This window comes from Lissotriton vulgaris, chromosome 6 (assembly GCF_964263255.1).
Source record: "Lissotriton vulgaris chromosome 6, aLisVul1.2, whole genome shotgun sequence".
In the NCBI taxonomy this organism is placed as follows: Eukaryota; Metazoa; Chordata; class Amphibia; order Caudata; family Salamandridae; genus Lissotriton; species Lissotriton vulgaris.
The window spans coordinates 98,327,241-98,399,329 of record NC_141694.1 but is presented as its reverse complement, the minus strand read 5'-3'; the positions used below and the strand labels follow the sequence as shown (position 1 = coordinate 98,399,329).

Genomic DNA, 72,089 nt, shown 5'->3' with positions numbered 1-72,089 from the left:
GTTCTGACACAGAAAACCTCATTGTTACCCCCAAATTCAAGAGAGCCCGATCTGGAGGAAGGCGTTTCTCAGTCCATACCGCACGACTTTGGAACGCACTCCCCCTAGTCCTGCGCCTCGAACCTCAATATCTCCGCTTTAGGAAACAGCTCAAAACCCACCTCTTTCCACAGTGAATCACTCTTGGCCCTTACCTTGCTCTTCCGTTCCGCTCTCCCCGTCCTTTTCCTTTCCCTCCTCTCCCTCCCTTGTCCCACTGAACTTAGGAGATAGGATCTTTTAGCGCTGGGATACCTCCGGGCTCTACAAAAAATAAATAAATAATAATGCCTATGGTTCCACTGTGACTGCATGCCCCATGCCCCTCACAGCTGGCAGACATGTGGCGGGTGTGGTGTGGGCTCTGTGGCAGTTTAGGGGCCTGAACACAGCAGGGTTTGTGAGAGTTCGGTTTAAATTAGGCACTGAGGTGGGTTCTGAATGCAGTGGAATCAAAATCCGAGCCCCTGATCTCGGATTCCTTGCTAAACTAAATATGTGATCCTGGGCAAGACACTGTATCTCAATGGGAAAAGGTTCTACTGTCAGACACAGGTACACTGTCTTACACTTACAAATACTTGTTTCTGCTTTAGGCGCTAAGAGTAGAGCTAGTCTTTGGCCATTTTGAATATAGAAGTATTAGAGTGACTTGGCAAAGTACAAAGAACGTGAAAGCACCCAGGTGGCCTGCATCAGAAGGGGCTGTGGGTCAAGAGGCCCTCTCTGCGTCTTTGGGTTCGGGAGGTCCACGTTTGACGAGCCTCGAAGCACTCACTGCAGCCCTTAGCAGGAAACGCTGCAGACAACGTCCGTCCAACATGGTTCGATGAAGAACTCTCCACTGGCGAGCACAGGCCAGGGAAAAGTGCAGGCAGGTGCTCCCACGCTTCTGACTGGTTTATCTACAAATCGTGAAGCACCCAAACCAAAGGCTGCGTATGTGGTGGTTTCTGTCACAGTGATGCGTGTTTCTACATATTTACTGAGAAGAAATTTGTTCTGAGGTAAACGTGGAGAACCCATCACTACTGTGTATTATTTCAGTGCCAGTTTACACTTGTGTTGGTAAAATCCACTACATCAATGGCAGGGACATTATGCCTCCATTTTGAGGTCGTGTTTGCAGGCCAAACATGCCAAGCGCATAAGTGCAGAACTGATATTTCCTTTGTAGAAACAGGGATAGCCTCCTCTCATCCCCCCCCACCCACCTGCATGCCTGATTAATGGGCACTGCATCCCCCTCTCCTTGATGTCTCCTTTGCGATTGTTGATCGCATTGCTCCATCCCTGAGAAGGTGGCATCTCTGCCAGGTGATTTGATGACAATTACAGAGCCCGATTGCCTCATGAACTATCAATTGCAGCAGTGATAGCCAAGCAAGAAGCGTTTGATGGCTTGGTGCGCTTTCCTTTGCCTTCTTTCAGTCTGCCCCGGCTGCTTGCTGACCGAATAAATAATGTAATGAAATGAAAAATTACACTTGTATAGCACATAACTACCCGGAGGCCTCACAGTGCTTGTGACTGATTGCTTAAGGCGAGCTCAGGGTAGTTCAGCAGGTTTTGGCAAACAAGTGAGTTTTCAAAGCCTTTCTAAAGGACATACGGTTGTTGTTCTCTCAAAGAGGGAGAGGGAGAGAATTCAAAGCTTGGCCGCAGTATGGGAAAAGGAGCGGCCACCCCAGCGGGCTCTGTTGACTTTGATGGTAGTTGCCAGCTGAAGGGAGCAAGAGCGAAGGGATCGGGACAGGACATATGGCGTAACTATAGGGTGTAGAATTGCGGGGCCTTTTCGGTGGAAAGATTTGTGTAAAATACACATGGCCTTAAACTGCACTCTGGCCACCACTGGGAGCCAGTGAAGTTCCTTTAGGACTTTCTTCGCTGACTGCCAGCGGGGTATGTTGTAGAGTAAATGGGCGGCGCAGTTTTGCATAACTTGGAGCCTATAGATTACGGATGCCGGGGCTCCCATGTAGAGGGCATTACCGTAATCCAGGCGGGAGAGTATCAGGGCCTGGACCATGACCCTCCTCGCCTGGAATGGGAGCAAAGGGAGCACTTTGCGCAACATTCTCATCAGCCCGAAACATGTGGCAGCAGTCTTGGTGGCTTGGACCGAGAAATCAAGTGATTTGTCGAGCCAAATCCTGAGGCTCTTTATATGGGGCTTGGGAACGGGGGGCGAGCCAAGACATGGTGGCCAGATGGATGCAAGGGCAGAGGGGGGGGTTGCCCAGTAAGATAATGTCTGTCTTCTCCCCGTTGAGTTTCAAACAGGAAGATTGCATCCACCTGGCAACAGCCTCTAGACAGGGGCCTAAGGTGGTAGACGATCCCTCAGAGTGGTCCAAAGAGACCACCAATTGGGTATCGTCAGCGTAGGTGACAATACGCACACCAAAGGGATGGACTATCCTGTCTAGAGGTTCCATGTAGGCCTTAAAAAGGGTGGGGCTCAGGGAGGAGCCCTTGGGGACCCCACACCTGAGTGGGTGTTTGGGGGAAACCACCTCACCCTCAAAAACCTGGAAGAATTGTTCGTCCAGGAAGGAGGTCAACCATTCCAGGGTCACGCCCGACACGCCCAAGCCAACCAGTCATTGTAATAGCATGGCATGGTTAACCGTGTCGAACGCGGCGCTGAGGTCTAGTAGAATAATGGCGACTTTTCCTCCCCGGTCCAACACAGCTCTAGCTTCCTCCGTTACTGCTAAGAGGGCGGTTTCAGTTCCGTGCTGAGGACGGAACCCTGTCTGAGAGGCACGTAGCAGACTGTTGGACTCCAAATAGTCCACTAAGGTGTTCTTAACGTGCCTCTCGAGCAGTTTACTCATCCACGGTAAGTAAGGAAATGGGGCGATAGTTAGCCAAGTTGTTCTGGTCCAGGGTGGGCTTTTTCAACAGGGCTTTCATCATCGCACACTTCCACGGTGGTGGAACGGATTTGGAAGTGATGGATGCATTAAGGACATCCAAGATGACCGGTCGAATGACGTCCATGACCTTAATGAGGGTCTGAGTGGGTGCTTGATCGTTGGGAGATCCAGAGGTGATCTTAAGGATTAGTCTGTCTAGTCCAGAGGCGAAGTGGAAATTTGTCAAGCATACATGCTAAATGAGGAATAAATGGCCTGGATTTTTTGGGAGAAAAAAAGAAGCCAGATCGTTACAGCGGGTTTGTGCGCCTTCAGCAGAAGGACGCTCTTGGGGGGGGGACGGAGGGTTTGGGAGAGATTAGGGATTTAACTATTTTAAAATTTTCCTTAGGGGCATTTGCAGCAGAGTTAATTTTCGAGTCATAGAAAAGAACTTGTGCCGCTTTTATCTCACTTTTGTAGAGCTTTATAGCAGCCTTATACTCAGCCTTTCTAAGTTGGGAGTAGTCCTGCCTCCAAGCTCTCTCGAGTTTACGACAGGCTTGTTTCATGGTTCTGAGGGCAGATGTGTACCATGGAGCAACTTTGGGTCTTTTTATGGATTTCCGAGGGTGCCTTGGGAGAACCTGATCAAGGGTACTGGAGATCCAGTTATCAAAGTTGTTTGTGGCCATATTAGGATTAGTTGCCCTCCTAGGTGGGTCTCTGGCAAGGGCCACTTCCCAATCGGGGAGGGAAAGCGAGGGCCATTTCCTTCCCAGATGCTTAACAAGATTTTGAGAGGCGAAAGGGGGATTTGTAGACCATATAAAAGGTATTAAAAAATGATCGGTCCAGGGTAGTGGGATAGGGGTCTCAGCTGTAAGATTGCCTAAATTACTGTAAATATGGTCAAGGAGATGTCCCCTGTTATGTGTTGCATGAAAGCCCTTTAGGCATAGCTCACTGGCTAGAAGGTTGGAACTGAGGTTATTGGCTGAAGTGTCGTGGGGGTCGTCTAGGTGTAAGTTAAAGTCCCCGAGCAAAGTAAGATTAAACGAGGTGAGCACAGCATTGGCAGCGATGTCTGTTATCTTAGCGATGAAGTTGTTAAGAGCGCCGGGTGGACGATAGGCTAAGACTGTGGTTCCCAAACTGTGCGCCGCGGCGCCCTGGTGCCCCGTTATCAGTAGCCAGGGGCGCCGCGCACGATGTGAGAAAGATAGCTCTGGCCGCGATGTCAGAAGTGCAGAACGCCCGCCAGAACACCAGAGTAATAGTGTGTTGAAGCCTTGGAGCTTTCGGCCTCAAATCTGTGCAGTTTTTTTTTTAAATATTTGTATTTCTGCAGCTTCGGTAGCTTGAAAGAGAAACTGTGGACAAAAGCCACGCAAAACTCTGACTACGAGTTACTGAGTGTGTGTGAATCAAGTATTGAATCACACAGTGAAAGCAATTATGCATGAGCCAGCGACGAGTGAACGCCCTGGAGAAAAAGTTAAAGTTACTGAGCTGAATAAGAGACTGATGTTTAAGCATTCCTTTGCGACCATTTCCATTTGCCTCCTCCATTTCCCGAGCATCATTTCTCGTGGAGCATGCAGATGGGGGGCTTGTATGTCCAGCTGCACTCAAAATAAAATATTATGCCACTTGTCTACACTCTTTGGGGCTTTTTACAAGCCCCTTGCGCCGCAAGTGCATCACTTTTAACATGTGTAAAGTGACATATGGGCGGCGGAAGGGGCTTGTAAATAAACCCCTTTATTTATAGTATTTGTTATTTTAAGAAATTACTTTTACAAGGATACGGTATTATGGTGGGCTTTCAAACTTCAGTCACGGGTTTGAATCCCCTGCCTTAGCCATCTCAGTTCCAAAACTGACAGCTATTGAATGGGAGGCAGTTAAACTTGTTACTGCAGTGCTTACATTGTATATATTCATTTAGGATTTTTTCTAGAATGGTGATTATCATCTTGTGATAATTAATCAAACAGGGAGAAGAAAGAGCAAAACAAACAATGAGAAAAGTAACCAGTGCGTGGTCGCATGGGTTTACGCAATCTGCCATTCTTCTTTGCGAGTGATCCTGGACGAAAAACTTCAAACAAATGATCCTTTGAAAAGTTCAGGTTTAAGCAGTTGTCAGAATAGGAGGTAGCATGGTTCACCTCAAAGTTTGGAATCCAAGTCAAATTTCATCACTCTCAGAAAATGACTGCCATAATCTGCTGGCTGAAGGGTCTTTGGGACATATGTACGAAGACTGACAATAACTATCGATAACATTAATTAGCAGCAATATTTTATCGCTGTGTACCCCACGTACAGGAGAGTGAAAGGGGGAGATTGACATGAGGGTAAAAAACAGAGGAAAGACACATAAGGAGTATGAAGGGGGAGCTTGACATGAGGGGGAAACGACCGAAAAAGCGCATGAAAGAGTGGAGGAAAGACACCGAGGACACAGGAGAGTGAAAGGGGGAGATTGAGAGGAGGGTAAAAAAAACAGAGGAAAGAGTCAACACAGGAGAGTGAAAGGGGGAGCTTGTAATGAGGGGGAAATGACCGAAGGTGGAGGAAAGACCCAGAAGGAGAGTGAAGGCAGAGATAGAAGTGAGGGTAAAAACGAGTGAAACAGGAGAGAAAAAGCAGAGCAAGAGAATGGAGACAGAGGTCCAGTGGACCACCAGGAATGAGGCGCAGGTGAAACCTGCAGGTGCAGGGAGCCACCAACACTTAAGAGTGCAGGGGCTTGGGTGGGGAAAGTCTTCACTTAATGGGGGATCTGGGAGGGACAGCAATTTCACTGACAATGAGTCAGTAGTCATATCCCCACATCTGTAGATCCACCGATGCCCCTCGTCTATTGCATTTATTTGTTACAACTAGCAGCCAGACTCACCTTTCATGTGTGAAAGTTTGAAAATGATTAGACCAGTGGGCTCTGCCAATATTTATCAGTCTTTGGCATGGTCCAGCAGGTAAAATTAAAATCCTGAATAAAACATAAACACAGAAACTTGCTGCATTGAGGATAGACAAAACAAAAAGTATTGCTTTGACCACAAAATGCATGTATGAAGTACAGATTATTAATGTGTGCTGTGGAGAATTAAAATGATCCCTCCTGCATTCCAGTGCACAAACTCCATAATAAAAGGTGAAATGCCAATGGCATGAGGTGGGAGAGTGGGCTCTGGGTGGGACACCATGTCAAGTCAACCCAACAAATATGTGAACCGCAACAATATTTGAGTACATCCTGTATTTCGCCCTCCCTAATGTGCATCTATAAAAAATATTTGTGTTAACTTTCAAAATGAATAAAGTGCTATTGATGTGCACCCCAGGTCTTGCCAATATGCTACTCATCACCATTAATTTAAAGAAAAGGTGATAAATCATCTGTCCAGTGTTCCAAAATGTGCACTCTGATGCTCTTCGGGTACTACTTGATGTGCTTACAACACCTCTGAGAATGACTAATGGTCTGCTGGTAGTTTGTGAACAGCTAGCTAGCAGCTGCTAACCTGGTTATCCCGAATACCTTCATTGCATCCCAATTAATTTAAGGAAGCCAACAGGAAGCATTCCAGAGGTCTTGCTTACATCACCCCCACCCGCCCACCGGTAAAAAAAAATGGCGAGGAGCCACGGCCAACTGCCAGTTAGGTCAAAGGAGCCACGGGTTAAAAAAGTTTGGGAACCTCTGGGCTAAGATGCCGGAAAAGGTGGTAGTGGGAGAAAATTCTAAAGAAAAGTGTAGGCTCTCACAAGCTGGCGTGGGGGATGGAGTAACATGACATTTATAGCGGTCTCTATAAATGATGGCCAATCCACCGCCTCTCCAAGTCTGGCAATCCAGCCGTTTAAGAGTATATCCTTGAGGGGTAGCCCATACTGTAGTCGGGTCGTTGTCTATCTGGAGCCATGTTTCTGTCAAAAAAAGAGCCTCAGGATTGAGCTCTTCTATCAACATGGACACCTCAGTATGATGTTTCGGTAAGGACCGACAGTTAATGTGGGTTAACAGCATTAACATATGGACAAAAATATTACCGTAACTGCAGACAGTGCCCTTCCCTGATCCATAATGTGGTACTGCAAACTGGGTTTGTGCTGCAGGAGGATGGGTCTACTTGTCCCATGGACAAAATAGACATGAAAACTTGTTGCCCTTGACCCCAAACAATATGTCCGGGGTGTCGGGATATAGGAATTACACATCTCTGGATCTGAACCACCACTTCTGGTAATCACCCCCACAGAAAATACAGACCAACCATGCTTTTTCTTGATGAAAGACATGAAAGTAAGCTTTCTGGAAATCCCCAGATGCCATCAGGATCTCTAGCCACATAGCCTTCAGAATGTTAGCTGGCCATACTATATGCAAGAAAATCCCCTACAAGTTTAGGATCTGATCATAAAAATTCAGTACGATTCAGATGCTCTTGATCTGCCTGGGGATTAAGAATCTTTCTAGGAACAAATTCTATGGCACCTAGGCGAAGTGCTTAGAGCTCTTGTGATACAGTTTTATATTTTAATAGTTGGGATATGCAGGAAAGTAGGTTCCGCCCATTTATTCTCCTGGATTTTTAGCTTTCCAATTCCATCTATCCGATTGCATATAGTTGCAATAAACGTCTAAAATTTAATGGTGTGTGGATAATTAAGTATTTTTGCTTTTTATAATAAAATGCCCCGACTAAACAATAATTTCAGTGTTGTTCAGTAATAGCAAGAGTCAGTTACTAGCCTACACCTCCCCCCCTGAGCAGGCTTTGGTAACCCCCCCATAGAGTGTCAAGGGCTATGATTTTGTTCACCGTAAAGAGAAAGTTGTAGATTCATCACTTGTAAAGGATTTTTCACCTTCCCAACTAATATTCCAATTTCTTACATGACCTAAGCAAGTTTGAGCAGTCTTTTTATTAATCAAGACTGACTGATCTCGTCTACGTAGGCATTTTTGCAGTACCATTTTCAATAGGCTCTCAATTATAGCATCAACGCCTCCCAACCAGGAAGTACCTACTCCTTAACTATTACAACGCAGCTACACTGACACAACTATCAGAAAGAAAAAAAGAAAAATAGTTCAAATCCTATTTAAAACCAGGAAGCGTATTGTCTATATAAAAAAAAAAAAGTGTTTTGGCAAACATCTTAAACACAAGGTTAAGTACAAACTTAACTTTTAAAAACACTAAATCCACTTTTCTTAAAGGCCTATAAGCAGCTGAGCCTCACAGCAATAAACCCTTAACCTTGTTAAAGCTCAAACTACAGGTACTTCTAAATCTAGCTGTATCAGACATGCAGTGTACGAACTGGCGAATATCTTTGCGAGTTTTTTTACAAAACAATCTAAGGGAGGTGGCCCCCTCCCCCCAAAAACATTACAGTTCAGTAAGAAAATGACTTTGGATAACTGGGCATCATAACCTCATCAAATTATACTCTGAAAAGAAAAAAAATCACATTCCTTAGAAGCAGATGCTGGATATTACACCACCGAACGTTGAGAAATCGGTTAGCACCTCCTTACCCACCCTTTGAGAATGCATCACTGACAATCAGGACTTAGTTTACACCCCTCTGAAACAGACAAAGCCAATAGATCTGGCTTGCAATTCAAGTACCAACAAAAGCCCTGCTCCAGTGAAAAACAAGCATTTGCAAAGCAAGAGGTGTCACATTTACGAGAGTTTGAGCTATTGACATTGTAAATGACAATGCCTTCTGTTTATGTGTTTCTTTTAAAACCGATAAATAAAAGACATTGATGTATACAATGCAAATAGCTTAAACTCTCTCAAATGCGAGACCTATTGCAAATGCGTTTGGGTCCTGTGCTATAATTTTTTTTAAAAAGCGTTAGGAGAGAGCATGTCCTGCCTGCAATAGCAGGCAGGACAAAGCAATTGGAGAAAATAGTGCTTGGAGGCTGAAAGCCTACCGAGTAACATGTACCAGGGGGTGTTGGCATGGGAGGTTACAAAATTAGACAAGGCGGTACTACGAAAGGACTACTAAGCTTATTGACCAATGAACAGCCATAGTTTACAGTGGACAATGACAAGCCAATTAAAACAAGCATTGGAAATGCAATAGGGCTCGCATTAGGAAAGTTTGAGCTATTGGTTTTATAAATGATTTTTTAGGGCTCGCCTTTCCTATTCCGTAGGAATAGGAAAAGAGCCCTAATGCAGCCAACCCATACTTCAGGCCAAGCAAGGGCTCTCCAGAGGATTTTGGGAAGTGCACGCCTCGTGCACGAGCTTGCCTGAGCCTTCTGCCTATCAGCCTGCCAGTTCTCCTCCGCTAATTATTCACTTCACTGACTGGCTCTTCAAAGGCTCTGCTACCACCCCCCCCCCCCTCCCTACCTGCACTTCCCGGCCGCTTGCCTTCTGTCCCTTAATCTCCCCTCACCTCTCCCACCCCATGACTCCCCCCTCACATCTCTCACACCACTACTTCAGGCCCCACCATTTGCTCAGGACATTGCTTGTTTGTCTTGGCTCGAACAAGTGAGGCAGAGTAAGAAGTACTCTTCCATACATTGCAAGCGATATCAGCCCAGATTACAGTAAGGTGGGGATCTGACAACACATCAAGGAAAGACACCCCCCCCTAACTAAGTTATCCCCTAATTTTTACACATGTACATCTGGGAATGTTTTTCCGAGTCATTGTCATTCATCTCTGACTTTCGGTTAGGATTGTATAATTTCATTCATTAAAATTATTTTCATTCCAATTTCTTCAGTATTTTACAACAGTGTGTAGGATAAAAGGCATCTTAATTTACTTTTGTTTTGGGTTACCTTTGTTATTCCTTAATTATTGATATGTACTATCAGTTTGATTTTAATCTTTTATCCAGGGGTTATTTTTATCAAGTATTACACATAGATCGAGATTTTTTTCTTCTTTTTGTCTTCTATGCTGATTTTTTTTAATCGGAATGTCTCGTCTATGTAGACTGTGCAACTACTTGCAAGAGTGAATCTGAGAATGACCGTGTGTAACTGGAGTATGGCTGTGGAGGATATGAGAACACCGGCTCTGCAACTGCGCATGCGTTAATCTGCACTATTTGATTGCACAAAGCAATTAGTCCGAATTTGTCCTGAGAGGTGCGTGCCCGCGCGGCTCATGTTAGTTTCGCCAGCTCTGTTCTTATTCGAAGCGTCCTTGACAATTCCCTCGTTCTTTTTAAAAAAGGGCAGAACCCGTGCCAATGCGCCAGCTTTGCACATTTATACTTAGAATCAACATCTGACACGAACTGGATTTTATTTTTTTTAATTTATGCGTTATATTTTAAACTAGCTAAATAAATAGCTTTGTCATTTACAATGCCAATAGTTATAACTTTTGCAAATGTGACACCTATAGCATTTGTAATGCAACATGTTTTGTATTTACATGACTTAGATGTATTGATATTACAAATAACAATGGCTTTTAATTTTTTTTAAATACTTTATTTAATTTGTAATGGCAATAGCTTAAACTTTTGTAAATAACTTGTGAATATTATGTTCAGTGTTTTTTATTGTGACGAAAATCCAAGAACAGAAGTGAAATATTAACATCTTTTTGTGATTTATAAAAAAGCGTGAAAGCTTGAAAACAGCTTGAAACATTGAAAGAACATATTTGAACCAGTGATGCTGTGGGGGCATCAGTGCAGCTGGGGGCATCAGTGCAGCTGGGTGGTGGGGGCATCAGTGCAGCTGGGTGGTGGGGGCATCAGTGCAGCTGGGTGGTGGGGGCATCAGTGCAGCTGGGTGGTGGGGGCATCAGTGCAGCTGGGTGGTGGGGGCATCAGTGGCGCTGGGTGGTGGGGGCATCAGTGGCGCTGGGTGGTGGGGGCATCAGTGGCGCTGGGTGGTGGGGGCATCAGTGGCGCTGGGTGGTGGGGGCATCAGTGGCGCTGGGTGGTGGGGGCATCAGTGGCGCTGGGTGGTGGGGGCATCAGTGGCGCTGGGTGGTGGGGGCATCAGTGGCGCTGGGTGGTGGGGGCATCAGTGGCGCTGGGTGGTGGGGGCATCAGTGGCGCTGGGTGGTGGGGGCATCAGTGGCGCTGGGTGGTGGGGGCATCAGTGGAGCTGGGTGGTGGGGGCATCAGTGGAGCTGGGTGGTGGGGGCATCAGTGGAGCTGGGTGGTGGGGGCATCAGTGGAGCTGGGTGGTGGGGGCATCAGTGGAGCTGGGTGGTGGGGGCATCAGTGGAGCTGGGTGGTGGGGGCATCAGTGGAGCTGGGTGGTGGGGGCATCAGTGGAGCAGGGAGCTGTAAGAGTTGCCTACAGGCAGTAAGCGCAGGCCGTTGGACAAAGTGGCATGTGCGGGAATCAAGTAATCTAAGTATTCGACGGCGCCAGCAGTGGCCTTCCTAGAAAAACTTTCGTCTGTTACAATTATTAATAGTTTCTTATTTACAAATTGATCCCTGTGAGTTACATTATTGTCAAGTCTATGTACTAAAAAAAGAGCTCACGCTGACAGTTACAAGAAACAAAAACACTAATCTTATTGGTGCAATGAAACACAAATGTGACTACAGGTCTGGGAACGGCAGGTGACATGATAGACAAGGAAGGGTTAATCTGTAGGGATTTAACAGCAGACCAAGCATTAGGCGCATTTCAAGATGTCATTTAAAAAACTCAGTGGGTCATTTCGTTCCAGGAAGAAATGCTGCAGTGTAAAGCTGCACGTTTTGTTCAAGACAGGAGTTCACATGTTAATGGAGCTAGTCGGGGCAGCGCTTCCTGGATTAGCAGCTACGTGTGAATTTGAAGGCTTGGTCTGCCAAATGCTGGAAGGCCAATTAACGCGCTATACACACACACACAACACAAAAGGTGGCAGACTGTGGGTCAGTAAAATACAAACTATAAGCAGACAATTGTGATAATACAATGAGCTGAGTAGTCTATGGCCAGTGAAGAAGCAGCTTCTGATGAGAGCCAAAATGAAGCACGTGGAATGTCAGGCAACAGTAAATATACGGTGAATCAAAATAACACGAGAAAGAGACATGACAAAGTGCTATGGATGTGGCAGTATTACCCCATAACGAAAAATAAAATATGTTCAGCAACTGTAAAGCTCGACAAAGGGTTTGAAAGAAACGAGTCCTAAGTATACCTATACAAAATAAACAATCAGAGAGCATGAAAGGAGACCTGAAAGTACGGCCGGCCGGACGTGAATAATTAGGGGATGAGCGAACGCTGAGAAGCTTGTGGGAGGGGAGGCTGGGCTGCCTTTGATGTGGTAATGCCAGGCAGGCGGCTGGTGGCAATGTGCACGCGCTTTTTAGGGCTTGCGCAATGACCTAAAAAGCACATGCACTGCAAGGAATCACCAGTGGAATCGCCAGTGGTGGTTAAACTCGGGATAAGCTACAATAGAGCTTCGCCAGCTATGCGCAGAAGCGCATCAGCAGGCGAGCCCTAAAAACATGGGTGGAGAGTGGGCAGAGCTGCAAGTCCCTACCTGACTACAGCATGTCTCGAAGAGCATGCGTGCCCAGGTTCGACCTATAAAAAAACTGCCTCTCTGTATACAATGCACCGGAGATCAAGTATTTTACATATGATCAGAGTACTTTTGAGATTGAATCTTATTCCGCCTCCATAACAAGGCAAGGCTTCAACAGCAGACAGAGTGATCTGTGGAACAGCACAAGGTAAAAGTGTTGCGTGCCTCCAATCAGAGCCGAAGCATACTATGTAAGTTAAAGTGCTAGTCAACATGGGCCCTGCAGCCTGACATGTCAAGCCAGACCAATTTATAAATTTTCTTTTCTTTTTTTTTTTAACAAAAAGCTTATTCTTGGAATATAAAAAAAAAATAGAATAAAATACACACCTTACCCAAGCAATCAAACTTTTTGTTCTATGATTAGTTTAACATTTGCTTCCATAATCATGGGAAAAGGCACAGTTGAATAACAACCAATAAATTAATTAAAATAATGTTATGATGTTCCATGCAGTTGGAAATACAAACCAGATAATGGAGAGGTGTGAAGCATGCCTTATAATTCTACATTGCCTTTGTGGCAGCCAATAAGATGGACCATGATGCTCAGCATCTTACCATCCACTTTTGTATAGTGGTGACAACCTTAGTGTAGTCCAGATACGGATGAGGCTTGCCAACTGCCCAATTAGAGTAACACTTCCTCTAAATTCATTAATATTGCTTTTGATTTCTCCACAAAGATCAGTACCAGCCCCATTTTATGTACCCTATGGATGGAACCATTATTATGACTTAAATGCCCATGGCCCAAACCCCAAATATAAGGATACTCAAATTGCTGTAAAAAAACAAAAATACACCCATGCACAACTACTTTATGGTTTGTATATCCACGTTGCTAGGTTACCCCCCCCCCCCACCTCTTAGAGCAACTTAGTCTTATTTTAATTTATCTTTATCAACCAAAGCCCAAACAGTAACGAAAGAGGCCTTACAAGGTCTGAAGGACATTACATTGTGCCTCATTTTAGAGCAGACCGCACTGGATTGTAAACTCAACATAAATATATCTAGATATAACAGACATATGTACCCAACTAGGCCAACTAAGCTTCCCTCACCTCTTACGGGTGAAATATGGGATGCCCATACTCGCAGGACTGCCTGCGGTTTGAATTGACCAATCAGTCTCTCTGCTAAATTGATTGCTTTTAGTTGGAGACACCAAAATCATCTTACCCCAATTGTCCTAAACTAACCAAACTCATGTCTCCCTCTCCAAGAGCACCATTCCTTGAACACCATACTACCAAAGAAATAAATTAACCTCATCATTAAGTTGAAGGTGTCTTCAGAGGATAAGGTACATCTGGAAACTAAAAAGGTAAAAGATGTGCGTTCAATCCTCCAATAGCTCCGGCTTCTCGCCAATATTCCCCTCCTTAACATCTTTCAGTCCGGCAGACCACAAAAAAATTGCAACCTGCCCAAGCTCACAGACCCTAACCCAATAACTCACTAATGTGCGTCTAACTATTGTTCGCACCCACCACCAACCCATTAAATCGGTGATTACATAGAAAGACTGACACTTCCATCTCCTGGCTCATGGACAGCACTTCTGGACAGCAATACTCTGCTGCTCCCCCTTCACTCAAATCTCCGAATGAAGTTTCCTCCATATAGGTTTCTTTTGATGAGATGATCCCTCTACCCAAAGTTTACCCTTCTCAGACTATGTAATACAATGCACAGATGAATGCATGTACACATTGGAAATACTTACACTAGATACTTGTTGCCTCCTTGATGTTCAATTGCTCCCCAATGTGAAGCTCTCATCCTGTAGCATAATGTCCACATTTACAACAACAAAATAAAAAAAATCCTCAGATCTGCTCAGAAGCATCTGGAGGTCCCCTTCCCTCCTCGTTGAGCCCTTCACTCTTCAATGTGTATGTCTCGGAGCTGGCCCCGCTAATTCAGAGTTTTGTCTGTAGCCTTACTTCCTACGCTGACGAAAATCAGATCGTAGTAACAGCTTACAAAAATGAAGCCCCCCCCCCACGCTACAATTTCTAAACTGTATGCGCCCTATCAACCAAAGGATGAGCACACTGCCTCAAACTACACTCGGAAAAAAACGAAATCCTGATCTTTGGCAACTTACTACCCAGTTGGGGAAGCCTATGGTGGCCTTCAGAACTAAGCGAGCCCCCAACACCAGTGTTAAAAGCTAAGAACATGGGGGTGTGGTTGGATCACAAACTCCTTCATCCAACACACAAACGCAACAGTTTCAGCCAGTCACTTCCTTATAAAGAAAGTAAGGAAGATCCTTCCATACCTCTCGATACAGACAAAAAAACAGTAGGGACATCCCTAATCCAGTCAAAACTAGACTATTGTAACGGACTACTGGGGAATGTACAAAAAAATTGTTTAAAAAAACTACAAAGTGTACAGAACTCAGCAGCACGGCTACTATCTAACATCCCCAGGTATGACTGTTTCTGCTGAAATTCGCAAACTGCACTGGCTCCCGGTGGAGCAGCGGATCAAATTCAAGGCCCTCTCCCTAGCTTATAAAGCCTTGAACCAAAAAGGCCCGGTTTTTCTACAGAATCTGCTCACCTGGAATGAGCCCACCAGAAATCTACGTTCCTCTGGCACTAAACTTCTTCGGATGCCTAAAATCCGCACCTTACAATGGGACGGTCCCAGCTTTCACTTTCACACTACTAAGCTCTGGAATTCCCTTCCTCTTGAACTTAGGAGCGCCCCTACCCTCACCTCCTTCAGGAAGGGCCTGAAAACCTGGCTGTTTCAGAACTAGATGCAAGTACATAACCCCACTGTCCACAGCGCCAAGACACCTCCGGGTATACGTGCGCTTTACAAATCCATATAACATAACACAAGTTTCACTTGAACCACAATCTGCCACCTAAGGGTCGTTTCCACTTATGATATATCCAGAAAAATGTGAAACGGGAGGGGGGGGGGGGGGGGGGGGGGGGGGGAGTACAGTGTCTGTCTTTTTATACATCTCTTGTGTTGGATTATGCAATCTTTATCCTTTCGGTAGTCTGCCAAATGTATATACAAGTACATGGAAACCAGACTGCATTGACTACATCTGTGGCGTTAGTTAGCTCAGTCAACTTCTAGCACATTGGGGGGGGGGGGGGGGGGGGGTTGATCACTGGGTGTTAAGATTGTATGATCAGGGATATTAGAGTGTAGTGCAGATAAAAGGAGAAGGTTAGAGGTCATTGTTGCGCATCAAGACAGCATTATATGTTCTGTTTTCCAGGCCCTAATGCATTTTGCTAGCAGACAACTTTAGCAATATCTGTACTGGATTAGATAACGTCCTGTTCCATTGGGAAGCGTTCGAAGAGCAAGATTGTTATAATGCCAAGAATGGATGATTCATAGTGCCTGGGATACCAGACCAGGTCAGTTCCTTCAGCAAGTCCAAGGTCACCTAAATAGTGCCCGAACTAAGCAAGATCCGATCAAAGGTAGAAAGTTGCAGGCAAAATTCTAGCCCGTGAACAGATCCTTGGAGCACTAGAAGAAACAGCCCCCTGCAAAAAACTTAGTTGTGGAACAGAGGCAACAGTTTTGCAAAGGCAGAAAGCGGACAGCATCATGCAAAACCAAGTGCAGCACCACAGAACGCCATGACAGAATAAGACCACAGATCATGCCCTGGCTACACAAAATGCATAGGTGACAGCTTGAGTTCTCTTCCAAAAATTGGGGGAAAAAAAACTTCTGCCATGTAGAAGTGATGTTCTATTTTTTAAGTTGCAAAACACATGCTGGCAAGTCTCTGAAGAAAAAAAAATGCAATATGTATGTAGTAATTTCTTGTGTATCAATTTACATCATAAAGGGTCAGACACTGCCCATTGAACGTCAACTTGTCGGCCAGTCAAAGCCAACCCTATTTTCGTTAATTTATTCTAACCACCAATTTATTTTCTGGTTTCGTTATTCATGCCCTTTATTTTGTTTTTCCTGAAAGGATTTGTTTTTGGGAGGCTTGAACCGATTCACCTCCCGGGAACAACAATATGTTCAGTTAGTAACCTGAAACATGAGCCATGGAGAACCCAGTATACCATGGTTCATATTTGTGACTTTGAGCCCTGATTCTTAAAATAAAACGAATTAGTGAATGTGTGAGCCAAGCAGAGTCCGTTCTAGGACAGATGAAAATGCACATTTTCCACTACATAACGAACCATATAAATAAATATTACACAAAACTCTGCCGTAGGAGTCAAGGCTATTAAAATTTAATAGTCAATTCATACAATACAAACTCATAAAATGGCACCATGGTTTTTTATACAATGATTTCATGAACATATCCCAGTCTTTCAAAGCAAACCGGCCATCTCTCCTCCATACAACATCCTACCACAAGTAGCTACTGGTTACGATAACCAATCTATACTCTGATGCATGCACCAATCTAACTACTCTCTCTAGCTACTAGTGGGGCTGTACTCACTTACCAGAGTCCCCCTGGGGAAGCCATACATACCAAATCCAACAGTTTTTTTGGTCATTGCACAGCAATTTACTTTTTATGCCAAGGAGTTGCCCAAGGCAATCAGAATGTGTGTTCTTAATGAACAAGAAACATGTAACGAAAGGTTCTGATCCAAAATGGCCAGGCTCCTTTCACAGTATAGTTAACCAGCAGACTTTAGGACCTGTGATTGGTCTCCATTCCCACCTGCACAACACTGATTACCAACGAACAGGCCAAGGTACATAAAACAAATCCTCAGTCCATAAGAGCAGGCCTCATTGTCCAAAGCAAATGTGGAAAGTGAACCAGGGGACTAGTCAGCATGTAGACTGAAGGCGTTCGTTTGGTCACAGGCCGAGCTGCATGGTTACCACAGGAACACGCAATACAAGGCCCTGATGAAGGAGTAGCAAACCACATCATATAGATATGGGTCACCATGCAGGTCTACCTAAAGCTAACCAAGTAATACTAGGAAGAAGCATCTTTGGGAAGTAGTTCGCTGTGCTGAATCACATGCAGAATAAAAACATTAAAATTACACGTTTAAAATAGGTTTCCAAGCTGAGTAATGAGGTAACATTTATGATCCCAGATTCCATGATATAAATAAATTAAACTTATGATCCTTCTAGATCATTTGCCAACATTTACTTAAATATGTACAGCTAAAATAAGGACAGTTGAACCCTTGCAATCAAGGAACCACCCCCCCCCCCCCTCCCCAAAAAAGGAAAAAATACACCCCTGCCTCTAAAAGGTGTTGTGCTTTTCTCAAAATAAATATTTATCAAATGTGAAATAGAGTCGTGCTGAAATGTTGTACAATACCCTGTTACCAACAGTAACGTGTTAAATTTATTCAAATGCCCAAAAAGTGTAACAATATATTTTAACTAAGCAGCTTAGAAGGGTAGACCAGTCAAACAAACTCATCTGATATTGCTGCTATATGTGGCGACTAAAAAAAATGAATACGTTTTGAAGAACTCCAAAATAGGCATCTAGAAGCATTACTACACTCGAACCTAAAAATATTTAATTATAAACCCTCTGTTGAGGGCATCAATCGTGAAACCCTTTCAGCGTCACTGGTGCCTGGAACCAAACATAGTCGTCATCAGATGATCGGGAGGTCTGATGTGGAGACCGAGTAATGTCAGATACAGTCTCCATGCAGGAAAGATTGACCAGCAGCTTCAGCCCACGGTTTGGTACTTTAAAATTGAGTTTGGGCCTGAACCACTCTGTACCACAGTCTCGGTGCCCTTGCACCATGAGCACAGCCCCCATTATGGGCGAAGACTTGAAGTCACTAAAGGCATCCGTGACAAAGAGTGAATGAAAGAGTTTCCGAAGGCAAGGTCTCGTTTTCAGACTCTGTTCAGCACTTCCAGCCAAGACACCCTCCATGTTTATCTCATACATCTCCTTGGGGGACGTGGTGCTACCCCCCAGCAGGATCAGCACACGAGGCACAATGGTCAAGGTAAATATGTTTTCCAGGTTGCAAATGATCTCGTCCAGATCAGCCAGCACTCGCTGGCATTTTTTCCTGTCAGCTAGCTCTTTACTCCTAGACTTCTTGCACATTTCATCCTGCTTGGGGGAAAAAAGATCACAATTAGAGAAGAACCCAAAGGGTAACAATAGCAGAAGAAATGCTCACCGCACAAAAATTAAAGAACTGCATGATAGTAGCAACGTCTCTAAAACAGAAAACTTTGAACCGCTCCTAATAACCTTTCCACCATAACCCTTTCGCTTTATAGTCGAGTTGCTGCTGTTAAATCCAATGGTTATTCAGAGGAAGAGTTAAGTAGAATGTAACTTGCTTGTACACTTCCCAAACAGTTACAATCTGCCGCAGGAAAAAAAATAATTCTCGAGCTTGTTTTTTCAAGCAACAACGGTCCCATGCATTCATTAATAAAAGGAACAATAAATATAGACAGAATCAGTTCTATATTCAGAGTGACATGTCCAGCCGGACAGAGGTCTTCAAGTTTACTCAATAAACAATTCAATTCAAACAGAATACCTTTAACTGATCACCAGTGTGGTACACAAGCCTGAGCCCAACACTAACGGATCCAATACAGAAGGTAAGTTTAGACAAAGAAGGGCTTTTAAGGCAGACAAACGTTTTCTGTGTAATGAATGCAGTTGTACAGAAAAATCCAAGGACACACCATCACATAGCAATCACGTTTTGTGTAAGGTGTTACAAAGGTAGACGGCGTTTCGGTCCCCCTATTAATTTTAGGGACCATCATCAGGACATTAGAATAATGCCTTAACGTTGTTTAGCCTCTAATTGCCTAAAGAAGAAAGATAGAAAAAATGGAATCACATTTATTTTGAGAAAGACAGACATTGTTTAAGGTAGGTGACTAATAGTGAAGGTGAACCAGTATTCAAAAAGGCGGTCGTCAACGTGACAAAACGCATGTGTCGCTAGACTGGTGGCTCTAGTTCGTGCGGTGGAGCTCAGGATGGACGTGAACATGCTTGCCACGTGCAAAGCGGCGAGCCAAGTGGTGCGGACAGTGAGAATCGGAACACAGGGTTCCATAACGGTGAATGGATTGGACCAAGCAGAGGAAATGGGCATTAGGGTAATTGATTGCCCTTCCAATTTACGGCGCAACGTAGTGAACTAGTTGTGTTTATAGTCATGCTCGTGGGGTGATTTACGCGGAGCTGCGGGGGATTTAAGGTGATAAAGCTCATTCAGTAGAGATCGCCGGAATTATGCTGGTGCATTTCGATTCATGCCGACGGGAGTAACCGAGGGGGGATCAGGGTGGTTGAGCTAGGTCTGTTTAGATCTCCGGAATTACACAGGTGCTCTTAGATTCATGCCGAAGGGAGTACGGAATTCCATACAGTAATTCATTGAAAGGAGTTTACCCGGGCACCCGTGTGTGGCCGGCTAGGAGGAGTACCAGAAATTTAGTACCGTGACCCTAGAGGAGGAAATAATGGTTCAGAATGCGAAGCGGGGAGTAGAGTAGGCGCCAGTGACCGGAAGTATAATCTTACCAAAATTAGGGTGCTCAGCGCGCCGCAGTATGATAACGTGTTCCAACGGCGCCAGGGACTGCCTGTTGAGAAACAGCAGCCATCAGAATAGTGCAGAAGTATCTTACTAATTACAGGGGGCAGCGGGCTGTGCGGCACTTACCGGAAGTTCAGTGGATGCCTGGCGTGCTCGGCGAGGTAGCGCACAGAGTTTAAACAAGGTAGAGTGAAACTGATTGGTTAGGGGGCGTGTCAGAATCGAAAACAGAAACGACGGACACAAGCCTCGGAATCCATACTGGAAGAGGCAGTCAAGTGCATAGTGCGTAGTGAATAATGGAAGTGAAATTAAATTTTTTTTTTAAATTACGTAGACAGAAGTCTAGAGATTCAAAGAGAAAGACAAACCATGGTATCTAGATAAAAGTAGTCTAGAGGGATAGGAAAGGCAAAATGACAATAGAAAAGGGGCATTTAAAGTAAAGAATATCTTCATATGTCTACGTAATTTTGAAAAAAAATGTAATTTCACTTCCATTATTCACTACGCACTATGCACTTGACTGCCTCTTCCAGTATGGATTCCAAGGCTTGTGTCCGTCGTTTCTGTTTTCGATTCTGACACGCCCCCTAACCAATCAGTTTCTCGTTGGTATGTCCGTTACTCGATCACGGCATAATCATACATTCCTGCCAGCCTTCCTGCATAAGTTATTCCAATGCAATGCATAATACTGCTTGGTTGTTTGTGAAAGTATGATACACTGTTTCTGCCTTCTCCTTAAAGGGGCACAAGATGGCAACCCACATTTGGTGAGGGTGTCAAAGGGCTATGCGCAAGTCTGGAACTTTGCAGACAGAGTGCTCATTCTTTCCAGATTGTTAGTTCTGCATGCTGCTGCCTTATGTATTCAGCTGAGAGCACAATGATCCGGACGAAAAATGGGATGTGCTGCAAGATGTCCACACCGTGAAGTGTACTTTGAAGGTAGAATTTTCTATGCGGGTGATATGACATATGCATGAATTTGTGACCACATACATCATGACGAGACAGCTATTTTAGCCTTCTTTACAAGTTTAATGTCCAAAGAACGTGGATGCCATTCTTGGGTTGGCAAATTTAAACAAAAAAGTAGCTCACGCTTATTTAGAGAAAGGATTGCTCAAAAGTGAAAAGTAAAATAAATTCAATATAGGTGTGAGGGAACAATGGAGGAGTGGGGGCAGAATAGTGGGTAGGCAATAATTTGTGGGGTGGGGCAGCGGACCAGCTTAGGACTGTGGTTGTGGGAAAACAACGCTGACTGCTGGGGGAGGGGACAGGGATGTCAAGGGGGAAGCAGCACAAAGTGAAAGAAGCAAGAAAACACATGCACATGTTCCTGGAATGTAAGCAGTGGAAGGATACATGGCTTAGACAGTCAGTGCACAGCACAAAAGCAGTTGCCGCATATAGGTCTAAGTGGATTATTCAACTTTCACCCAGAAGTTCGGCATCCAGGCATGTCAGAAGTTGTTGTGGGCCCTTCGTAGGACGAGGACAGCTTTCAATTTGGAAGAATTGCTCTTTAGGAAAACAAACACTGCAGATCCAGCCTTTTCTGCTATGTAGTGGTATTAGCGGTGTCAGCTGCCTAGCTATTAATAACCGGACAGCTTTGTTGTAAACCATATAAATGTGGCAGCGCAAACACAGGGTCAACAAAACGTGCAGGAGTGTGGGATCAGCAGACCACAATTAAACCAATTTGACTGAAAAAAGCACAATGCAATATAAGTTATTGAAACTTCCTAAGTGTTACAACTAGTTTATTGAGAAAGGCAATATCTGCTATAACAGTTTCACACAAATATGGATGTGGCGCATTTGCAACACAATCCATCAGGTGAATACCTGCAAATTTGAGGGGAAAAAAAGTGGAGCCTTAAAGGTTCAACAGTTAATGAAAACTCAGTGACTGGTTGCCGCGCAGTGGCATGCCCTTTGAAAAGGCTGACTGGTCACCTTTGTTGATTATTGCTATATTTGGGTGTTGAACCGGTAGTAATGAGCTGAGACCTATGCACAGACAGTGCTAACCAGTGTAACAATTATTGAAGATCAGCACTACTTTAGAGAAGGACAACATGGGGCAGGTGGGGGAGAATCAAACCGGCTAGCAGAAAATGGGGTGGGGTGTAAACCCTGGGGAGCTGAAGCAACAGACAAAAGGAGGCCAAGGGGGAGTAACAGGTGAGAGGAATGTGGAACGGGCGGGATTCAACAGGAATGCTGGGGGGGGGGGGGGGTGGGTGACAGGAGGAGTGCAACATGATGGGGGATAAGCACATGGACAGCAGGGAAACAGAGTGCAGGGGAAAAGAAGAATACAAGAGGATAGTTCCCTCTAAACTGCGTGCCTGAGCCGGTGCGCACACTTGGGATTTCTCTCCACGCAGAGAACTACAAACACCCTGCACCACAAAGGATTACTCTGCACTTGTAAAGTGCAGAACTGGAGCCTTTGAAATGCAGCTGCACTGCTAAATACATTTTTAAAGAAGTGTTTTTGTTAAAAACGCGAATCAAGTAAGTTTAAACACCCGCAGTGAAGGGCAGTCCAAAAGCAGCAGGAGAAAAGTCAGAGCCTTCACAGCAGCTCAAAGACATTAACATACTCTGGAAGTTGGAGCACACATTCCTCATTCAGGTGTCAGCCACTAGTAACTTTCCAGAGGCTGACACGTCATAACTAAATGAGACATCAATTTTGGACGAGGATAGTTTTAAAATTCATTAGCGGGTATGGTTGTGTATTTTCATTGCAAAGACTTCTCGTTTGAAAAGGTGAAATGGATAGAAATTGTGAAGCAGGTGCAGTGGTGCCGGGTCCCAAGTCTGCAGGGTACCATCTGGTAGCTCCCAGGTTAAAGTGTGATTCAAAACTCCTGATTTTCATAGTTCAAAAATAATCAGTAAAATTAATCCTCACTGACCTACTACTTGGGTAAATCTGTTTTCAGGGTCTTTTATCCAAAGAAATGGGGGTTACAGAGAGTAGTACTGCATTCCTATTTCCTTATAGTAAGGAACACTGGAATTAAGAGGCCAGGGAAGACCAAATTGTGCGTCAGGTTTGATTAAATTATCCGGCAATTAAAAGGCAAATTACACTAAAGCTTTTGAGATAGTATTGCTATAGGAGGTGGCACCACAGAGCGGAACAGAGAGCACCGAGTTGCAGCATGTGGCGTGGAGCTGAACAGAGCATCAGCGGCGGCGGATTTGAAATCGGCAGTAACCGGCTGTAATGGCACGGAGTGGAGGAAGGTGACGAGAAGCGGTGCGGCTCGACACGGCAGTGCAGCAGTAATTTAGGACCGTCGCTGCATAGGTCTGTGCCTGTCCATCCGTTTCACCCGCTCCATCCGTTCCTGCCGGTCAGCCCGTCAGCCTATCTACCTCTATCAGACGCCCAGTGCTCCCGCCCTCCCTCAGGTACGCATAAACTAAATAACAAAACCGGAGCGCTGGAGCTTGGTTTTAAACAGCAGCGGCTGTGGCGGCAGCGGTAAGAGGCAGAGAGTGAAAGAGTGAAAGTAGCGGCACGATACGGCAGGGCAGCAGGACGGAATGGCTGAAAGTGTGGAAGTGGACTAAAGTCATAGCCACTTAACCTGTTGATGCACAGCTCCTGCCTCTGCCACACATTGCTCCTGCGCTCCCACAGGCATGCAAAGTTAGAAAACTACTACGCTGGTATGCGGGAGTTCCATAGCAGTGGGCTCTGAGTGTGTTGCAGATTAACTATTGCAGACTAATTAATGTGATTACTGGGAGCCAGTGTAAAAGCTACCTTGTGGGGGTCGTAGCAGCGTCCACCAGCGGACCTACCTGCCAGCAGTCCACCGCTTCTTGGTTGCCTCTCACTGCCTTGCTCCCCAGCGTTTTCGGAGTACGGCAGCTGAGCGGAGAGCGGGCTAGGGGACTCCAACCCCCAGAAGCCCCAGCGCCACGCACGCACGACCGGAAAGGATGGCGCCAGGAGGCGCATAAGTGCAGCGTGAGACCCGCATCGCGGGACACGAACGGGACGCCGAGCTAAGCCCGGGCAAAGGGCAGGCAGTCTGTGGCAGTCAGAGGCTGTCAAAGGCTGGGCTGGGCCACCCCCCTGTGATCTGCTAACCGGATTGCACCTGTGACCTCACTACCCCTAGCGTGAGTATACGCCCTACCCCTGCTTCCTGGATTCATGACAACCCGTTCAGGGAAGAACTTAAGGGGAGGAAGTGGAGGGTGCTCAATTGGTGCAATAGGTACTATGGACAAATTTATAACCCGGGTTGCTGCCGTCATTGAGAAGGAGATAGTCATGACAGAGCGGCGGCTTTCGATGGACTTAAATCCGTCAAAGAGATCATCCCTGGGCTCCATAGCTCGAGCCGAATCCCCCATGAGCTCCTCGGCCCAACTGTCAACCCCTCCTTGCATACATGAGGAACCTCGACTTGTTTCATTAAGGGCTAGTATAGACAGGCTGGAAAATTTGGCAGCATTGTCTACTCCCCACCTCGAGGTTGCTGATTCCGAGGTACTGCTCCCAACAAAATCAAGTGCAGTTGCTCTTTCAGTTTCAGCAAAAGACCCTGGGCCCTCAGACAAACCAATGCCGGACCCTAAGATTCTGACCTCAGGGGAAACAAAGAGGAAAAGGACTATCAGCCCGTTTAAAAAGAACTCCATGAAATGTTACAGGACTCTGCGGAAAAGGGGTCCAAAGCGTTCATTCTCCAAGCATCAAACCAATGCCCCTTTTGTCTTTAAGGGGGCAGACTCTCTTTCATTTCAGTCCGCTCTCTTTCATTTTCCCCTCCCATCACTTGCCTCCTTATGTACCGCCCTCCTCAGGCCTCGCCTTTATTTTTGCCGGCATTTCAAGACCTGTTAGCCAACCTGGTGGTCAACTACGCCTCGGTCTTGGTACTAGGGGACTTCAATTACTGGCCCTCAGACCCTCATGAGTGCTCAGTCTCTAAAGAATTTACCGATTTTCTTTCATCCCTCAATTTTGTGTCACACATTACCGTCCCCACTCATTCCCATGGGCACACACTGGACCAGGTCTGGTCCCTTAACCTCCCTGTGGCCTCGGCTGCTGTCTCGCCGTGCCCATGGTCCGACCATTCCCTCATTTCCTTTTCCATTCTCCGAAACCTGATGCCCAAAACTCCGCACACCAAAAACACCTGGGCGCGGAACTGGAACAGAGTGGATTATCCCTCCTTGACCTCCTCACTCCGCAACTCCTCTCCCATTCTCGCTGGCTTACCATCTGCCTCAAGCCAAGGCCATCAACACCTGGCTGGCTGGAGGTTGCGACTCAGTGGCGCCCTTACGCCGCATCTCCATCCGCCGACCTAAGGACTCCAATAGATGGTTCAATGACCACCTAAAAGATCTTAAACTGAGCGCCCGACGGGCGGAGAGGAAATGGAGGACAAATTACAGTCCCTCATCAAAAACCCCCTTTCTATCAGCACTGGCTAAATATAAAACAGCAATCCTGGATGCAAAAACCTCTTACTTCTCTTCAAAAATAACTTCTGCTGAAAACAAAACCAGGGAAATTTTCGGCATAGTGAATGACCTGGCATTCTCAGACCGAACCTCGTCCCAAATCCCTCCTTCCCAGCCGCTCTGCGATCAACTCAATACCTATTTCGTAGAGAAAATTGCTACTATCAAGACCAACATCCCACCACCCTCGTCTGCCTTCGTTGATGCCTCCCCTTCTTCCGTCCGATGCCTTCTTACCTCCATCCCTCCCCTCACTCAGGATTCTTTTTTGGAGATACTCCCCAAAGTGAAGTCAGGGTCTCCTGCGGACGTCTGCCCGGCACGAGTCCTGCAGCAAATTTACTCCAGCTGCCCTGACCCCCCCCATCGCCTTCCTCAACAGTTCTTTGGCACAGGGCGTTGTGCCCTCGGTGCTAAAGGCAACTACAATAGTGCCCATCCTGAAAAAACCTGGCGCGGACCCTTCCATCTCGGCCAACTACCGCCCCATCTCCCTGCTACCCTTCTTGGGCAAGGTGATGGAACGCCACGTCACCGCGGCACTCAGCGCCCATGTTGAGGCAAATGGAGGACTGGCATCCCGCCAAGCCGGGTTCCGCCCCAGGCACTCGACCGAATCAGTCGTGGTCGCGGTCTTAGACAACCTCAGAAAGGGTATGGACGAGAACAAACACCAGGCACTGGTCCTCCTTTATCTTCCCGCCGCCTTTGACACGGTGGACCATACCATCTTACTTACCCGTGTCAAGGCGGCTGGTATCGGGGGTTCAGCACTGGTCTGGCTCTCCTCCTTTCTGAGGGACCGCACTCAGGCGGTTCCGCTAGGCGACTTCACGGCCACTCCTCTTCCAGTCACCTGCGGTGTTCCCCAGGGTTCCTCTCTCTCCCCTTTGCTTTTTAATCTCTATATCTTTCCTCTCATCTTCGCACTCCAGCAGCTGGAGGTCACCGTTTATAATTACGCGGATGACCTCCAGCTCATCTTTGATCTGTCCCCCTCTCCTCTCTCTGTTTCCAACTTCCAGTCCACTATGACATTCATCAGGGACTGGATGAACCACAACCATCTTAAACTGAACCCGGATAAAACCGAGCTGGTTCTCACGGGTGGTTCATCCAGCCCCTGGAACTCTCTCTTTTGGCCCCCTTCTCTTGGTCCCTCTCCTACCCCTTCCACCTCGGTCAAAACTCTCGGTGTTAAAATAAACAGCCAGCTTACTCTTCATTCACAAATTAGCTCCGTGGTATCCTCTTGTTTCCTCACTCTCCGCACTATCCGCACTATTTCCCGTTTCTTTTCCCCCCAGGCTCTTAAGATCATGGCCGCATTGGTGATATCGCGATTGGACTACGCAAACGCTCTCTACCATGGTATCCCCGCGTACAGCTTGCGTAGACTCCAGATTATTCAAAACCAGGCAGCCCGGCTGGTGTATGGCCTTCCTCGTTATCACCATTTCACCCCCCTCCTCAGGGAGCTTCACTGGCTCCCTGTAAAAGAACGCTCCCTATTTAAGATCGGCTGTATGACCTTCCAGGCCCGCCAGGGCAACGCCCCCGCTTTTATCTCCTCGTTAATCCACCCGTATGTACCAGTAAGAGAACTTCGGTCTTCTTCCAAGTCTCTTCTTCAGACCCCTCGCTTCACACGAAAAAAGTGGGGCGGGGCCAGTTTTTCCACCCTGGCTCCAACCTTTTGGAACTCACTCCCTGACCACCTCCGCTCTGCCACTCAGTACCTCTCCTTTCGCAGAGATCTGAAAACGTTCCTCTTCAGCCAGGCCTTCCCTTCAAACTTCCCTAAATACCTCCCCCTTTTCTTTCTTCTGGTCTCTCTCCCTCAGTTGCCAATCCTCCTAGCGCCAAGAAACCGCAAGGTGTACGCTGCGCTTTAGAAATATTTTAAATTAGAAATTAGACTCCATTGCTGATAATGCCAGTGCTATTCCCTTCATAGCCCCTTAGCCTGTGCCTCTGTGCCCCGGTTACTTTTGTCCAGATGGAGGGGCTGCTGAAATCTCTTTTGGCCCCGATTGTTGATAAAGTGGCAGGGATGGGAGAAAGGCTTGACAGGCTCGAACAATCGACCCTGGACAGCTTTTTCTCGCTGAAAGCACTGATTAAACTACATTTTAAGACAGGGGAGGAGGTGCAGGGAGGGACCCCCCCTAATGGTTCCACCCAGGTGTCCCATCTCGCCTCTCTTGATATAACATCCACACCCAATGTAATAACATCGGACCCGGTCAATATTGTACTAGTAGAGCCACGGAAGGCTTCTTCTTCTGGGGGTAGCATTGGTCAAGCGAAAGCTGCTCCAAGTACCTTCAAGCACTTAAAACCATCGGGTGGGGCAGAGCTCCCGGGGAGGAAAAATCAAGTATCAACTAAGGGAACAAGCAAAAACATCCCGAATGCCCATACTGTGACTAACTCACATACTAGCAATGCCCCAATGCGACCGCAAATTCCAACTCCTAAGGTTAATCATAAGGCCGCTCGGTCTAAAACTGCCCCGAAACCTCCTCCAGTCAATTTGCCACCAGATTGCCACCCATATGTTGCCGTCCTGATTAACGTACCCATACTAAAGGCTGGCACCAACGAAACCCCCCCCAGGCACTAACAAATAAAACTATGTACTGGCTCAATTCCAACAAACCCTTAGCTAGGGGTCTAGATGGCCATATCATAGGAGCAAGAAGGGTGAACTGGGTGGGCTTTGGGCACAAGAAAGTGGAAGGTGAATGTGTGGTGGTAAACTTGAGACAGTAGAGTAGCACAATCCATCTGCGACTCCAATCCTAATATTGATGGGCAGGGAATTAGCATAGTGGATCTAACATTCTTCTACCCAAGAACAACCCCACTTATGAATGGTCGAGATTTTGCTTCGGGGCAGAACACAAACTACTTTGACTTCCCTATCAAACCTCTGTTCTATCCTCAGGCAGCCTGGCAATCAACCGGGCGGAACCCTTTGGGATATTGAACCGAACCAAATTGAGAAGTTGGTGGTAGATGACACTGCTGCGGGAGACCTCGATCTGAGCAGCCTGGTTGCTGTCCCTGACACTCCCGTTATGAGCAGCAAAATCCCCACACCCACGTATGAGAGAAGCCAGGCTCGAGCTGAGCAAGATTGGGTTAGTACCCTAGTGATACAGGAACCTGTGGCGGGTGAGAACGAACCAATCCCCGGCGCTGCTCCAGCTGTGACGGATCCAGTTCTTAGGATTTTCAGCTGGAACATCGCGGGAATTGACAGGAAGATGGAGTTGCCAGAATGGAGTGCCCTCGTGGAGGGCTACTACATCTGCATATTCCAAGAGACATGGGCCAGGGAGCCCCGTCACAAGGTGGGCTATTCATCACATTTTATCCCTGCGGTCAAGCCCCTGGCAGGGAGGGGGCGCCCTTCAGGGGGTCTCCTCATCTGGGTTGCAGTCTCCTTGGACTGCATGGTGGAGGAGCACTTTACAAACTCCCCTGATATACCTCATCATGCTTAAGGATTCCCGGGGGTCGCATCCAGCTAGACATTTACAACGTCTATGCCAGAGGCACAAGGGGGGGGGGGCACCATAGCACTCCTGGAAGACCTGTTAAGAAAACGGCCTAGGCACTCGAACACCATGGTGACGGGTGACTTTAATTGCACGTTCGAGCCCCTTGGTCTTGATGTGCTGGGCGTGGAGGAGGACGCGAAAAGAGGGATCCCGGCCCTGGCCCTGCCCCCCCCCCCCCCCCCCCATCAAGAAATGGACCCAAGTGGCACTACAGATCAACGCACTAAATTTGGAATTTGACCTAAGGGCGGTAAACGGGAGGTTAAAATCAGATGTGCAGGGCGCACACACATACAATAGGCCCAATCATACATCGAGAATAGATTATATTCTTCTCGATGTATGTCTGTGGAGTACACTGCGCGACATGAGGATCATTGACAGTATTGACAGTGACCATAATCTTCTGTCACTTGCTCTAACCGCAGGGTGGCTTGGGGATATGGATAGGCTCAAACGATCATTGCCGGCACCAAATATCCAGACATTTATGGTATCCAACTGTGAGAGACGGTTAAAATGGTCCAAGATTGCCCTGTCCACCGAGAAACTTTCTACCATAGGGGTCCTGCTGGTCGAGGCTCAGAGCAAACTGGGTCTATTGCGTAGTGCACCGGAGGAGGCCACACAGGTCTTTTGTGCCTTAATTGGTGCACTGGGTAAACTCTGTTTTACCCAGTGGTGCCCGGACCACGTCCAGCAGGAAAGACTCCGGGACAAAACAGGGCTGGTATACAGCAAAATGCAGGCACAAGAAAAGGGTCCTGATAGAGGCAGATAAATCTAAGTCCCCAACTGCTGTTGGATCAGCCAGGAAAGAATATTCCCTGACCATAAAGGCGGCCAAAAACGAATGGGAGGTAAAGTTTTGGGATGATCTTCTGACCGCAAGTAGGGGAAAGGACGCAAGGAGCTTCTGGAGTATGATTAAGAACAAGAATAGGCCAGATGGGTTGCTTATAACTTGTAACATCCCCGCCCAGCTCTGGTATACTCATTTTGAGGCTCTTTACGCTCAACCTTTAGGGGCTCTTAGCGATTCCTTTTCCCAGGTGAATGATCTAATGGTTAGCAATGCGGATGACTTCACCGAGAGCGAGGTAGAAGCAATAATCAAGTCCGTAGTCCCACTAAAAGCTGCGGGGCCTGATGGGTTACCCGGTGATTTGCTCCGCGCCAATCCCAAGGTATGGGGCAAATTGGTTGCCACTTTACTTAACGCAATTATGAGGGGTGCATCAGTACCTGATTCCTGGAAGGGGCGGAGGTTGTCCCGATTTACAAGAAGGGATGTTGGGACAGCCCCGCCAACTACAGGCCAATCAGCCTGATTGACTCTTCTCAAAAGGTGGCAGGGAAGGCTATCCTGGGAGGATCCTCCAATGGGCTGAGGAACACAAGATATTGTCAGACTTCCAGGCGGGCTTCCGTACAGGTACGATAGAACAAGCTTTTAGGCTGACCCTCCTGTACTGGAAGGTGGTGGTGCTGGGCAAGGGCAGTCTTTATTTGGCCTTTATAGACCTGAAGACTGCCTTTGACCTAGTACCAAGGGAGGAGCTTTGGAGGGTCCTGCAGGGGCTGGGATTACCCGCCTACATCCTGTCGCTTCTTGTCAAACTCCACTCAGATAACTATGCACAGGTGCGGTGGGGCAAGGACGGGGAGAAAACCAACAGAATCCCAGTGCAAAGGGGTGTCCGCCAGGGCTGTGTGCTGGCCCCCACACTATTCTGATTATATGTCAATGGTGTGGTTGAACATCTGCTCAAGGAGCCAGCAGACGCCCAGTCCCTGGCAGGCACCCGGATAACAACCTTGCTCTTTGCCGATGACACCTTGCTCATCGCCAAAACACCGCAGGGTCTCCATAAGCTCCTCACTCGTTTCCAGGAGTTCTGCTCCCTCAGGGGCCTCATAATTAATGTGGATAAGACCAAATTTCTATCCATGAACCCCCCAAAATACCCTGGTCCACCCCCGGTCCAAAATTCTGTTGCACTCGAAAGGGTCCTCGAGTTTGATTACTTGGGGATTCGCCTTAGTAATACTATGAGCGGGACCCCACATATTAATAAGATGTTACTTAATCACAAAAGGGTGGCGGGTGCCATACTCCGGGAACACCGTTCTTCCTCCAAACATTGCATCTCCCCAGCAATAGACATTTACAAAGCCAGAGGGGCTCCAGCGGCTTAGTATGGGGCGGAGTTGTGGGGCTCCACAAATTTAGAAGCACTGGGGAAAGCAGAAAATAAATTTTTGAAAGACCTTTTGCTACTTCCAACAAGCACACCTACTATCCCAGTGCTTCTCGACACGGGCTGCAAATCGATCATGGACCAGGTACGATTGCGGCCGCTGCTCCTCTGGGGCCTTTTATGGAGGGTACCGGAGCTAGCCTCCTATGCAGCTGGTCTGTCCGAAGTAATTGCAATGGAAGGATGGCATCGCATAAAATGGTTAAGAGACATCAAGAGCCTCCTGGTGGAGTTAGGTTTGGAAAATTGTTGGGTTACCCGTTCTGCCCCTCCAAAAGTCATCCTGAAAAAGATATATTGGGACTGGGTAACCAACAAACTCATTTGTTACCCCCGCCACTGCAACTCAACCACTGCATTTTTACAAATTAAAGACGTTGCAGCATTCGAGCCCTACCTGGATTTAATCTCTATCTCCCTGGATAGGGCCCTCTATTTTAAATTCAGAGTGGGCACTTTACCCCTGGCTGATTTTGTGTCTAGGTGGAGATCCCCAACGGCTCAGCCCTCTGCTTTCTGTGCGGCGTGTCCTACAAGGGTCGAGTCAGTGGCACACTTTCTGTTCGAATGTCCCGATTACCGTGCCCCAAGGAAGCGATGGCTGGCACCTCTATGCAGGCTCCTCGGCACCAGACAACATTTGGTGGCCCTCTGCATTTTATTAACCGATACTTCCCCTTTTACAGTTTGTGCTGTCTCCAAATTCCTAAAATGGGCTTGGATGATTAGAACAAAAAGGCTTTCCATTTCAATTTAATACTATTTTTAATTATTTATTGCATTTTTATCTGACTGGTTTATGAAATTATAACAAGTCTTTTTCTTAGTTCTTGAAATTGCATGTTTGTAATGTATTGCTTTTAAGATATTTACGTATCGAAATAAAGCCTTATCACTCACTCAGTATTGCTTCCTTATTATGGCATTTTTGCACACTTTCACAGTCTGTTTATTCCTTTAATTTCTTACATAGGTTGCAGAGTTTGTACATGCATTTTGTGTAAATGGGTGAATATAAGAGTAAAAGTAAAAAATAAGTTACTCAGTGATAGCTGCAGGAGTGCAAGGAAGAGTAACAAAATGCATGTATGGAGACTTATTCGGTCCCTAAACTCAATAACTACAGGGGCACTTTTATATACAAGCCAGACCTAGTGACATTGCCAATGCAAGTTATGAACCTTAAAGTGGTACCTAGTAGATTTTCCTAGTTGCACATTGTAGGAAGGTACATCCTGACTATGGTTGCCCCCAACTTTTTGCCCTGTGTTTTAGCTGGTTTTTGACATAGCCGACCTGGGATCCTGCCAATCAGGACCCCAGGCCTACTGCTCTCTGTAAAATGGATTCCATGTACCCTAGGTGCATTCCCAATTGGTACTGGGCCACCTTATCAGACCCTGTAACTCAGGGCATAGGTGTACCCAGGGCCTACCAGGGGCTGAAGCATGTATTATGCCACCCCTGGCTGGCCTCCTAAATTTGACACAACTGGCTGCCTGACAGCTGGGGCAAAGTCGTGTAATCACCCTTTGCTGTAGATATAGTATACCTATATCTAACCCTAAAATGGACACACAGATTCCTATCAGTCACTCCTATGGCAGGCCTTAACAATCCTGAAGGCAGAGTGCTTGGAATCGTGTGAGATGGTGCTCTGGCATGAGCTGAGCCCGTCTGCAGCTTGGGGAACCAAGTCCTAATAGCTGTTCCATGATATCGCATACCATATACTCTTAAGTGCATTATAATCCTCGCGGTTAAATGCTATCTTTGGTATTGCTTTATCAAAACATGTCGAGTAAGGTGTCATACGAATTGGAATACTAACCCCTCGCCAATTCTGGCGACGGGGTTAGCATTCCACCCTTCTAGAGGGACACGACATGTATGTAACTGTGAACCCCGGTTAAAGTTAAGCAAAGCCTCAGCTCCACAAAATGGATGCTGCCACCACAGACACGAGTCTGACCCCCTGCAGCTGGGAGTCCTTCCAGCGAGGGGAGCCTGGACAAAGGGTTTCCTGTCAGGGGCGGTGCTAGCCCCGTCCCAGACATTGTTTTGTGTATCCTGGGTAGGCAGGGCTTTACAGGAAGGTGACTGCTGAGTGGCACCCCGGTGCTCACTACGCATAGGCCGGTCAGAACCAGTTCCAGGGGCACACCAGCCCCTGGCCTGGGGAAAGTCCGGCATGGCAGAGGGGTGTAACCACCCCCCTCCTAGTCCCACCCATAGGCAGGACCCAGTCACCGGGTCAGCCCCCCCTTTTTAGTATAAAGATAGGAGCGGGCCCCCTGTTCAAATTAGATCATCTTTGGAATCAAGACACGACTTTCTGCGAAAGGACTTCAAGATTTTCATCAAGATTCTCCCTTGTGGCTAAGGAGTAGTCACCCTGCATCCGCAGGCACCATCCTAAAGAACACTGCGGCCTGCTGCAAGTCCTTCATCACGAATCCGACGACCCAGCTCGACGAGACCCGGCTTCCCTGGCACCTCTGACCTCTACAGCAAAGCTGAGAACCGTGAGTGCGACGAGACCTCGAGGGACCGACGATCGCCAAGACTGCACAACATCTTTACAACAAGCCCACCGTGTCCTCCACGGGTGAGTGCTTTGGGGTCCGAGAAGCCCCAACCCTGCGCAGCTCCAGCAACCAAGGTCAGCCTCCCTGCATCTCCACGATCTGCGTGGGGCCCTTCTGCTGTTTGCTGTGCACCGCGTTGTTTGGCTACTAGCCGGCTGGCTTGTGGTCTTCTGAACGACGCCCGACGACATCACTGCTGCTGGTCTGGTTGCTCCAGACTGGCCCTTGCTTCCTTCTTCAAGAGAGGCACCCCGGACCCTCCTGGTCCACTCCAGACGCCATTTTAGGTCCACCGCGTGGGCTTGAATTTGCCAAGGCTTTGTTGCCCAATCCTGGGTCCAGCGACGCCGACAGCTTCTATCTTCGTGGGACAGCTCGATCCTCCATCCTGGTCGCCGAGAACGCCTCCTGGTCCGTGAGATCTCCGAGCACAGCGTCACCCACTCACCTAGTCGAGGTGACTACCATCCGGTGCCCTCCTGGTGCCACCTGACTACTGGCTAGTAGTCACGAACTTGGTCCCCTCTGCTTTCAGGTGTCATCTTCCTTCGATCCAGGCTTGGATCCATCGAACTTTCTTCACTGGTCGCCTGCCAGCAACTTCTTTCTTCCAGGCTCCCGGTCCGTCAACGAGGATTCCCGACGTCCTTTGAGTCCTATGCAGCTGCAGCCCCTGGGCTAGGTAACTTCGGCATTTCGGTGCCCCAGCATAGCCTCACTATCCAGGGTCAGGATCCACTTTCGTTTTCCTCCTACCAGGTCGGGTTCGCCCGAGAACACTAACTTTTCAATTCCTAGCTACCATAGACTTTGTTCCGCATGAGAGTGCACACACTGCACCCGAGTCCCCCGGGTCTCCTAGAAGTAATCTAACGATTCTATAGTCAAGATCTAGCGATTCCACAGCCTATTAGTACTGTACTTACCTGCTAGTAATTTCGCATTCCACTTTTCAAGTATATGGTTTTCCGTGCCCCTCGGGCAATTTGTATATACTGTGCTAACTTAAGTATTTTTGTAAGAGTTTTGGTTTGTGCTTAGTACCCTGTCCTCATAAAGAGTACAGGGCTGTTGTGATTCTTAATAAATAACTGTTTATTTTCATAACACTTGTGTGGTGTCCTTTCACTTGGTATTCAAGGGGTATATGTGTGGTAAACAGCTGGCTTAACACGCCCTCGCGAGTCTTTAGCCTTAGACTGCTCGTATCCACGCTACTAGTATAGTTGGTCTATATACGGTTGACTTACAACCAATCAATAAGGGTTGCTGGACTGATACATAGTGTTCACTAGAATAGTGAGCATTGCATATCAGGCCACCTTCTCACACACATCTCATCACTTGATTCCACACACAAGCTCGAAAGGTGTGCAAGCAAAAATTCTGCTGTCGCACACGAGGAAAAATAGAGGGAACATTGCAAGAGGGACAGCTAAAAAGAACATGCACTCAGGGTGCTTAAAGGAAAAGAAAAAAGTGAAGTTGAAGTTGGGGGAATTTATAGAGCGCTTGTACACCAAACCGGTTTCAAGGCGCTAATCAGACCGGTAGCAGAACAGGACAATAATTTAGACCTCAAAAGCTTTAGTAAAAAGCAAGGTCTTCAGATTTTTACGAAACTCTATATAAGATTAAGAGAAACAAAGATGGTCAGGAAGAGAGTTCCAAAATCGAGGGGCCTGGAAAGAAAAGCTCAGCACCCCCATGTTTCTTCCAGACAAACCGTGGAACAACCAAAAAGTTCTTAGAGGAGGAGCGCAAGTTTCTGGAGGGAGTGTAGGTTCTAAGCCTGGAAGCTACATAAGAAGGGGCTAAACCCACTAGTGATTTAAAATAAGACAACCCAGTTTAAATAGACATCGATGGGAGACCGGTAACCAGTGCAGTTGCCTCAAAAGTGGTAGGGCATGATGGTATCTAGACAGACTAAAAATCAGTCTAGCTGCCGGATTCTGAATGAGCTGTAATCGGCGTAATTCATAGGCAGGAATGCCGATATAAAGGGAATTAGCATAATCCACCCGAAAGATGACAAGAGCAAGGAGAATGAATTTGAGAGCCTCAATGGTAAAGAACCGGACAACCTTTCGAATAGTCCGAAGGCACAAAAAACAAGGAGACGACCATGTCGATCTGAGTGTGCATAGAAAGGTCGTCACTGATTTTTATGGCTAGACTCTTCACAGATTTCACAGGGGAGGGAGCAGAGCCAAGAGAAGGAGGCCAAAAATTAGAGGTCCAGGGATTGGATGAGCCTCCGAATAGGACTAATTCCGTCTTATCGGGGTTTAGTTTAAGATGGTTTAAGCTCATCCAGTCCTGAATGAAAGTCATTGTGTTCTGAAAGTAAGAAACCTAGTCAGGGGAGGCAGAAAACGTAAAAATAAGTTGAAGGTCATCAGCGTAATTGAACACTGAGCTTCCGTTGACGTAAAACAAAAATAAGAGGAAAAATATAAAGGTTAACCAGATTTCATAGACCCCACCAAACTAAGAAATTTCGGTCAAAATAGGTGGAAAACCAGTGAAAGAATGTGCACTGGGAGGGGATAAAGGAGGATCAAAAGAGGGCGAGGTGGAGGCGGAGCTACGTCACCAAGCAAGATGGCTGCTTAGGCTCCTGGCTCCGCCGACCCTCGTAACCCGCCGCGATATCCTGCATGTTATCCTGACTTAACACCTAGTCTCTGTGTGCATGAACTGTCCCGCACTCCGATGGTGAAATCCGGAAACTTTTATCAGCTTGTTTGACGGAGTTACATCAAGTGTAAGTTTGCGGCCTGCTCCAGCGTTGAAGCCGGGGCCTGGAGTACTTTCACAGCCGGGATGTAGTGCAACAACATCGGCCAGGAGACTCAGGCTGGGCCTGGTCGACCGAAGTGGAGGATTTGTTTCAGCCCAGATTTGGTGGCTATAGTCTTCAGTGCTCAGTATCGACAGAGGAGTAAGTTTGCGTGCTGCTGGTGGGGGCCCCAGTCCCGCGGCCCCAGTTTGCTCCCGCCGGGGTTCGGGTCACTGGCCTGCAGCCTTAACTGGGTTGACTGTGGTCGCGAACAAAGACTGGTCATCCTTCGCAATTACACGTTCGAGATCCTGTCTATCCCCCACCGTGGGTGCCGGAATCACCCGGGGAGGTGATAGTGATTGAAACCGAACACGAGATTATGGATCGAACGGTGCATGAGCCATCGCTGCGGTTAATACTGGCAGAACTTTGGGCATTCCGCTCACATGTGGATACTTTGCTGAGCAAGTTGGACTCGCGCCTATCTGAAATTCTCCTGATGGAACCAGGCCCGGCCTTATTGTTGAAACGGGATTCTGCAGCCATTCAAAACGCAGCCATTTTGACTCCGTGCGAGGACCCCGTGAAGAAACTAGTACTGGAATCATCGGATGGTGCCCTGGTGGACGGTGTTCCCGAGGATGGCATGGTACTGCTGAACTTTTCACCACTGCCGGCTTTGGAGACATCGTCAGGCGTTCCCCTCCCGGAGACTTTTGTCTGTGACTTTCCATCTCTTTTGTGGTCATCTTCTCCTTTCCTGGTGACGCTACGACTCCTGTTCAAGACACATTGGGACTATTCATCTCTGAGGGCGAGTTCGTCTGCATCTACGGTTCTTGAGGACTCACTGCCTGCTGGTAGCCATGGGCTGATTTCTGCTGACTTCTTTTCTCTATTGCTTCTTTGTGTGCCTCTGGGTCTTGCTGGAAGGGGTTCGTGTTTTTGTTTGGAAGGGCCAAGGTTAAGATCGGCTGGATCGGGATGGGTTGGCGTGGCTTTTACAAGTGTTGGACCTACAGCTGTTTGCTCCAAGAGGCTAGGCGGTGTCTCACGGTACCCTCTAATTTCTCTACATTGCTGTCATAAGGTTATCTTTTATTGATAGGGGGTGGCTGTTTCAAGCGGGTGGTCTAAAGGGGCTGGGAGCCCACATAGATATGCCCTCCTCCGCTCTTCTTTTTCCTACCTTTGGGGTTTTAGTTGTTAGGGGCCACAGGCACGCTGCTAGTGGGGTCAGGCTGTAGCCATTTGCAGGGGTGCAAGGTGGGGGGGCTGAAGGGTGGGGGGTTATTTTGTCTTTATTTTCTATGGCCTTCCTTTTTCTTTCTTCTTGTAGGGTCAGTATAACTACGAATCATTTGGATTCTTATCGTATGCTTGTACTTCGTGCTTTCGCTTCTATGATAATTTGATTTGTGGGCGGGCCTCGAGTATTGGCGCAACATGGAAATGTACATTGTGTGTTCTTCTGTATCGACCTATATGCTCTGGCGCCAAATCTACCTTAAAGTGGTCATTATATGTATATCCTGTTTTTTACCCTGCCCCCCGCTTCTTCTGTTTGATTGTATGGCACCTGATCCTCTTATATAATATAATATAAAATGAAACCTCCGTCTTATCCTGAACTCCGATAATGCATTCCAATACAAGCTTTACTCTGAATCGCTGCCGGACCTTTGGGTTGTCGGCCGATGAGCTGTGTCGTATTGTGATGTTGCAGAATTTTAATTTGTCTAGCGGCCGGCCCCCGCGGTTGTAGGCCCATGCTTGTATTTCTACTGAATGCTAAAATAAAGGTTTTTTTTTTTTAAAAAAAGGCGAGGGAAGGGAAATATGGAATAGTAGAGATTTTAGTAAAAAAAATAATCATGGAGGGAGTCAAAGATCTTGGGACAGGAGAGGTTTGGTAGTGACTCGATAGAGTTTAGAAAGACTAATCGGAACGGGGGGGGCTGCGATAAAACCACACAAACTAGCGGAGGGGGGAGACAGGCATGGATTTCATAAGCAAGTAGTCAACCGCAGGGATAGTCAGAGAGGGTATTAATGTAAAAAACCATCTCGAGTGAATAATGGCAGCCACGCCACCCCCACTTTCACCAGAGACACGGTCAGAGCGCAGGAGGTAATAGTTTTCAGGGAGGGCCGCTAAAATATCGGCTGAAGATACAGGAGTGAGCCAAGTTTCGGTGAGTAATAAACAATCGGGTTTAACTTGGTCAAGAAAACAGAACGTCTCAAACTGATGTTTGGGTACCGAGCGAGTGTTCAGCAAGCATGCTGAAAATACCTCATGATTATCAGTAGAAAGGGCTGCAAATACATTACCACTGTTAGAGGCGTAAGCATCCAACAGAATGAAGAAGGAAGGTCAGAAGGACAGAAAAGGCCCAGGGGGCCAAGCTTAGGTTGTAAATGTTGGGAGATCGACCAGCTTGCTTTGTACGCCATGAGTTATGAGGGAGAAGAGGTAAGGAATTGGGCAGCATCACGGGCCCCAGGCCCCGGTCGGGCGCAGACTGGCTTGCTTTTGGCGCGCCGTCAGCGCGCCCGCTGCTCGACCAGAATGACATGCTGGCTTTGTAGTCCCCCAAAGTACCGCCTCTGGCCGAGCTCCGCCCCCCTAGTCCAGGGGGAGGATAATCAGATGACTCGTTTCGTCACAAGCCCTCCACTCGAACGGGAAACCCAGCGTCGGATCAGGCCGTGATGAAGGGGCACCGGCAGCTGGGAGGGAACTCCGCCCAGTGGAAACTAGAGGTACGCGAGAAGTTAAAATGCCAGGGCTCGGGGCGTGGCCAAGATGGCAACGGAGTAAGACGTGCCATTTAGTCCCTCCGGCGCCACCGCCAGCTTAGCCATGTTATAGCCCCCGGAGCGGAACAAATTTGGCGCCCTTTCCTGCCGCTGTGAGTCCAGAACCGGAGGGAAGCGATCCGGCGGCGGAACCTGCCCCCTGAGAGAAACGGAGCCCCCGTGAAACCGTGTGCGCTGAGGCGGGGGAAGGCCTGTGATCCCCGGCCTAGAGTTGGAAGAGCGCCGAGTCGGCGGATAGCCGTGCCCAGCTCGAGCGCTTCGCTCCCCCGGCGGATGCTGCGGGGGCCAGTGGACAGCAGAGGAGCTGAGGGAAAACCACCGATCGAGGGGGGTCCAGGAGCGGCACCCTGCAAGAGTGGGGTGCTGACACGGCAGCGTTGCCCCTCCCCCACCGCCATCCAGAACACCGCCGCGGGAGGCCCGAACGGCGCCAGGAGAGCTCGACAGCACTACTACGTTCCCGGAGACCAGCTAGGGCCCCCAGATGGTGGCGGAGGTGAGCGGCCTCCATAGCACAGTCGGAGACCACCGGGGACCTACACCTCGTGGCCACGTGGACGCTGGCCTCCTGGAGCAGTGAGGCCTGGAGGGCCGATAGATGGTGCAGCCCCTGCTGAGAGGCCGGGTGAGTGAGGCCAAGCTGCGGAAGGCTCGCAGCAGACACTGCCTCCGGGCCTTTGGGTGACTGGAACCGAAGGGCGAGCCCCACTTGCCCATCGTGCCCCGTGCATGGAGCTGCTGAGTCTCCCCGGGCCTCCCGGACATAGCCCTACTCCGGGCTGGCGGTCTACCTCAATCCGGAGGGTGGTGGAGTAGCTGAAGACACGCACTGCGGCGAGCGTGCACCCTTGGTGGAGGTCTGGCCGTGCTCGTTGGCCCAGCACAGCAGCCTAAGTGGTGTGGGATCCAGGCGGAGCGACGCCATGTCTAACAAGACGCGCAAAGAGAAGCCGGAGAAGCTGGGTAAGGACGTGCCCCTAAGGGGATCCCAGCACACGGCGTCTCCCGGCCCCAGCGTATCACCGAAGCCGAACGACGGGGAGGCACCCGCTGCTAAGGCTTTCATGATGGAACTTTTTGCCTCCATCAAGGAAGACATCACAGAGCTGCATTCTCAGCTGGCCTCGGACTTGAGGGAAATACGGAGGGATGTGGACGGAATCGGCGAAAGGGTGGCTAAACTGGAAGATCATGACTTGAGTGTGGCCAACGATGTGCATCAACTACAGCAAGATGTGATCCGGCTCACAGAGCAGAATTTAGACCTCCAGACCCACGCAGAAGACCTAGAGAACAGGTCAAGTCGGAACATCCGTATTCGAGCGGTGCCCTGGGACGGGGAGGCAGGTGACCTGAAGGGTTATGTTGAGGCACTCTTCTTGCAGGTCCTGGCCGAAGACGACATTACCGAGATCAGGATGGACAGGTTCCACAGAGTCGGCCTGCCGATATCCTGGTCTGTGTTCATGATTTCCAGCTTAAGGAACGCATCCTTCGGAAAGCCTGGGATATCTCGTCCCTACAGTTCCGGGGCCACCACCCCCAGCTCTTCCAGGATTTGGTAGCGTCAATACTTCAGAAAAGACGTGAGTTCCGCCCTGTGACCACCTACCTGCGAGAACGGAGTGTGTCCTACTCCTGGGGGCATCCCTTCCGCCTTATCTTTAGGTGGCAAAACAGGCTGGTTCAGGTTCGCTCTCTGCAGGCCGCCAACGACCTTCTGGGCCTGGATGACACTGTCCCATCTCCCGAGGGCGGAAGCTCCCCATCCCAGCGACGACGGCGCTCCCCTTCTTGGCACAGTGTGGGCCGGGACACTGAACCGAGACGGCCTGATCGTACCACTAGCTTGCAGGAGAGGGGCGCGGCAGTCGCCACTGTTGCCTCTGCAACAGTGCCATCACCACAAGAGAGCTCCCGGGCGGCCTGAGCCTTGCAGCGGAGCTTGGACGGCGCCGGAGGGGCGCTTCTCCATCAGGTACCGTGGGTAATTTTGTACTTTTGAGAAGAGACCCTGGTCTGGCCCATGGAGGGCACACCACAAGGTGCCCCCTCCCCCGCCCCATTGGAGCGAAAACTGACGTACTATTGTGCCGGATGTTCCTCTTTGTTTTTTCGGGGGGGGGGGGGGGGGGGGGGGAGTGGGATAGTTGGGGACAGGGCTGGGACTGAACTCGGGGGTGGTGGCGACTGATGTGTGCTGCCTGTGAGAACCATTATTTTTGGAAGTAGGATACATGTGCTCCTTGAAAGCCTGGACCTGTGCTATGGTACTCACTGGGTCTTTGATGCCGATAGAGACGTCCTAGTGCTGCTGTTGGGATGGCTTTCGGTGGGGCCTGAGGATTGGTTCTGGTGGATAATTGAGTGGGAGGCGAGACCTGCTGGCGGAATGCGGGGGGGGGTGGGGAGCGGAGAGGAGTCTGGCTGCCTGTGGTGGGGAGGGGGCTGGGGCCTATTGACGAGGTGGAAGCAATGCGGTTGGAACTAATGTTTTGTTATGCCACTTAGTATTGGCACGTGGAATGTGAAGGGCCTGAACTCCCCGCCAGAAAATTTGGAAATACTTGAATGACCATCAATTAGATGTGGTGTGCCCCCAGGAGACCCACTTAGCGCGTAAAGATGAGCTCCGGCACAAACACTTCCCCCTCATTTACAGGTCATCTGCCTCCACAAAACACAGGGGGGTGGCTCTTCTGTTTCGGGCATCCCTTCACTTTCAGCCTATGGGAGTGTTGTGACAAGGAGGGCCGCTGGTTGGTCAAAGGATTGCTGTATGGCAGGTTATGCACTTCTGTGGTGGTGGTGTACGTCCCCAATACCGGGCAGAATAGCTTTCTCCAGGGGCTGCTGGATAAGGTTGGGAACTTTGTGGAAGGGCACCTGTTTCTAATGGGGGATTTCAATTTGGTTTGGGACAAGGACCTGGATAGCTCCCGCACTCAGAGAGCAGATGCAGGTGTTTTTTCCAATGAAACGCAGCGCCTTATGGGTGACTTGGTTTTGATTGACCCCTGGCGTGCTTTGCACCCCCAATCCCGAGACTACACCTTCTCCCATGTCCACCATTCCTATTCCCGCCTAGACCACATCTTTTTGAGCCAAGCCCTCAGGGGAGATGTCAGCGACTCCAGCATTATTCCACTCTCCGTGTATGATCATAGCCTGTTGGTCTTTGGGTTGCATTGGTCGGTGAGAGGGGACGGGCTGCGGAAATGGTACTTCCCGGCTGCGCTTGTCCGGGACGACACGTCCTGTAAGGAGCTGCAGAAGGCCATCAGGGACTTTCTGGCCCTCAACCCAGTCTCGGACACGTCCGTGTTCAATACCTGGGACGCATGCAAAGCTTCGCTGCAGGGCACCTGCCTAGCCCTCAACGCTAACCTTAACAAATTGAAGAGGAAGGAACGGGAAGAACTGGAGGCGGAACTTGTTATTCTGGAACAGGCACACAAATCGAACCCGTCCAGGCTGACCCTCCGGCCGTTGACGGCTGTGAGGGGGAAACTAAAGGCCCACTACAATAATCGAGCTGAATTCACTCTGAGGCTACGGCGCCTCTCATATTCGCAGGGGAACAAGGTGGGAAAGCACTTGGCCCGCCAACTTCGGGCCAAGAGGGAGAGGGACTACATCGGGGGGATCCAAGACTCGACGGGGACCCTGCAACACAGAGATGAGGACAAGGCGGATCTTTGCGGCCGCTTTTATGCAGCACTTTACACGGGAGACTCTTGACCAGGAGGCCCAGAGGAGATACCTGGCTGATCTCCCCATACCGCAGGTTTCTAAGGAATGGAATGACCTCCTGGCTGCTCCCATCTCCAGAATAGAAGTGTTGGATGCTGTTAAGGCCCTGAAATTCCATAAAGCACCGAGACCAGACGGCTACACCGCTCTTTTCTATCAGTCGTTTGCAACGGAGTTGTGTGACTTTCTGGTCTCCCTCTTTAATGAAATGGCTGTCACCGGGAAAACCTCGGGGTCTATGGCTGAAGCCGTGATCTCCGTTATTCCCAAACCAGAGAAAGACCTGTCCAAATGCTAGTCATATCGCCAGATAGCCCTCCTTAATATGGATGCTAAATTATACTCCTCTATCATTGCACGCAGGCCCCAGGACTTAATGCTGGCCCTCATTCACCCGGACCAGTCTGGGTTCATCAAGGGCCGGCAGACCCACGACAACATGAGGCGGGTGATTCACCTGAAAGAAAAAGGCCACTAGGTTTCGCATCCCGGCGGTGCTGGTGGGCCTGGACGCGGAAAAAGCTTTTGACCGCGTAGATTGGGGATTCATGTTCCACACCCTGGTCGCCTTTGGCTTCTCGGCTCAGTTCATATCAATGATACGTGCAAACTACAGCAACCCCCGCTCTAGAGTGATGATTATTGGACATAAATCCGCCTATTTCACACACTCCCGTGGTACCAGACAGGGCTGTCCCCTCTCCCCCCATCTCTTCGCTCTGAGCATTGAGCCACTGGCGCTAGCGGTGCGGGAGCATGAGCAGATCAAGGGTGAGCAGCATAAAATTTCCCTATTTGCGGATGATGTATTATTATCAGTGGGGGAACCGGCTCACTCACTACCGCATATCCAAGCAGTGCTATCTGACTTTGAAGGAAAGGATGGAAGCCAAAGTATATCTCGTGGCTGGGCAGGATCCATGCTCTTAAGATGGTCCTCCTCCCCAAGTTTTTATATGTCTTTCAGGCCCTTCCCATTCCAATAGACGCGGACTTCTTCCGGCGCCTTAAGACCTTGATGCTGCGCTTCATCTGGCAGGGAGGGCGGGTGCGGTTCTCCTTCGCTACTCTGAGTCTACCGCGGAAGGAGGGGGGAGTGGTGGAATGGTCCCAACAACTCTCAGAAAAACACTGGCTGCACATGGACAGGAGTGTAGCTGGGAGATCGATCTGGGACCTGGCTTGGAAGCCCAAGGTGGATAGGCCCAAGAACGCCTACATCAGCACACCCACTAGCACCGTCCTGAAAGTTTGGGACACGGTCTCTGGTGACGACCGCTGGAATACGTTCCCATCCCCCTTTACACCCATACACTTCAACCCGGCCTTTCCGCCGGCGATGCAGGAAGGCCCCTTTCAACTATGGAGGGAGGGAGGATGCAGGGCTCTCACACACTTGTTCCATGGGTCTGCACCACTCACTTTTACCAATTGCATGAGAGATGATGGGGTCCCGGCCTCTGAACGATTCCGCCACATCCAACTCCTTCACTGGGCCACCTCACCGGGAGATGCAGCTACAAGACCGCCATCCCCATTTGAGGCCTTTATCCTACGTACTTCCACCATGAAAGGCGCAATCTCCTTCCTGTACAATCTGCTGCTTACCAATGCCGTGTCTCCCCGCCCCCGCTACATGGGGCAATGGGAGGAACGTCTCGGCCGGGATAGTACAAATGAGGAATGGAAGGGTCTCTGGCGGGACATCGCGGCGCACATTCGGTGGATCTGAGAGAGGCCCACCTAAAGACCCTTATGGATTGGTACTTGTACCCATCCAAGCTGCATCGAATATTTCCAGCCTCCTCGGACAGATGTTGGAGGGGCTGTGGTCTGCTGGGGGACTTCCGCCACATTTGGTGGGACTGCCCGATCATCCGCCCATACTGGGAAGAGATTCTGTCCCATATCAAAGACATCCTTGTCTATCCAATACCCGATTCCATAGCTCATGTCCTACTGGGTCTCCGTGATCTGGTTCTCGAACATCAAACAAGAGCAGACAAACAAATCCTGTGGCTCTGCCTCGGAGCCGCCAAACTCACCTTGGCTGCAGCCTGGAAGAAACCGGACGCCCCGGCGATATCCCTGTGGCACGTGAGACTATGGAGATTACTAAGCATGGAGCAAGTGGCAGACATCTTCCAGGGCAACTTCAAGAATTTCCTGTTTCCCTGGGGCCCCCTAGTCCGCTTGCTTTCACGAGGCCTACCTTCTGCGCCCTGCCCATCCGCAGTACGCGCTCTCCACCTCTTTCAGTTCTAATCAAGGATGTATGAATGTGGGAATGATTGTGAATTGATGTCGCCACCACCAGGTGAGTGGGTAGGGAGGGGAGGTTGGAGGGGGAAGAAGTTGGTTACGTTACTTGTTGCGACGCCCTCAGGGCATATGGAGGCTGCCAGAATTTTCCTGTCTTTTAGCTGCATTGAATCCCTCACCTTGGCTCCACCACCCTTCTTCGCAGGGCTGCTACCCTTCTGAAATTCTGGAGGGGGATTGATTTCGATTTCCTATATAATTGCCATCGGACACGGATTCCTCGAACTGCACTGTGATCGCTTTCTATATTGCCTCCCTTTTGCCTTTTATTTTGCCTCTTCGACTGCCCCCTGCTTGGGGAACATTGCGGGACTGTTGCTGGTCTTCTTTTTTTCCCTGTTATTTTCTGCAAAATAAACTAAAAATATTACAAAAAAAATGCCAGGGCTGCTGAGTCCGATGGAAGGGAGGGCTCAGACAAATGCCCGTTAAGTAAGAAATAAGCAGACAGGGCAGCTGAGTAACTACAGAGACCCAGACTTCTGCACCATGCAAGGCGGAAAAATATAAAATAAAGAATAACTAAACAGTTAAAATAAATACATCACACCTGGGCAAGAGGTCCAAGTAGCGCCTAGTCTTAAGTGCCGAGTAAACATTAAAATATCACAGTCATTACCCGTGGTCTGCGCGCATCCGCTGCGCAACCAGAATGACATGTGGGCTTTGTAGTCCCCTAAAGTACCGCCTCAGGCCGAGCTCCGCCCACCCTCGTCCAGGGCGAGGATAATCAGGTGACTCAGGTGCTTGAAAAGCATGCAGAACAAGCATAGAAGCTGGCTAATCAAATGGGATAGTAATAAAGCAATGCTTCATGGGAGGGTGAAACAAGATTGACTGACTGCCTGGGAATTGGATAAGAAGCAGGCAAATGAGTGACCGGAAAGTCAACCAATGGAAAGAAGTGTTTTGGCATAAAGGTCCTGTATGTTCTGGGGAAACTTAAAATCTCCCACAGCAGACAGCATATAAACTAGCTTGGCCTGAAAAAAGGAGAAGAGTGGAAGAATTGTAGAGTGGGGACGCTGCAAGTGTGTGTCAGCAGCACACCAAGCGAAAGAGCAACACTGGTGTTGAAGACAAACACACCACGGGGAGAACAGGAGGTGGTGCTGGGGGTTCACAGGAGAAAGAAGGAGCAGGCAGTTGAGGCAGGGGTAAAGACAAATTGTCAGTTATCCATTCCTTTCCGCTGGGACCCAGAATATATCCCTAGTAAACAGGGAATATGGTACACAAAAGCGTGATCAAATGTTTAGCAGATCCATGAAAGGAAAAGGGATTGATTGGTCAGGCTGCGAGCATCCCAGTAAATAAGCATAGAGAGGATGGGATAAGGTACTTGTGCCCCAGAAACTATTTTCCTTAGCCCTGGATTTTCATATAACATATACAGCCCCTACCACCCCTGACGAGACATTGCAATGCTGCGCAAGTAGCACGCTACTCTGGAGACATGGTTATGGATAGTAGATTCTTTTTTAGGACTTGCATTCCAAACATCACAAGCGGTCTGCTGTAAAAACAGACCCATTTTAAGCTTACAGTGGGCTCAGAACCCGCTCACTGCGGCCCATTGGTTGGCTTAAATGACTCATTTGCTTGCTTTCTATTTGTTAGCTTATGTTGGCTTTCATTCCAGTTCAGTTTCTCCTTCTCCGGAGCATGGGTGCATTACTTGTGTCCTTCCACTGCTTCACACCACCATCCCCCCCCCCCCCCCCCCCTCAGTGTTGCGTTCCACCTGCCACATCATTTGAGATTCTCCCCAGCCCCCCCATATCATCTGTATCATTAGTGATGCTTCCAACACCCATGCACTTAAATGTAAAAAAAATCCTTCCGTGCTTTAGTGTCATTGTGTAGGCACGCACCTACGAAATGTTGCGTGCGTGTCACATCACCTTTTATTTTTTTAGCCATGCTTCAAAGCATCAGAGATGTGTACTGCATGGCTAAAACCAACAGCAAACCAATAGGTTACAGAGAAAGTTTTTCTTGAAGATCTCATGCAATTGCTACAGCTTTGTGATACACATGGATGGAGTTGGGTGTGAGTCGTTGATGGAGTATGATGGCATTGTGCCACTGTTAGTTGGGCGATTGGACAACTCGAAAAGCTTGAAAGCTAGTTCTGAAAGCCTATGGAAGTATGGGAGTATTACAGGCCTCTAGAACAGAAGCCTAACATGCACTATGCCTTTTGTGAAACTGACTGCCTGTAGGTAGAAGAGAAATGACAGCAGTCTACTGTACCTGTTCCTTCTTCCTGTAGAAGAGCTCCAGCTGTTCATATGGGAGGGGTAGCTGTTGCCGCTGGTAAAGGATGTGTTTTATAATTTCACTGGTGAAAATGTAACAACCCTCTCGAGTGACAAGTCCAGGAAATACCACAGATACGAAGAATCCATCTTGTGATGTTCGCTCCGAATGGGACTGCTGAATACCAATCACACCACGGGAGATTAAATGCTTGGCTTCGCATCTGTTATTGTTACACATGTCTGAAGACTGGATACACACAATTGTCTGCTCTGGCACTAGGTCCGGCTCCAGCAAGTTGTCTGTCCCGATAGCTGTAAGGCAGGAATTAAAAAAATTAATGTTACAAATGTAAAGAACAAACATCAGGAGATCCAAGAAAATGTATTTTTGCTGTGTCATCAGGCACTGGGTTAAAGACACCCTTCACACCTGTATGCCACAATGTTTTCAAGCTCTCAGTCCAAGCACTGAAAATGGTGAGTTTTACGATTACAACCCAACTAAGAACCAGTTGGGTCACTGATGCAGCACTCTATAATTACAAGATAAAATACCACAATCATATGGGTTGGACCTAGAATAATATGCCATATGTGCTTGTCGCTGTGCTCCCTATTCAGCGACTCCCTTTCTCCAACTGTCTTCTCACACAAACTCAGCAACACCTTTGTGATGAAAACACTACCTATTTGATGAGGTTTGTGGCAGCAACCCTGCGATGTGATCTAATTTTAATAATGTAAATAATATTACATCGTGAGAAGTCATTCAAAGTTTGCAGTGCCCCCAGTTTAGCAAGGGTCACAAACAGAGGCCCATCTTATGGCGGTTCTTGTGATTCACAGTAGGCTTCTGGTGTTACTTACATGCATAAACTGAAATAAAATGCACAGCTGGGTATAATGCTCTCTGGAAAAAAAATAGTGTGCATGGCTAAAACGATGCTTTGTGTAACAAGTCAATAACCATCAGAGGACTTCATTCTATTGGAGTTGGTGCTCAGCAAAGAGTAAACAAAGACACCGACTACTACCATTCCTCTGTCTTAGCCATTGTAAGACAGAAGTTTGTAGAACTGTACTGAAACTTAAGACTTTTTGCTGTTAACTCCTTCCATGCTCATGACGAGCCCAGCTCGTCATGCAGTAGCCTGCTGCTACACTCATGACGAGCTGAGCTCGGCATGAACTAATGGAAAAGGTCCAAAGTCAGCGCAGCAGGGGAATTCCCATAGCATTGAAGGTGTTAACACTTCAGTGAGAGGTTCCTGATCACAACGTATGGTATAGGTCAGGGGTCTCCAAACCGGTCCTGGAGGGCCGGATCCATACCAGATTTTTTGGATATCCCCATTGAGATACATGTAGTAATTTTAAAAATCTGGCACGGATCCGGCCCTCCAGGACCGGTTTGGAGACCTCTGGTATAGGTCTTCACCATACACATTACCTGAAATGATACAAAGCCAATGTGCAAGCTAAAGCGTCCCCCTTAAAGGCAGGAACATTATTTTCAGCTGGTGTGAGAGCAGAAGCGAAAACTATCACTATTCCCTTACCAGATGCTTCCATTTGCGTCAAAATTGCCCCAATGCCTTTACTACTTACATCAACGATTATGTCATTTACTGAAAGATCATACCCTTTTGGAAAAGGAGCCGTACTAATGTAAATGTAAATGTAAGGTGTTTTATAGCGCGCTCAATTACTACCGGAGTATCCTGGCGCGAATGACCGCTGGGGAACCCGTCCTGGCTTTCCCTGTGAGATGGTCCCATGCTGGGTATCTACAAGGTGAAGCCAGGCATCCCCGGCGTCTGTGGGGGGCCGTTGTAGAGATGAGGCAAGCTTAATGCCCAGAGTTACCGAGTGTGATCACTGACCAAAGTGGGCACAGAGGCGAGAATTATCAGTCCGCTGACCTTGGTCCTCGACCCTGCCGCGTCGGGAATCGAACCCTGGTCCCGGGCCGTTCTCAGCCTCCGGGTCTGCCGCCTCTAACCAGTGAGCCACACCTCTCCAATATGGTCTTAAAGTCTCAAAGGAACCGTGGCTTTCATCAGACCATACAAATTTTAATAGGGTATGTCAACTCAAAGTTCACAAACATTGTATAGTACCCTGCGACACCTAGAAATGATTTCACTATGCAATTTCAAAAAAGAGCAGTTTTGGCTCTGACCGCACAGTATTGTTAATATGCTATTGGTCCTACTGCACTGAAACCATAAGCGAAAGTAAATATACAACAAGCATTTGCAATGCAATAGGTCTCACATTAGGAAAGTGTGAGCTATTGGTACTGTAAATAATTTTTAAATATGTGTTATCTTTGAAAATATATAAATTAATAGCATTGTTATTCACACAGCCAATAGCTTACACTTTCCTAATGTGAGTCCTATTGGCTATGCTAATGCTTGGTGGTAGCAAGCAAGGACAGTGACGTGGTGGTGTCCCAGAGTGATGACGTGGTGGTGTCCCAGAGTGATGACGTGGTGGTGTCCCAGAGTGATGACGTGGTGGTGTCCCAGAGTGATGACGTGGTGAGGGAGGGTCCGAAGTAAATGGTGGCAGGGCAGACATAAGACAGAGAGAAGAGACTGCGTGGCGATTGTGTTGGTCAATTTCAGAATCAGGAGGAGCAGAGTCAGCACAGTCTGCAAGGGATCAACGTGTCTAGAGGCAAAGCATAGCGGATGTAGCATTGCAACTAGCAAGTAGAGTGTTTTCAAGCTGAGTGTCCCTAGAGAGATTGCAACACAGCAACAGCATTTGAGGAGCAAGGCTACTGTAAACAAGCACGGTAGGCTTTCACTTTCGTCCAGACACAAGCTCTCGGCATTGCTGTGGCGGGGGGAGGGGGAGCGCATTCCTTTGAAGTCTGATGCGGGGGCGGCAGCCCTTGAAGTCTGATGCCGAGGCACAGACAAATGGTGGTGTGTTGTGTGGCTGGCAATGGTGTGCACATGAACTGTATAGACTTCTTTTCCGCTTACTATAATCTTGCCAGAGCAATGCGCAAGCGCATTGGCTCAGGCGAGACCTAATAAGGGAGTGCTTAAGAATTCCAATGTTTATACTAAAAGCTCACTTAATCGCAAATGCAAGCCACACAAGAGGAAAGAAGCAGAATGGCGCAGCATCCCATCCGTGACAAGGCAGCGCGTGGATGGGATGCGGCGACTTTCTGCCTAACCTCTAAGGTCCCACTAGAAATACTGATATTCAGCCTTCTCTGGTTTACACTTATCCAGGAACAAAGAACAAGTATTTTTTGAAGAACTTTGGGTGTCACCACTATCCAGCCCCCCTCTTCTGTGTGGCTTACGCTTGCCCACAAGGAAATACTAAGAAATCTCTAAACCCTGATTAAGTCACTTGTCAGGACAAAACGCATGAGCTGGACTGCAGTTTTTATTTTGTGCAGAATTAAGAAAATCTTTTTTGAATATTATATCATGGCTCATGTGTTATATTGAACCTATAAGAATAATTCATATGGTTGAATAATTTGGATTTATATTCGATTAAGTGAACTTTTAGTATAAACACTGGACTTCCTAAGCACTCCTTTTAGTAGTACACAAGCTCCATGTTTTGTTGCAAAGCATGCATACCTACTTAATGTAGGAAATTACCTTGTTCAGATTGAATTTACGTTTTAATATTTCGCAGTCAGATCCCTTTGTTTTTAAGAATATTGAAAACCTCCATCAATACTGCATCCTGTTCTTTTCTATTTTTACCCATTAACAATATACCACCCTGAAAAAAAAAACATTCTGAAAGAGCACCCTCCTGCCCTGGCTCTCTTAACCCAAGGAACAAACTCCAGGTGTTGACCAGTAGAGCGCGGGTGGGTGTGTGTGGGGCATGAAAAGATCAGCTAAAATATCGGGGAACTAGGCGTTCAGGATTCTATGGGAAATGCAGAGGGCTTTGAAGTTAATTTGTTTCGCCACCGGAAGCCAGTGAAATCTGCAGATGAAGTTTGAAACAGAGCAGGTTCCCAGCAGGCCGAAGAGCATCCAGGAAGCAGAGTTTTGTGCCGTTTGTAGGCGATTTATCTCTGCTCTATTGGCCCCTAGGTACAAAGAGCTTGCATAGTCTAGCCCAATTAGTACAGTGGTCTGGATAATAACCAGACGGGTGTTAGCAAATTGTAGAAAATAATTTGACACCTTTGGTAGCAGCAAGTAGTTCATTGATGTAGGGGATACCCATCTTGGAAAATTTTCTCTTTAATGTTTCTAGGTCATACATAAAGTCTTAACCATGTGGGTCTTACAACCACCAAAGCTAGTCACAATGATCTACTTTCTACTGGCTCAATTATGTCATCTTCTTCAGCTACTCTAATTCTTGTACTTCCATCTTTTAACATTAGAACAGACCTAATCTTATGCACACTGGGAATGGAATTTTGTTTAAGTAAAATCCCATGTTTAAATCCAATTCACATTTTTCAGAAAATACATTTTGAAATATTCTGATAATTTTACCCCAATTTCCTCTCCTTTCTCTACTGCCAATACAGATTCAGGACTATTTGGATCTAGAATTTATTCCACATTCATTCCGTTGTTTCCTTCATGGCTAAATACAAATTGCTTTCAGGTTTCCTGTTCTTTAACTCAAATATTAGTTTCGAAAACCGAAGCATCTCAACTGGTTTCCCTGTGAACCTTTCAAGTATGATCTTTACTATTATTAAATCATTTCTCAAAACATCTAAAATGTGCATTTCCCAACCTTAGTATTTATAATTGTTTACGGCAAGCTGGAAATGGACGACCATAATCTTAATTCCATCAATCTGCATTTCACATGCCAATTTTTGGGCCTCCAACAACATACAGCACTTCAATGGTTAGCACACACACACCCATCTACTACTGGTGGTGTCACTAATTACAACAATCTTGTTATTAACAAGTTTCACCAAACTTCATTTCTTTCTAAGACGTAGCCTTTAGACATGCGCAATCACACTACATACGGAGACTAAGATTTACTGGGGGGCTCCCCTTGTTGTATACTAAGTGTTCTGCCTTGATATATATACTAATGTACATCATTTGTCAGTGGAAATTACACAGATTTGGTTTCTTAACCTGCTTCTTCAATTTATCTCCATAGTCCTTCTCTTTAGTTATAGCAGTAGCATTGAGTGTGCTGTACTTCCCACTCGTAATTCTATTGATTTAATCCTTTTGTTCACTTCCCTGTAAGACTACTTTAGTACATCTGCAAGTCAGTCCTGCATTTACCCATAACCTGTCTTGATTCATAGAGGTATATGCATGCATAATAATGTGCTATTTAATGAATTTGTCATACATTGTTCCAAATGTGTAGTTTAGTAAGGTTCAGAGACTAACTCGTCGACAGTTTCTAGTAACGGCAAATGGTTTTTCCTTGAAATGACCTTTATTCAACCTCCATACATAAAACGGCCCAACTCTCCACGAATACATTCTAGTATGGAATTCATCAATGTAGTAAGGTGGCATTGGAAGCTCAATTATAGCAACCCATCCCAAAACAGTTACAAACGTAAATACAACTCTCCTTTTCTTCTCTATCCAGGGAGCTCCATTATTCAAACACCCTTGTGAACACTGCTACAGCTACCCTCCAAGTCAGTCATCTGAGCAGCCATTTCTCCAAAAATGCATGACAAGTAGCAATTTTGTATGCATCAACTTTATCAGCACACAACTACACCCCCTTCCCCCTCTTATACTGACCCTATCCATTCTGAGCACGCCGATTCACAAATGCCACTGTGAACCCAGTCAGTGAGTCAAAAATTCTTTATTCAGCTAACAAAAGCACAGAATAAATACACCAGCAGCAATTAGTGGGACAAGACAACGGAACACAAATACACAGCAAGTACAGGTTACACATTTAAGTTGCCCTAAAAACAAAAATAGAGAATAAAAATAAGTATATGACTCCCAGAGTGCAAATTAATCTAGAAAGGAGGCACATTTTTTTCTAATTCTTATGTCACTCGAAAAATAGCTAGCAACCCCAAAACACACAGTGGGCGAGGCAAGCATCTGCAGGTATAATGGTGGCCTTGCTTGGACAAATTGGCATGGACTCGAAAGCGGAAGAATATATATTTTTTTACGCAGGGGACATACAATTAACAAAAAAAGCATAAAGTACAAAGTGTCCTGATGAGAAAAATGGTCACATGGACATGCCCTTGAGTCCCCTGGCTTCAACAAGCCTGTTGGAAAGGCTAGTAGCGAATGGATAAGATTTAGTCTGAATCTGGTTAACAGGAAACTATGATGGACATTATTGACAAGAGACAGGTATGGGTGTGCCCGTGGGCAAGGTCTAAGTGTAATGTAAGCTCTCACTGTAGGGTAGCAATTTTCAGACCTTCCCTGTGCTCCTGTCACTTGACCAGAAAAACTGATTTGATCCTCCTGATGTCAACAGAACGTAGAAATTTGGGGGTTTGTATACAGATCGGGACAGCCCAGACCTCATCTGTTCCGCTATGTACAGGGAATACGAAGTGCCCCCTCCAGTGCCATACATTCCTCTATAAGAAGTTGATTTAAAGTGGGGACTGGGTGGACCACATTTTTATCCATCGCACTAAAGGTGCAACTGCAGTATAATCAGAAACGTATCGCATGCCAAGCTCTTCATACCATGTAAAAGCAGGGATACACTGGCGGACAGCGAGGAGTCTATGCAAAAATCTATTTGCCACTGTTTGTAGATTTTTCACACCCTTGTATCCACACGTCACAGCCATAGGAATACATTTTTCCCCTATACACTTTAACAGTGCAGGGACGGGCTTTGTACCCAGCCTTTTTGCAAAGTCCATGGTTACTCCCAGTGTCCTTGCCAGGACGTTCTTTTGTGTGATCGCTGCGTGACCCACACCCCATCATCGTCAAATAGCACGCCCAGATAGGGGAAAGTTTGAACTTTAGAAAGTTCGGCCCCCTTGCAGAAGAAGTCGCGCCTCCTGGTCTTCTTGGAGCCAATTGACATGGTATGTGATTTAGAAAAGTTGGTCGCTAGATCAAGCGAATTCATAAAATCTATAAAAGCATTTAAAAGTTTTTTCCTACGCCAGTCCTTGCAAACAACACTGCATCACTTGCATACAGAGGTGCGGTTATGAGTTAGCGCCGGTCTCTACAGATGACCGAGAGAATGTCCCCTAACTTGATATATAGTGTAAACAGTATGGGGCCAGGATACACCCATGCCTGGCCCCTTTCTTGACAGCCCATGAAGCGGACACAGCAATTCCTCTCCATACCTCAACGCTGCCCTGGTGTTATTATGGGCTGAGTGTAGGAAGGCCACTAGGTCCACCTCTAGGCGGATAGACTATAGCTTGGATCTATTAACGTGGTCCAAGACTGGCGTTCAGTCCGTAAAAGCCATGTGCAAAGATCCCTTTTTTGCTATTATGCACTTCCCGACCAACAAATGTAGGTTAATACACTGGTCTAGTGTCCCTTTTCCCTGTCCGAAACCATACTGCAGGTCTAAAACAATATTAAAACGTGTCCAGCCAGGTGGTTAACCGATCCAGAACCACTTTCCCTATGATTTTTGCAGCTGAGTCCAGAAGGGAAATCGGTTAACAACATGCTGGATCATCTCTAGAGCCCTTTTTAGGTCTCGCTGGAGTTAGCATCCGAAGGATGCGTCCAGCTAGAGACGTATAGCTGCCCGTCTCGGGGGAAATTAGGGACAGGAGGGTGTTACGAGCTTTTCGTGTGGATTTGGGTGCGCGAACGCGCACATCCAGCACGGTGCCGTGCACACTGTCTTAAACACGGGCATCCGCAGAGAGGGAAAGCACACGGGGGGCGCGGCCACCGGCAATGTGCCCCGACGCCCCCCTCTGTTACCACAACACCGGCCCCACTTACCGGTAGGCTGTCGGTCTGCTCTGGAGCTCCCGTTCTTAGGGGCTCCTGCGGCGGCATCTCCTCGTGTAGCGCGGGGCTCGCTCCATCATACAGGAGCCCCGTGCAGCTCCACCGGCTTCCCCTTCACCCGGGCCCCCACCTGGGACCCGGGGCTTTCTGCGGCAACACCGGTCTCCCTCCACCGCATGGGAGACCGGCAACAACAGCTAAAGTTTCCCCCAGGCAGGGGGAAGTGGAAACCTCGATCAGGCCCCACCCACGTCTCCTCCGTGTTTGCCTGTCTTCCTGCCTCGGCGGCCGCCAATGTCAACACGGCCCCGAGCAGGGAGGCGGGCACAGCGTCTCCCGTCCACAGTACAGCGAGGTAGGCTCTCGCTTAGAGAAATCAATTGTTTGGAAGGCATTGCACCGGGGGATCTTGTTCCATAACAAAGCGCTGCATTTCAGCTGCTCTCCTGGCAGGGGTCACAGGAGACAGCCAAGCTTCTTCCCGCCTTGGCACCAACACAGCTGGGGAAGATGATCACATTAGCATATCTATAGGATCTGGGGAGCAACCCCACCCCCCATCGAGTCTCCCCTCCCATTCTCCCCCAAGAGACAAACTTTAAGAAGCTGAGAGGGCTTGGGGGGTCACAATCCTGAGCGAAAGCATAGCAAGATGGCGAGCCTTCTGACTGGCAGGTGGAACCAGCGAGGAGAAGGGGGTCTGCAGGGACCCCGGCGCCAGCGCAGAGCCCGAGGTATGGCAGATCTTCATTCCGGTGCTCTCCCTCTCGCTCACCGTGCTGGGCCTCCAGAGACACCAGGGTGCACCGGGGCCAAGGAGCGTACCCGAGAGCCGGCCTTTAGGAGCCAGAGGATGGCACAGAGGTGAGAACCGATGACTATACACTAGAGGGCAGCCCCGTTCACCACTGACGTCTGGGCAAGGGGGCAGGCCAAGAGGTGCACACTCAGTGCCACAATTATATGCCACACAATTACACTCTACTGAATACAACATACACTCACACAATACCACTCAGTGCCACGTAATTATGTGCTACATAATTACACTGCGCTCAACGCAACATACACTCCAAATACCACATCATTACACACCACATAATTACACTCTACTGAATGCAGCATACACTCCAAACAATACCACTCAGTGCCACATAATTACATGCTACATAATTACTGCGCTCACGCAACATACACTCCAAATACCACTCAATGCCACATAATTACACAGCACTCAATGCAACATACACTCCAAATACCGCTCAGTACCACATAATTACACTCTACTGAATGAAACACTCCACACAATACCACTCAGTGCCACATAATTATATCTATCGCCCTCACTATCTATTTATCACCCTCACTCTATCCATCGACCCACTCTATCGCCCTTTCTCTATCTAACTATCGCCCTCACTCTATATATCACATCACCACAACATCACTCAGCGCCACCACAACGTCACTCAGCGCCACCACAGCATCAATCTGTGCAACCGTTCAACAACAACTAGTTCAAATATGTTCTCTCAATGTTTCAAGCTTTATTGTAAATGTCACAAAAAAAATGTAAATATTTCACATCTATTCTTGGATTTTCATCACAATAAAATACACTGAACATAATCTTCACAAAAGTTATTTACAAAACTTTAAGCTATTGCCATTATAAATTACAATAACTTAATTATTAAAAAAAAAAATGCCATTTATTTGTAATATCAATACATGTAAGTCACGTAAATAAAACACATATTGCATTACAAATGCTATAGGTGTCACATTTGCTAAAGCTATACCTACTAGCATTGTAAATGACAAAGCTATTAATTTCACTTTTTTCAAAACCAACACATAAATACAAAATTTGTCATTTACAATACCAATAGCTCAAACTTTTCTAATGAGACCTATTGCATTGCAAATGCTTGTTAAAAACGGGTATAGTAGTGCCCATTGAGCAAGAAGAGGGAAGATCACAGGAAAAAGCAGCATTATACACCTGTGTCAGTATCCTGGCCCAGGTTAAGGAGTCTGCTTTATACAAATTCACCGGCACTCCATCCGGGCCTGGCGCTTTCCCTCCAGCAGTAGCAAGGATTGGTTTTTGTAGCTCTTCAATATTAAAATGAAATGAGGCACTATCTATACCAGGGTCCCACTGTATATCGGGCCCCCCTACCTCACTCCCCACTATACATCCCATCAAAATATAGGACCCGTCTTTCGGCAGCTATGGTGCAGTCTGTTTTAGAGTTTGCTGTATCTGAAAAGAAGGGACTATTGGCCACTCCCAGAACTTTGTACTGTCTGCTAGCACACCTGCCTCATCTAATGCCTTCTAAGCCTGGGCCCTTATGGAATTCTTCCTGTTTTGGATTGCGGATTTACTTCTGTGAACCCATAATAGCCACCACCTTTTGTCCTGCTCCCTAAATATACTAAAATGACGACTCTTGCACAAATGTAATTTCTCAGCCTGCAGTAAAGAAGGTACAATAGGATATCATTGCCTAAACAGTCCCCTCAGTCAGCTCCTTCTCAAGAATCCCATTCACACATTCTAGAATATAAGTATTGCACATCAGGGGTCTGCAATATAATGTCAACAAACAAAGAAATACAACCGATAAATATTTGCTTTTACAGACATAAAACTGAATATACACTCGCACTACACACACTTCCTCCCAACATTATACCTTGCCCAAAGTTCATCACTTGTGAGGGTCTATCTTATTGCTTCAGTTCTGCCACACTCCTAGCTCTTCCTCAACCAAGGCTCCATTCCTGCTACTCTTAAAACAGGACACGCTACCCCACTTCTTAAGAAACCCTCTGCTGGTGCAAAAGATCTCAACAACTTCTGCCCAATCACCAAGCTCCCTTTTCTTGCAAAAATTACAGAAAGTTGCGCAGCGAAGCAACTTTCCCAACATATCAAGGTCAACTCCCTCCTTGACTGATTCCAATCTGGTTTGACCCAAAGCTGCAGTACCAAAACAGCACTACTTCAAGTGATTTATTATGCCCTGTGAATACTTGACTCTGGTGAATCAGGTCTCTTGATCCTTCTTGACCTATTCGCACCCTTTGACACGGTTAATCACAACACTCTTTTGAACACTTTAAAGCCAAGAATGAGTTTTGAAGGCACAGTGCTCAAATGGTTTGAATCATTCGGCACCGGCTGATCCCAGATCAAAATAGCAAATTGTCTCTCCACTTCAATGGCTGTTGGACAAGGCGTACCTCAAGGCTCGATCCTCGCACCCACACTATTCAACATCTAAAAAAAAAATCTGCAATCCATTATCACCTATATGCGAATGATACGCAAATCTACCATTCATGACATTTCAATCCTCGACACCACTCAACTCCATCCACCACTGGCTGTCAACTCATTAACTAATACTGAATCCTTCCAAAACAGAATTCCTAATCCGCTCTACCTCACTTCATCTCCTCCTCCTATCCAATCTTGGATGAGCAATATGAACATTTATCAACAAGCCTATTATTGTTGACAATGCCAAATCTCTAGGAGCCATCCTAGACAAAAGGCGCAACTTACAGTCCATTATCAAAACCATCTCTAAAAAAGCACGCTACCAACTGCAACTTCTCCCAACTGCGCCTTCTTTGGGGGGTTTGGCACTTCTTTCCTGAGCAAGACCTAAAAACCATGGTACAATCATTGGTTCATTCCAGATTGGACAATTGCAACGCTCTCCTTGCTGGCCTTCCCAAATCCCACCTTTCCACTCTAAAATTCATACTGCACTCAACTGCTTTCCTCATATATATATATGCGCGCGAAAGGTAAAATGGGTACCCCAATCCTCGTATATGGGGTTAAAAGAAATGATCACATCACACCCATACTGTTGTCTCTTCGCTGCCTTCCTATTGAAGCAATGTCAATTTACAAGGCTGCCTGTATGATGCACAAAGCCTTGCACACCTCCACTCCATGGTATCTGGCTAATAAACTCAAAATCACAGGCAGCTCTAGCCCTTCACGCAATGGGGAAAACTTACTGTTCGAACCTCCTACCTTCAAAAGGGAAAGACTTATGGCTCACATCTTCTCTGGTAATGCGGCCAGAAACTGGAATTCACTGCCTCCATCCCTGCGAACCATTACCTGTTTCCAGACATTCAAAACAGATCTTAAAACACTCCACCTCCAAAGGCACTTCCTGGAATTATGCAACTCATTTCTTGACCCTTACTGCCATCAAGCACTCACATGAGGTCAAATTTGAAATATGGATTTTAAAATTTTAAACGTGTCATGGGAGTGCTTGTGTGTGCGCGCCTGTGCGTGTATGAAAAACTATGTTCACATTTGTGTGTGCTTGTGCATGTGTGTGCAAGTGATGATGTGGACATGTATTTGGGTGTTTTTGTATTAGAGCATGTGATTCTATGCGTGCTTGTGCAAGCATATGTTTCTGTATGTGTGCTTATGTCTGTGCGTGTGCATGTATTTGAGTGTCTTTGTATTAGAGCATGGGATTGTATGTGTGCTTGTGGAGGTTTCTGCATGCGTGCTTGTATGCGCCCTCTGTTCGCGTATGAGTGTGCGCACATTTGTGTGTGCTTGTGCATGTCTGTGCGTGTGATGGTGTGTGCCCGTGCATGTATTTGTGTGTACGTCCTTGGGTATTTTTGTTCCCGAGCATGTGATTGTATGTGTGCCTGTGTTTGATAGTTTCTGTATGTGTGCTTTGTGTGTCTGCGTGTATGAGAGTGTGAGCGCATTTGCGTGTGCGTGTGTTTTTGTATTAGAGCATGGGATTTTATGTGTGCTTGTGTTCTTGGATGTTTTCAGTCTATGTGCTTGTGTGCGTGCATACGAGAGTGTTTGCTCAGATTTTTGTGTGCTTGTGCATGTCTGTGCGTGTGATGGTGTGTGCACGCTGAATTTGTTAGCTTCTCAGGCGGCCGCTATCCTGGATTTAGACTTGAACTGCCAGATGCCTGACCTTAGGATGGCCACCAGTGTACAGTACAGTCCCCTGCCTGACCCCAAAATGGCTTCCATGGTGACCCACTACACGTGGTTTTACTTCCCTGGGACAACAGTTGGACATTGACCAGACCTTGAACCTATCCCCTAACCTGCCTACACATCAGGACTTGGAACCTGCAGAACTTACCAAGGACTTTGGGGACCTAGCGATTTGGCTGATGCCCGCTGGAGCTAACATATAGCTAAAGAGGAGATGGGTTGTGGACTACCCCCGCTCCCACCTACCCAGCCGGACCGTAGGCAGATTTTACCCTCATCTCTACGTCCTATCTTCCTCCTACCCCTTTACCCTATGCCCTTACCCTTCATTGCTCCATTCACTTTGTCCCCATACGTTCTTCAAATGCTTTTCTTGATACTTATGTAACTTAACTGATGTAAATTGCAACATTATTGTTCCTCGTGTAAAGCGCTCCGATTCCTTCGGGTCTAGCCAGCGCTATATAATAACTCATTAATTAAATTTGTTCTCATTTAGTACTCTCTCTTTGTCTACCTCCCAAGCATCCATCCCCTCTCCCCTGAATCTCATCTTGCTTGCTAGTCTGCCTAGCCCCGTCCTTTGTGCCCTTCGACTAAGCACACCTTCTCCCCTTGTTTTTAAAAGATCCAATATTTAGACTCTGGAGTCTCAGCGAACCCGCTGAGAGAGTTCACTGCGCCAAGGGAGCCACTCACAGCTGAGGTATGGTATGGCACCCCTTGCCAAATCACTCCCTCTCCCCTTTTTGGGGAAGGATCCAGTTTGTAGGCCTTGGAGTCTCAGAGACCCCTCTGAGAGAGTCCACTGCATAAAGGGAGCCTCCCACAACTGAAATAGTGAAGCGATACCACTTCCCTCACAGCTTACTGGACTTTGGACATTGCTTTGACTCATCTACCGGTTTGTGTCCCAGGCACCCTTCCCCTCCTTCATGACCGGTCCACTTCCCCAGCTCCTTAACCCGCCTGCTTTTCCCCTTACATATTTGTGCTTATTGTTTATCTCAACCTTACAACTATGTTGACATGCCACCCTCCCCCCCCGCCCCCTCCTCCTCCTCCTCTCTCTGTGTGTCAGCCCGGGGCTTCAGGGAACCCCCTGTGTGTCAGCCCGGGGCTAAGACAGCTTCGCGGGTTGGCAAGCACCTAATTGCAGCAGAGTACTTAACAGGTCTTTAAAAGACCATGGAGTTGTAAATGAGGTTTTTATTGTGTGTTCACCCCTTCTTACAGCCACTCGTCTAAGTTTGGAAGAATTAGTCCCCCGCCCCCCCCGCAATTTGGCTCTAGTTGCCCACCTGCCTGGTTCGTTTGTACAGCGCTCCGACACCTTTGGGTAAAGTTCGCGCTATATAAAACGTCATTCAATAAATACCTAGCACGTCCCCGACAACCCTGCACCCTTTCAAGAATAGCATGTTCCAAATCTCTTCGAACCTGCACACATCAACCACTAAATCCCACTGCCTCATCTTATCCAGGCCGGCAGTGCCACTCTACTCCCTGCTAATAGCCATTGATTTTAACCTGCACCAAACTAAAGCCAGTTCTCCCCTACCTAGGGACGTCCAACGCAGTCTCCCGGGCTGGGCTTGCACTCACCCAACAGATGGGGGCTCACGGGCTGCGGTTGAGTGTAGTCCTGGTGGTGCTGGGTCTCCTCGCCGGCTCTCGTCTCCGCTTCCACTGGCTCACCGCCCGCAGGTCGCGCCGCCATTTCCCCCCTCCGCTTTTCAAACACCGGAGGTGCCTCTGGCGCGGTGCATCATGGGGGCCGAGGGTACCGCCTCTCGCGTGACAGAGCGATGGCTTGCGTAACATCTGACACGAGCTGCATGCCCCGGTACACAATAATTTAACTTTCACTTGAGTCCAAAATATAATATGTGGAAAAACAAACCTTTATCAGTTGTGGCGTCACAGTACTAGTAAGGCCAATCGAGATAACATATGTAGATATAGAAAAGGGACAAGAGACGCCGGTGTCATTTCTTTAGGAGAATGCGGCGGCCATCTTGACTGGCTCAAACAACAAGACATCACCTTAAAAAAGTACAGAGGAAGTTGTTTTCCCGGTTATCTAAAAATACCAGTAGCAATTTAATATTTACGTGTGTTCATATTTAAGTATTATTAGAGAATGATGTATGTCGGCGAACGTTAATAATTAAGAACAACCCCCTAACTTTTGTTTTAAAGTCAAGAGAACGTTTTTTTCTTTTCCACAATCCCTTCTCGTATCATTTTATTGTTTTTGAGAAACAGAGCCCCTCGTTGTTTCATTTTCCGACATACCGCCGTTGTAGGGTCTGACATACTCTAAGATGACTGCTGCGTTACATGCCCTTCAGCCATAGACGCAGGTCTCACCCTCACTATAAAGCAAAGTTCTGACGCACAGAAGCAACTGAGTGTTGAGCAGTGCAGAAAGAAGGAAGTGAACATTGAATGAAACGTTTACTAGCTTAGGCGTCCATTAAGGAAACGGAGGGAGGAATATGCTTCTCATTTGTTTATTACCACATTTCAGCAGACAATCACAATAAAATAAACAAAACTACTTTACCCATGTTTCCCTGTAATTTCCATATCATTTGCTCCAATAATATGCTAAACACCCACACAAATATAGATGTCACCATTTTGTGTCCTCTTTCTTTTTTAGATAAGACCATAAGTACAGAATATTCCAGCCGGAAACAGGGTAATAGTCACCAAAGTTCTGCCCAAACGTGGACTCAAAGCTTCCAAGCAATCTAACAGAGATGTACAACGAACCGTGGCCTGCGACAGCACTCCTTACTTGGTCTCCAAGAGTGAAGCGAAACTGCATGCCATACAGAACTCCTTTGAGGGGAATCTAATCCAGCAAGTCAGGGTAATCCTCTCAATTCAATGTCAGGACAGGAGGCTCTGATTATGCTTTTCTCATTTCTTTATAATGAAATGCTCAGCAGCCAATTATGGTAACAAAAAACTACATTTCCCATGAACACTAGGGAATAACCATAGAGTATGCAGTATAAAAGGTCACAATGCTAGTCCTTCTTCCGCTTTCTTTGCTGCTCCGCAGCCAGTTAAGTGCTCTTTCCAGTATTTGCTTGTCTTTACTGTGATTGCATTGTTGTATTTTGGTATTCTGTTTGCCTTATATGCTGTGACTTTAGCGCTTGCTGTGCGCTGTGTGTTGCGTCTCCCATGAGCGCTTCAGCTTCGGTTACCTGCCGTGCAAGTTGCTGTTTTTCTCCTTTCTGCTCGTTCTGCTTCTATCCCGGGAGCGTGTGGTCACCTCCCTGAGACCGGGCGCTTCTGTGCGCCCTTGTTTCCTATTTGTGGAGCGGGAGCAGGGGTTGCCGGCTTGTACGGGAGCGCAAGCGCTCTCGAGCCGGGTTCATAGCAGGCAGCCGTGTCGCGCATGCGCACTGGCATTATTTCCGGCTTCCCTGTCAGCGCCGGTTAGAGGAAAGTCGCTTCTGCGTCACAGCCCCCAGCCTGCTTGGAATTTGACCCCGTTTGACGCCGGAGTTCTGTGAAGGCTTCGGTTGTTACTTTCTGCATAGGCTTTGCCTAGAGTGTGTTTCTTGGAGTCAGCAAGCCTTACTCCCTCCACTTTTGAATCGTGTTGAGCCGGGTTTGTGCCTGCTCTTTTGGCTTGCTGTGGGGTTTTACCACACTCCCCCTGACTTGTGTCTTTGGCACTCCATTTTTCCATCCAGTCATCTTGTGGGCTTTATTTATACACCTGGTGTATCATGGAAGAGTACTATGGTGAGGAAGATGACTACTATTATGAGGGAGAAGATTCAGGTTCTTTGGAACAAGATTTGGTCGAAGAATTGGACAAGGGTGTCCAACAGTCGGTTAATAAGGCGCTGGTGCGTGCCATTACCCCACTTAAACGACACTTGAATAAATATGCGCAGCAACAGGGTTGGTTGCCGGCTGCGAAGAAGTCCTCCAAATCTCCCGCCAATCCTCACAGGTCGGACTTCCAGAAATTGGCAAAATCTTTGGCGGCTCAGGCCTCCAAGTCTTCTGCACCTCACGATACTGATGATTCTGATCCGGTTCATACCTCAGCTTCGTCTGACCACGATGAGGCTCCCCCACGGAAGCGAGTCTGCAAAGAACATTTTGTTGATGCTCCTGAGCGTCCCCCTGTTTTGACCTTTGAGCCTGCAGATATTCTTCACCCTCAATCTACATCTTGGCTGCCTTCTCCAGCAGTTGCCGCGTATGTTCAGGCTCACATCCGTCAGCCTTTTGACTCTACTGTTCGGGCCCGGCTCCTCTTGGAATGCCCGAGGCCTGATCTCGCTGATCATCTTGCGGACACGCCGGAGGTCGATCCAATGATGGTGACCTACTTAAAGAAGTATGCAAAGGACCCCAAGAAGGGCCTTGACAGGTCTTGGCGATCTTGCCAAGACAAATTGCTTGATTTACTTGGTCCTCTGACCAAGATTCTGGATCTTGGTTTCCAGGCCAAGGAGGCTTCAGCTCTTGTGGACCCCGATGAATTGATTGAATGGGCACAGAGGGCTGTATGTCAATTGGGGAATACCAATTGTGCTATATCTTGCAAGAGACGCCTTTCTATTCTCTTAAAATTAGACCCCAAACTGGCGGAACTCTCTACCTCTGAGTCGGGTCCAGAGGCGTAAGGCCTTCTGTTCGGACAGCCTTTCTTGAAGGAGCTGACCAAATTTGTTTCGACCTTTAGTGGCATTGACAAGGCGGCAGCTTCATTGCGACGCGCTATGCGTCCGGTTTTTGCCAAGGCCGGACGACATCGTGGACGCTCGTTCGGCCGAGGTTCACATCAACAGTCCCACAGAGGAAACAACTCTCAGCGTGGAGGAGGTCAAGACTCAGGTTATTCCACCAGATCACATTTTTATCCCTCCCGCAAGGGTATAGGGAATTATGGAAAAGGCCGTTCCGGAGGACAGCAAGGCCATTATCAAGACTCCAACGCTTCAGGTGAGCCTGATTCATGCATGTGATGTGATTTTGGGGGGCAGAGTACAGTTTTTTCTAGACAACTGGCGCATGATCTCCAGCGATGCATGGGTGCTGGAAACCGTTCAGAGGTTCCAGATAGAGTTATACCAGACCCTGCATCAGACCCGTCCTCCCCCTCCTTTAAGTTTTTCCCTTCACGATCAAGCTTGCCTCTCCAAGGAAATCAACGTTCTTCTCAAGAAAGGGGCGATTCTTCCCACGGTCCGTCATCCGACGGGGTTCGTCAGCTCAGTGTTTCTGGTCGAGAAGAAAGGGGGCGGATCGCGCCTTGTTCTCAACCTGAAAGACTTCAACGGAGGGGTCGTGTACCGGCACTTCAAGATGGAGGGCATCCATCCCTTACGGGATCTCCTTCGCGAGGGAGATTGGATGGTCCGTCTGGATCTCAAAGACGCATATCTGTTAATTCCGATATTCAAGCCCCATCGTCGGTTCCTCCAGTTTCAGTGGAAGGGTGTTTGGTACGAGTATCAGGTTCTCCTGTTCGGCCTCTCGTCGGCACCGTGGTGCTTCACGAAGCTTCTGAGGCCGGTTGTAGAACATCTCCGAGCTCGGGGTGTTCGTCTGATTATTTACTTGGACGACATTCTCCTTATGGCGGATTGTCCGCTCAGGCTCCTGACTCATCTGGAGTGGTCCATCGATCTTTTGCAATCTCTCGGTTTTCTGGTCAACATTCAGAAATCGGTTTTGACACCGACGCAATCAATAGATTTTCTGGGTTTCAGGATCGATTCGGTTGCCTGTCAGCTGCTCTTGCCCATCCAGAAAATTTGTTACATCAAGAGGGAGTTGACTTCTGTTATTTCCAGACAGACTGTGTCATTGAGATTGTTGGCACGTGTAGTAGGTCTGTTAGCGTCTTCCATTCAGGCGATCTTTCCGGGTCCTCTGCATTTCAGGGCAATGCAGCGTCTGAAAATCCTACATCTCCGGAAAGGCCTCAGGTACTCAGACCAGAATCCTCTGTCGGAGGAGGTGAGGTGGGAGATGCAATGGTGGCTAGACCACATGGAGGCCTGGAATGGTCGAGCCCTCTTCGGTGCGTCGCCGGAACTAGTGATAGAGTCCGATGCCAGTCGCTGGCGTTGGGGAGGCCGGTGCGGTCCTGTCTCAACGGGGGGTCGTTGGCTTCCTCAGGAATTATCTCTCCACATAAACTGCCTGGAACTCCAAGCGGGTTCCTTTGCGATCAAGTGCTTTACAACCCATCAGTCAAACTGCTGCATACTCCTACGGATGGACAACGTGTCAGCAGTCTGCTATGTCAACAAGCTGGGCGGGACTCGGTCCAAGGTGCTTGCGGAGATAGCCAAGGACTTTTGGCATTTTTGCCTACAGCACAAGATCACTGTTATTGCAGAGTATCTTCCCGGTCGCCACAATCAGATTTCGGATTGGCACTCGAGACATCTTCGGGATTTCAGCGACTGGAGGCTTCACCCTCGCGTATTCCGCTCCCTTCTTCGGCGTTGGGGCCAGTGTCATAGACCTGTTTGCTTCTCGCCTCAACACACAGCTTCCGCTATTTTACAGTTGGAGACCGGATCCGCTAGCCCTAGCCACGGATGCCTTTCTTCGAGCTTGGCCGTCGACTCTGTGCTATGCGTTTCCCCCATTCATGATGATCCCAAGGGTTCTGGCTTACGCCAAACGGTATCGAGCGGATCTGATTCTGATTACTCCGCTCTGGAGGGCTCAAGCGTGGTTCCCGGTTCTCCTGGAAATGTGTTGCGAGGCTCCTCTCCGACCACATAACATCGATGGTAAATAGCAATTTTGTTCCGCTATTATCACTGTGCTTTTAATTATACCATCTTGATGGGCAAGTCAAATAAAGTCTTCTTATTGACACCGAGATAGGTATTTTTAATCACTTGGACTATTATCCTTTCTGTTCCACATATTCTTTTACACTTCTCTCTAGCACTGCAACTTAGCCCTACCAGCCTCAGACTCTGTCATCTTTTGTGGTTGAAGGCTCAACCAGTGGTTCCTAAGCCAGCCTCGATATTTTCTTGAGGAAGGGCAATCTGGACACCACTTTTCAAACTTGAAATCCCAGATGACGAAGTTCCACTATTGAGTGGGCTGATGGGTACTTTTTCATGGGTTCTTATTCTGAACTGTGTCTCAACACTCACTATTCTGTGTGTCTCTCCTACACTGTAGTACCTTTCTTATCCTAACCATCTGTGTAGGACACTTCATAGGCTCTACACTGTTATTGGTTCAAAAAAGAGACCTGTGGTATCTTCCGTGTGTGTAACTGTTGAGTTGGGGGACAAGATACCATATGGTCTATAAACATTTTTCCCCCTTGGGCCTTTCTTCACCCGTTTGTTCTATGTCCTCTCCTTCTTCCCCAGAAGTGGAATCTTTTGCTGGATCCTCTCGAAGATCCGCATCCCCTGATTCTGTCCGTATGTTATGTTATGTTATGTTATGTTATGTTATGTTAAAGTGCATTTTTATAGCGCTCGGCTACTCTAAAAGAGTGTCCCGGCGCTTTCCACAGGCAACTTACAGTATAAAATCAACATAACAAATAAAAACAGACCCCGAAAGAAAAGGAAAAAGAAAACCACCTAAGCAGAGAGATTAAAAAGCCACGTCTTCAAATTCTTCCTAAATTGAAGCAGGTTGGGGGTGCTACGCAGTGCCAATGGAAGCGAATTCCACAGCTGGGAGGCCTTGAGGCTGAAAGAGCGCCCCCCAGTGCGTGCCTTCCTCACGCGTGGAACCACAGCAGTGAAAAGGGATTCTGAACGCAGTGAGCGAGCCGGGCGATAGAAAACGAATCTTTTTTTCAGATATCCAGCGCCTGAGCCAAATAAAGCCTTGTGCATCAGGGTCATAGATTTGAAAACAATCCGCTTCCGAATTGGAAGCCAGTGGAGCGTCTGCAGCAACACAGAAGCCCGTGCTCGTCTGTGCAGACCGAAGATTGCCCGGGCTGCCGAGTTCTGTGCCACCTGCAGACGCTGGACTAAGTAATCCGGAAGGCCTAAAAAAAGGGCATTGGCATAATCAAGCCTAGATCCGATGAGCGCCTGCACCGTAATCCGTCTGTGCTCCGCAGACAGTAAGGGGAGAAACTTGCGGAGCATTCTGAGGATACCGAAGCAGGTGCCGGACAGGCCAAGGATGTGCGCTCTCAGAGAAAGTTTGTTGTCGAGCTTAACACCCAGGTTCTTGGCAACCAAGGATGATTGTGCCGGAGGACACATGGCGGGCGGCCACCACTGCCGCCACTCGGGATCGGAGGCACAGCCAAAGAATAGAACCTCCGACTTGCTGGAGTTGGCCTTCAGACAATTTAGCTGAAACCAGCTGAAGACCCTGTCCAAGCAGTCCCGGATTCTCTCCCCATCAAATGTCTGATCTTTTTCACAAGTGAAGAGGAGTTGTGTGTCATCGGCGTAGGACACGATCTGGGCTCCGTAAGCCTCAACCACAGCCGCCAGAGGGGACATAAAGATGTTAAATAATGTCGGGCTCAACACAGAGCCCTGTGGAACCCCAACACCCAATGGCGGCATCTCGGCTGAGCTCTGGGATACCCAGACCGTCTGGCGGCGGCCCTCCAGGAAAGATGTAAACCATCTGAGCACCGTCCCCCTTAGGCCGATGTCATAAAGCCTGGCGAGCAGCGCCTTATGGGGGACGGTGTCGAAAGCCGCCGACAGGTCCAACATGACTAACATGGCCTTGCCACCCCCATCCAAGGTCTCCCTGATGATCTCAGAGACCTCCACCAGCGCTGTTTCCGTACTGAAATTCGGACGGAAACCGGATTGGGATGGGTGGAGCAGATTGTTAGACTCCAAGAAGTTCGACAAGACGCCATGAACATGTTTCTCAGTGATCTTGGCCAAGGCCGGGAGAAGTGAAATTGGCCTGTAATTGGCCAAGACCTCGGCATCAAGACCAGGCTTTTTCAGGAGGGGGATCACCATCGCCCTCTTCCAGGAGCGTGGGACACTCCCCTCGCTCAAGGAGGCATTGAGGATCGGGTTGACCAGGGGATTCACCACTGCCGCCATCCCAGCCAAAAATTTGGCGGGGCAGGGGTCAAGTGGGGATCCAGATTTAAGACTGGCTAACAGAGTCCGGGACATGTCACTGGAGACAGATGGAAAGTCCTCCAGGATAGCCACAGGCGTGGCCGGTGTTCCAAGTCCTGCCCCAGGATCACAACAAGCCTCCGCCGTGCTCTCCGAAAAGGAGGCCTGAATAGCCTTAATCTTGTCGGTGAAAAAGGTGGCAAGATCACGCGCCCACGCATCGGGTGACACAGGCGGGGGTAAATAAGAGGAGGGAGGCGTGAACTCCTTCACAATCGTGAAGATCTCCTTGCAGGAGTTCGCTGATGCCTCAATCCTCCTGGCGAGGTATTCCCGCTTGGCAACAAGAATATCGTGATGATAGGCCTTCACCGCCGACCGGTAGGCAAGTTTGGCCTCCCCATCATATTGATGGCGCCAGGCCCGCTCAGCAACCTTGCATAGGCTGCGAGCCATACGTAGCGCCTCTGTGAACCAGGGCGCAGATTGCCGTTTCACCGAGGACCGTATCTCTCCAGTTGCTGGCGTGGCGGATCTCGGGGACCGCTGGACGATCCCAGGCATTTCTAGCGACGCTTCCAGATTCATTAGTGAGGCCTGGTCTCCCAATACTCACAAACAATACAAAGGGGCTTGGAAGCGTTGGTGTGATTAGTGTGTTCAACGGGAAGTTGATCCCGCTTCAGCAGATGTCTCCATGATCATTAATTTTCTGGCGTCCCTAGCCTCTTCGGGTCTAGCTTATAGGACAGTCAACAATTTTCGTTCTGCTATTTCGGCTGGACATATCCAGATTGATGGTAAGCCTGCTGGTGAACACCCTTTCATTTCCAAATTGCTTAAGGGTATACGTCTCTCGAAACCGCCCAGTCCTAAATATGTCTCTTTATGGGATGTTTCCATCATTTTGCGGTTCTTGGAGGCTTGGCCCTCTAATCCGTTGTTGTCCCGCAAGCAGCTGTCTGCTAAGTTGACCATGTTGTTGTGTCTTGTAAACGTGTGTCGGATGTCCGTGCATTGGACCTTGCGGGTCGCAGTTTCACGCCAGAAGGTGTTACATTTCGTCTTTCCAGACGTATTAAATCTAATACTACTTCGATTACGTATCCCTCTTTTCCCACTCATCCCAACCTTTGCGTTGTGCAGTGTCTCAAGGATTACGAAGTAAGTACTGCTTCTTTACGTTCAGATATGCAGGGTCAATTGCTAATTGCTTTACAGAAACCATTTCGCCCTGTGACTCCAGCTACATTAGCGCGCTGGGTGCGATGGCTCATGTCAGAGGCTGGCATTGATGTGTCTGTATTTGGTGCACGTTCTGCACGTGGGGCGATGGCTTCTAAAGCTTTCTCCATGGGTGTCACTCTTTTTGACATTATGAAGGCCGCAGATTGGTCTTCTGACTCAGTTTTCAAAACGTTTTATTATAAACCAATCAATCATATTGCTTCTGTGGTGGTGGATCAGCTATGAACAAGCATAATCGGAGCTGTAGGAAGGTGGATACCTGACTATGGTTACCCCCAAATTTTTGCCTGGTGTTTTGCTGGTTTTCCGACTTAGTTGACCTGGGACCCTGCTATTCAGGGCCCCAGGCCTACTGCTCTCTCTGTAAAATAGAATCCATGTACCTTAGGTGCATATACCAATTGGTACTGGGCCACCTTATCAGTCCCTGTACCCAGGGCATAGGTGTACCCAGGGCCTACCAGGGGCTGCAGCATGTATTATGCCACCCCTGGCTGGCCATCTAAATCTGACACAACTGGCTGCACGACAGCTGGGGCGAGGTGGTGTAATCACCCTTTGCTTTAGATATAGTATACCTATATCTAACCCTAAAATTGACACATGTATTCCTATCAGTCACTCCTATGGCAGGCCATAACAATCCTGAAGGCAGAGTGCTTGGAATCATGTGAGATGGTGCTCTGGCATGAGCTGAGCCCGTTTGCAGCTTGCGGAACCAAGTCCTAATAGCTGTTCCATGATAACGCATAACATATACTCTTAAGTGCATTATAATCCTCGTGGTTATATGCCATCTCTGGTATCGCTTTATCAAAACATGTCGAGTAAGGTGTCATACGAATTGGAATACTAACCCC

The 72,089-nt window shown here is 47.8% G+C and overlaps 1 protein-coding gene across 3 annotated transcripts; it reads right to left on the bottom strand.

The window, feature by feature from the left end:
• Positions 1–16,707: 16,707 nt before the first annotated feature.
• On the bottom strand, positions 16,708–62,778 carry MAD2L1BP (MAD2L1 binding protein). Of its 3 annotated transcripts, none has more exons than XM_086926029.1 (3): positions 62,492–62,778; positions 47,916–48,235; positions 16,708–18,573 (listed from the first exon to the last, which is right to left on the bottom strand). In XM_086926029.1, the coding sequence occupies exons 1-3, from the start codon at positions 62,604–62,606 to the stop codon at positions 18,037–18,039; spliced, it is 972 nt and encodes a 323-aa protein (XP_086782155.1). In that variant the 5' UTR covers positions 62,607–62,778; the 3' UTR covers positions 16,708–18,036. The 3 variants fall into 3 exon arrangements, with proteins under 3 accessions (XP_086782155.1, XP_086782156.1, XP_086782157.1); XM_086926030.1 differs by having other exon boundaries at positions 16,708–18,570; positions 62,492–62,774; XM_086926031.1 differs by having other exon boundaries at positions 62,448–62,586.
• Between the last annotated feature and the right edge of the window lie 9,311 nt (positions 62,779–72,089).

Coding starts and splice junctions, on each gene's coding strand:
- MAD2L1BP (XM_086926029.1), bottom strand. CDS start 62,606: ATGGCGGCGCGACCTGCGGGCGGTGAGCCAGTGGAAGCGGAGACGAGA. Junction 48,236..62,491: donor CGTGAGCCCCCATCTGTTGG/GTGAGTGCAAGC, acceptor CCTGCCTTACAG/CTATCGGGACAGACAACTTG. Junction 18,574..47,915: donor TCTACAGGAAGAAGGAACAG/GTACAGTAGACT, acceptor TTTTCCCCCAAG/CAGGATGAAATGTGCAAGAA.